At 43.9% G+C, this 67,426-nt stretch overlaps 6 protein-coding genes and 3 non-coding genes across 22 annotated transcripts in view; 2 read left to right on the top strand and 7 right to left on the bottom strand.

The window, feature by feature from the left end:
- Positions 1 to 6,850: 6,850 nt before the first annotated feature.
- ldhba (lactate dehydrogenase Ba) lies at positions 6,851 to 14,583 on the bottom strand. 2 transcript variants are annotated; one of them, XM_018747517.2, is made up of 8 exons: positions 14,317 to 14,583; positions 9,626 to 9,759; positions 9,176 to 9,293; positions 8,851 to 9,024; positions 8,591 to 8,764; positions 8,371 to 8,488; positions 7,974 to 8,097; positions 6,851 to 7,695 (listed from the first exon to the last, which is right to left on the bottom strand). In XM_018747517.2, the coding sequence occupies exons 2-8, from the start codon at positions 9,749 to 9,751 to the stop codon at positions 7,528 to 7,530; spliced, it is 1,002 nt and encodes a 333-aa protein (XP_018603033.1). In that variant the 5' UTR covers positions 9,752 to 9,759; positions 14,317 to 14,583; the 3' UTR covers positions 6,851 to 7,527. The 2 variants fall into 2 exon arrangements, with proteins under 2 accessions (XP_018603033.1, XP_018603032.1); XM_018747516.2 differs by lacking the exon at positions 14,317 to 14,583 and adding an exon at positions 10,774 to 10,961.
- A 10,003-nt stretch (positions 14,584 to 24,586) lies between these two features.
- Positions 24,587 to 31,717, bottom strand: slc25a3a (solute carrier family 25 member 3a). Of its 3 annotated transcripts, none has more exons than XM_018747589.2 (8): positions 31,620 to 31,717; positions 31,131 to 31,297; positions 29,346 to 29,470; positions 27,918 to 28,097; positions 26,891 to 27,072; positions 26,129 to 26,301; positions 25,834 to 25,944; positions 24,587 to 25,376 (listed from the first exon to the last, which is right to left on the bottom strand). In XM_018747589.2, exons 2-8 carry the CDS (start codon positions 31,276 to 31,278, stop codon positions 25,216 to 25,218), a joined length of 1,080 nt encoding a protein of 359 aa, XP_018603105.1. In that variant the 5' UTR covers positions 31,279 to 31,297; positions 31,620 to 31,717; the 3' UTR covers positions 24,587 to 25,215. The 3 variants fall into 3 exon arrangements, with proteins under 3 accessions (XP_018603105.1, XP_018603103.1, XP_018603104.1); XM_018747587.2 differs by lacking the exon at positions 29,346 to 29,470 and adding an exon at positions 28,317 to 28,444; XM_018747588.2 differs by lacking the exon at positions 29,346 to 29,470 and adding an exon at positions 28,317 to 28,444 and having other exon boundaries at positions 31,131 to 31,285; positions 31,620 to 31,716.
- Positions 25,529 to 25,769, bottom strand: LOC114909939 (small nucleolar RNA SNORA53). Its single transcript, XR_003797490.1, has one exon. It is a non-coding gene; the product is annotated as a small nucleolar RNA SNORA53 (small nucleolar RNA).
- On the bottom strand, positions 26,606 to 26,844 carry LOC114909938 (small nucleolar RNA SNORA53). The gene has a single exon (XR_003797489.1). It is a non-coding gene; the product is annotated as a small nucleolar RNA SNORA53 (small nucleolar RNA).
- A 2,290-nt stretch (positions 31,718 to 34,007) lies between the features above and the next one.
- Positions 34,008 to 51,325, bottom strand: tmpoa (thymopoietin a). Of its 8 annotated transcripts, none has more exons than XM_018747395.2 (10): positions 51,228 to 51,300; positions 50,705 to 50,771; positions 48,725 to 48,975; positions 48,236 to 48,327; positions 46,661 to 46,953; positions 42,593 to 42,710; positions 41,981 to 42,130; positions 41,731 to 41,858; positions 36,320 to 36,423; positions 34,008 to 35,566 (listed from the first exon to the last, which is right to left on the bottom strand). In XM_018747395.2, exons 5-10 carry the CDS (start codon positions 46,886 to 46,888, stop codon positions 35,188 to 35,190), a joined length of 1,107 nt encoding a protein of 368 aa, XP_018602911.2. In that variant the 5' UTR covers positions 46,889 to 46,953; positions 48,236 to 48,327; positions 48,725 to 48,975; positions 50,705 to 50,771; positions 51,228 to 51,300; the 3' UTR covers positions 34,008 to 35,187. The 8 variants fall into 8 exon arrangements, with proteins under 8 accessions (XP_018602911.2, XP_018602915.2, XP_029102703.1 ...); XM_018747399.2 differs by lacking the exon at positions 51,228 to 51,300 and adding an exon at positions 50,883 to 50,949; XM_029246870.1 differs by lacking the exons at positions 48,236 to 48,327; positions 48,725 to 48,975 and adding an exon at positions 50,883 to 50,955 and having other exon boundaries at positions 51,277 to 51,325.
- Positions 48,232 to 48,303, bottom strand: trnaw-cca (transfer RNA tryptophan (anticodon CCA)). Its single transcript has one exon. It is a non-coding gene; the product is annotated as a tRNA-Trp (tRNA).
- nedd1 (NEDD1 gamma-tubulin ring complex targeting factor) lies at positions 50,690 to 58,773 on the top strand. Of its 3 annotated transcripts, none has more exons than XM_018747392.2 (17): positions 50,690 to 50,741; positions 51,314 to 51,523; positions 51,893 to 51,987; positions 52,094 to 52,210; positions 52,302 to 52,442; positions 52,812 to 53,041; positions 53,193 to 53,397; positions 54,562 to 54,730; positions 54,886 to 55,017; positions 55,122 to 55,175; positions 55,281 to 55,450; positions 55,647 to 55,830; positions 55,908 to 56,031; positions 56,138 to 56,274; positions 57,378 to 57,489; positions 57,589 to 57,655; positions 57,779 to 58,773. In XM_018747392.2, exons 2-17 carry the CDS (start codon positions 51,388 to 51,390, stop codon positions 57,881 to 57,883), a joined length of 2,178 nt encoding a protein of 725 aa, XP_018602908.2. In that variant the 5' UTR covers positions 50,690 to 50,741; positions 51,314 to 51,387; the 3' UTR covers positions 57,884 to 58,773. The 3 variants fall into 3 exon arrangements, with proteins under 3 accessions (XP_018602908.2, XP_018602905.2, XP_018602907.2); XM_018747389.2 differs by having other exon boundaries at positions 57,375 to 57,489; XM_018747391.2 differs by lacking the exon at positions 50,690 to 50,741 and adding an exon at positions 50,758 to 50,835 and having other exon boundaries at positions 57,375 to 57,489.
- A 2,079-nt stretch (positions 58,774 to 60,852) lies between these two features.
- Positions 60,853 to 66,031, bottom strand: strap (serine/threonine kinase receptor associated protein). 2 transcript variants are annotated; one of them, XM_018747090.2, is made up of 10 exons: positions 65,359 to 66,031; positions 64,917 to 65,118; positions 64,345 to 64,480; positions 63,868 to 63,949; positions 63,670 to 63,742; positions 63,492 to 63,591; positions 62,976 to 63,113; positions 62,470 to 62,606; positions 62,058 to 62,207; positions 60,853 to 61,795 (listed from the first exon to the last, which is right to left on the bottom strand). In XM_018747090.2, the coding sequence occupies exons 2-10, from the start codon at positions 65,026 to 65,028 to the stop codon at positions 61,734 to 61,736; spliced, it is 990 nt and encodes a 329-aa protein (XP_018602606.2). In that variant the 5' UTR covers positions 65,029 to 65,118; positions 65,359 to 66,031; the 3' UTR covers positions 60,853 to 61,733. The 2 variants fall into 2 exon arrangements, with proteins under 2 accessions (XP_018602606.2, XP_018602607.2); XM_018747091.2 differs by having other exon boundaries at positions 64,917 to 65,070.
- Positions 66,032 to 66,124: 93 nt separating this feature from the next.
- etnk1 (ethanolamine kinase 1) overlaps positions 66,125 to 67,426 on the top strand; it is a 10,135-nt gene continuing 8,833 nt past the window's right edge. The window contains exon 1 of the mRNA XM_018747462.2: positions 66,125 to 66,481. Within this exon, the coding sequence (XP_018602978.1) occupies positions 66,335 to 66,481 (147 nt within the window). The 5' untranslated portion in view covers positions 66,125 to 66,334. The remainder of the gene's footprint in view (positions 66,482 to 67,426) is intronic.

Genomic DNA, 67,426 nt, shown 5'->3' with positions numbered 1-67,426 from the left:
CACGGGCTCACCAAAATTGGACAATAGAAGATTGTAAAAACGTTGCCTGGTCTGATGAGTCTCGATTTCTGCTGTGACATTTAGATGGTAGGGTCAGAATTTGGTGTAGACAGTATGAAAGCATGGATCCATCCTGCCTTGTATCAACAGTTCAGGTTGGTGGTGGTGGTGTAATGGAGTGGGGGATATTTTCTTGGCACACTTTGGGCCCCTTAGTACCAATTGAGCATCGTTTAAACGCCACAGCCTACCTGAGTATTGTTGCTGACCATGTCCATCCCTTTATGACCACAGTGTACCCATCTTCTGATGGCTACTTCCGGCAGGATAACGTGCCATGTCACAAAGCTCAAATCATCTCAAACTGCTTTCTTGAACATGACAATGAGTTCATTATACTCAAATGGCCTCCACAGTCACCAGATCTCAATCCAATAGAGCACCTTTCGGATGTGGTGGAACGGGAGATTCGCATCATGGATGTGCAGCTGACAAATCTGCAGCAACTGCATGATGCTATCATGTCAATATGGACCAAAATCTCTGAGGAATGTTTCCAGCACCTTGTTGAATCTATGCCACGAAGAATTAAGGCAGTTCTGAAGGCAAAAGGCGGTCCAACCCAGTACTAGCAAGGTGTACCTATTAAAGTGGCCTGTGTATAGAAGGGATGCTGTGGCAGGGTGGGTTTGACCAGGTCCTGCTCTCCAGTGAGTCTAGGGTTCAAGTCCTGCTTGGGGTGCCCTGTGATGGACTGGTGTCCTATCCTGGGTGTGTCCCCTCTCCCTCCAGCCTTGCACCCTGTGTTGCTGGGTTAGGCTCTGGTTCGCCATGACCTGCTTGAGACAAGCAGGTTCAGACAATGTGTGTGTGTGTGTGTATAAATATGTACACATTTTCAGAACCGCTTGTCCCATACGGGGTCACGGGGAACCGGAGCCTACCCGGCAACACAGGGCGTAAGGCCGGAGGGGGAGGGGACACACCCAGGACGGGACGCCAGTCCATCACAAGGCACCCCAAGCGGGACTCGAACCCCAGACCCACCCAAGAGCAGGAGCGTGGTTCAACCCACTGCGCCACCGCACCCCCTAAATATGTATATATATATATATAATATATACACGTACACACACGTGCATGAGTATACTGAGGAAATGTTTCAGCGTCCACTGCTCTTACGTTTCTGTCTAAGTTATTTTGACCTTTCCAGACATCACAGTGGTCGGGCTGAGAGACGGGGGGGGGGTTCAATCAAAGAAAGTACCTGGATTTCAAGCACGGTCGGCATGAGAGTTTTTTGATCAACTGTGACTCACCAGCGTTCGAGCATGTGGACATTCAGGAACAGTTGCCCCTCCAGCAGCTTGTGCACTCAGGGAGGTCTCATGATGGACATCCAGTGAGCTCCTTTCAGACTAACCTCATATCCAGGTTTATATTTCTCTGCGGGAAAGTGTAGGATCTTGCTTTTAAGGGGGAAAGTGGAATTAGAGCTCCTGGATTTCAGACATAAAATGTCTGTCCCCAGTAAAATTCTTTATATCGAATTAATCCAGCAGAGACGTGGAGACTGACCACCTGAAAGAATGGCCGGAAGACAATGTGACTCACTGTGTCCCCCTAGTGGCTGAATTCAATTATGACAACTTTTCCAACACTCTCGGTCAACGGTTCCGCTCTAAAACTGATAAACTGATTGCATAGCGCTGATTTTTCCCCATAACAAATTTTCCATACCGCAATTAATATGAGCCGATGTTACTTAATTAAAATATTAAAAATCACGCACCATTCAATGTAAGTACGCCGAGCAGAAGCACCATTTGCTGAGAGAGATTTGAACCACGGACCTTCACATTTCAAGAAGATATCTCGAACCACGACACTGCCTGCTGCCCATGTCAGTGATAAATGGCAAGTTGGCAAGTATAAATGACAAGTAAAATTACGATCCGATTATTGTTATTTCCTAGAGTCGAGCTCCTGATTCAATCTGCCAATCACGTTTCTTTTCCCCAACTTTCTGCTTCAGGTATCCGAAGAATTTCTATGCGTCTGGGGACAAACTATGACATTTTAGAATTTCTCACACACACACACACACACACACACTGAAACCGCTTGTCCCAAGCGGGGTTGCGGCAAACCGGAGCCTAACCGGCAACACAGGGCGCAAGGCTGGAGGGGGAGGGGACACACCCAGGACGGGACGCCAGTCCATCGCAAGGCACCCCAAGTGGGACTCGAACCCCAGACCCACCAGAAAGCTGGTCCCGGCCAAACCCGCCGCGCCCCCTTCAGAATTTCAGTTTAGCACAAATATTGTTGCGGTCCGACTGAACCATAACCATTATCTTTGCATTCATTTCAAAAACTAATTGCGGATCGTTGCCATTCACGATAGAATGAAGCAATTGTTGCATGCAGAAAATTATTGAAATTAAGAGCACGGCGGAAAGGGTAACGAAATCTAAGAGATCCTTTCATTACATCAGTAAAGTCGGTCGGCCATAAACAAAGGATTTTGTTTTTGTTTTTTTTTTATAAACAGGCGCTTACATCTCTGCGAATCGTGTCTAAATTAAATGGTGGTTCTGAAATAAGTGCCAGTCAGACTAATTGTTTTTCGGAATAAACGTGTCATTGAAAGGGACAAATTATAAATCTGAAAAGGGATAAATTATCTGTCCAAACGAACCCATTTAAAGCAGTTTAGATCTGTCCAATTTTTATTATTTTGTACATTAGAGCTGCAACGGTAGGCGAACGCATATCTTCCCGTGGGTCACGGTGCAGTGCGTTTCACTCGAATAACCTACTCAGCAACCAAAGTGAAATTCAACACCTATGAATATCAGTTATATAAATCACAACAGTGACAGAATGGTATTGTAAACAGTAGAGTTTGCATATATGCATTTAAATACATTAGTGAATACGGAACATATTCAAGTATTTGCAAGACACATGTGACATGGAGGGAGCGTGAGGGATTCTTACGTGTTGGTGGCCAAAAAATATTTGGGGGAGACGTCTCCTGTGCATATTTATGTATCCATAGTAATGAATAATTCCGTAAAACCCATTCACTATTTTCTGTACAACATTTATTTGTAAATGAATACAACCTCCTATTTTTAATATGCACGCATTTAACAAAATTTACTTCTTGTCGGTAATAAAATCTCCGTCTTCATCGCTCTAACAAAACAGAGGGAACCTTGCATGACGAGGACTTTGACAGTACAGAAAACTTTGACAGTGAAAGCTTACAGCTCTTGCGCATCGAGGCGTAATTTTCTCTGAATAGCTAATGACGGGTTTCAGCACCTTCACGGAGCGGACAGCTCCGCGATTGGCTGGGTGACGGGCACCGGAACTTCTGATTGGTTGAGATCCCTGCAGCTTCCCGCGTGCAAAAGCAGGTCAGGGCAAACGGTGGAACTAAGGCGTATATATAGTATATATATGGTATCACTTGAGGTGCACCGGGAACAGAAGAAGAACCCGTTTGCTGTTCGAAGTCCATGAGAGGACGCATGCTGTTCATTTTGTCTTTTTTTCGCACGAAAAGGCTTTGATCCCTTCTCTTCTGCCACAGACACAAAATGAACATGTTCGCGCTCGTACTCACAGTTGCTGTGGTTTTCCAGCAAGGAGCGATGGACAAATGGCCGCATGACTTTGCACCGGGCGAGCGGACGGATAACACAGGTAAAAACGTTCTTCTGGTCAGAATTCGTGCACCACCGAGTGAAAACGTACATTTGGACAAAAGATGTACAAGATGTGAGATAATCCGTATTACAGGTATGCATTCTTTATGTAGCCGACGCAGCAAAATGACTGATTTATTCGGCAAGGGGGTTTGGCCCGGGATTGCTCTTTGGCGGGTCTGGGGTTTGAGTCCTGCTTGGGGTGCTTTGCGATGGACTGGCGTCCCGTCCTGCGTGTGTCCCCTCCCCTCCATCCTCGCGCCCTGCGTTGCCGGGTTAGAATAGAATAGAATATACTTTATTGTCCCATTTCTGGGAAATTTGTCTTGGACAACCGTGGCACGGCCAGTGCACAACATTGGACTCACATAAAACAATACATACCATACAATAAAATAAGAAATAAAGCAACAATCAAAATATATTTAAAAACCTACTGTATACCAATCTAAAATCTCAGTTTTGGAATTCTGTATTCAGGCTCCGGTTCACCGCGACCCTGCTCGGGATAAGCGGTTTCAGACAGTGTGTGTGTGTGTGTATTCGGCAGGGTGTTTTTACTGTATCACTGTAACTCAAGTCAGACCACCTACCCCGGTAACATAAGGGTAGGACAACAGGTGTGAAGCCGGACTCGTTGAATCCTGGGACTCGAGACTGGAACACAAATATACCGCGTCCAGCAATTTACTAGCGAGATGGAATGATCAAGGGAGAAAAAAAAAAAAATGTGATTTTGTCTTGTTCAGATTATTTAGGTTCGCTGCCACCAGACCTTTCGGAAGTGGTGCTGGGAGAAGTGTCGGAGCCCAATGCTGAGGACCAGTCCAGTCTGTGCTACCTGGTGCGAGAGGGTCAGGCGGAGGAGCACGTTGTCTGTCAGCAGCAGGGGCGGCGCCGGCGGCGGCTCTTCCGGCGAAACTTCAACGTGAACCCTTTCGGACTACGATTCGGGAAGCGTAGCTGGACCGAACCGCCCCAGGCCGAGAGCGCCGGACCCGGGAGCCGCAAGCTGCTGCCTTATCCAGGGTACCTCCGAGATGCGGGGCTGCCCGTCTAACTGCACAGAACATCTTCCGTTGACAGCAAAGGGCTCGCTGCGCTGAGGGAGGAGGTACAAGAGCCCTTGTTTTAGAGACACGTGTGTGTGTTGTAATAGAACTCGCGCTGTACGGTAGAAGCTCGTTGTGTGTAAACATTACGTGAAATGGTCAATAACTGCACAAGTAAACTTTTTTTTCCACACTTTTACCATCTGCTGCTCCATCTAAACATCTTTCCTGTACCGAAACGTTTCCTGTTTCCAGGAGACCTGTTTTGAAGGTGGCCCCGATTGTGTGGGAAGTGACCGCAAAGCGCCCTCCATGGGGGGTCGTCCTTGTCCCCGGTGGTCCGTCTGTGGTGTCGCCCGGCAGATCGCACACTTGTCACGAGGCCCACGCGCGCTGGACACACACGATTTATGTAGCCGGTAGGGTTACCTGCTTTTCTGTTGGAACCAAAAAGTTCTTTAACCCGTAGAAAAGATCTCAAATTCGGAAAAGGTGTCAGATCAGTACAAAGGGGAATGAGCGCTTGCTTCTTTAGGATTCATGTGGAAGGGAAGGAAACATAGCCAGGTTTGAGCAAGTTTACACCAGTAAAACTGGCTACGGCGGAGAGGCACTGAACACAAGGACCGAGGCTATAGCGCGCAAATGAAAAATCGCCTATAACCCCAACACTATCCGTTTGTTGGGATATAGTACCATAGCCTGCCTTTGGGTAGGACGACAGCATAAGTTCAGGAAAAATACATCACCCATCCATGTAAAACCATAGAAAAACTTATACACCAATATATAGTTCAATATATAAAGGGTATCGGAAATTGGAGTCCCCCCCCCACACACACACGAAAACATAAAACAAAGGAAATGTTGAATGATGTATCTGTGTAGTCTATTTTTCAGTTGGAGTCAAAGGGAAAAAAAATTAAAAAAAATATATAAAAGGAAAAGCACAAGCCACCGCATCGAATTTGTTTTAAAGTCAACGGAAAGCAGAGAACTTGCAACACTAAAGATCTGAAAGCCAGAAGCGCAGGTGTTCAGCGGTGGAAAAGTGAACGAATGGGTCATTAATCAGTCAATTGAGAGACAGCAGGATTTTATAAACACTAACTTGTTAAAGAAATCCAGTCAGTCGGTCTTCGAGCCCCTGCGGAGAGAGTAAAAACTCTTCGCAGTGAAACCGCCCTTAACCGAGAGATCAGTTCTCTGCCCGAATAGGCGGCAGACCAACCAAGGAGCAAAGATTCACTCGATCACTGGAGTGGAGTTCAGCTTCCTCAAACCCTTCACATGCAGCGGACCCAGAATGCTGAAGAAAGAGTGAGACTCGTTAACACGGGTCAATGCGCCCAAAGCAGAACACCGACCGAGGCTCTACCGCACAGCAAGGGCTGGACAATGGATGGCAGGGACTTATTCACCTGCCCTTCATTTTTAGTCTTCCGTAATCCTTATATCATCTTATCACTTTCCGTCCCCGCTTTATCCACCAATTAAAAGTGTTACTGTATTAGGGTGACGTACTGCGTTTGATTCCCCAGGAGGAGAGAAAATGCTGTACAGTAATTTTCTACGAAAGTCTTTAAATCTTTTATGACCACTGTTTGAATTGGAGTTGTAATACGGCCCTCCGTAGGACTAGTACCCTACTGGGCAGGTAATCGTGTAACAGGGAGTAACGCCTTTGAGAAATAAGGTACAGCTCGAGCCATCCACGCGTTAATGAACCAAACTGAAACACCGCTGCATTTAACACATAAAACCACTAAGCAAAATAATTCCACGAGTGTTTATAATTTACTCTCAGGGATTATGGGTTGAGCAGACTTCAGTGGAAGCGATACTGAGTATTGCCGTCCCATCAATAATCATTTGGAACAGTTCACTTAATGTAATTTTTTTTTTACTCCAGTATTGCCGGCGGTTTACGACTGCAATTACTTCTCGCTACCACACGAGGGCACCATTACGTTCTCTGCCCCTCCCCCACACCGGTTTAGGGCTTCCAACCGTAAGTCTACAAAGTTTGAACTAGGGACACACATTCCAAGATGCAAGAAAAACAGCAGAAGTATCATGGCTCGATATTTTATTTAGCTTTTTGCCACCAACATGACACAGTATGACTGTAGAGTGTTCTGTGGATGTTCTCCAATTTGCATACAGCCCTCCACCAAGATGTTATACACCATACCTGGCTAAGAATTGAAGCCTACTCCCCATACTGCTCTCCACTAATTGCTAGTCAGCCTAAAATTTGTACTTGTTTAGGCAGCAATGATTTTTAATCTAATCCTTTTGGTTAAAGTACCTTGCTGAAGGCTGCAACAGCAGGGTCCCTCCTTGCAGAGGAGATTCAGATTCTTCATCACCACTAAAACTAGTCTGACTCATTGCAAGTGTGAAGGAATATTTCCCAGTTGTGGTCTACAATTGTGAGCAGCAGAGATGGAACAGATTTGCACTGCAAAATGACAAATTCAGCTAGGAAAACAGCTAGCCAACTGCACAGAAAGGGCCTGGCAATACCACACTCAGGCTGTTATTGGGAAAGAGGGAGGTGGGGGGGGGGAAGGGGAAAAAAGTACATACACAGAACACCCACAATCCTGCTCAATAGGGGGGAAAAAAGAACCCTGGGGTGAAGGGATAAAGCAAGAAGGGCAGGAGTGTGAAAGTGAACAAAAGGACAGCTGGAGAAGGAATCTGCATGTTGGTGTGTGCACCCACCCCAGGTATCCCCTACAGGTTACAGATCACAGATCTTTCAGGTCCTTCTGGATGTTCCAGAGTGTGCTGGCACTCTGCCTCAGCTGGTCAGTCTCCTCATTATTGAGGGTAATGTTGATCACGCTGCTCACACCAGCACTGTTCAGCACACAGGGGAGGCTCAGGAACACCTCTTCACTGATGCCATACATGTCCTGCCAGTCAACCAAACATTAAAAAAAAATTCAAAGTCCTCTCCATACCAAAATGGATTAGCATTACAGGTAAAGATCTTGCTACAAAATTAAGGTTGAAGATACAGTAAGTGGAAGTTAAAAGCCATAACAAGCACTGATAAATAAGCTGCTACACAATTTGGAGACTGAGCAAATGTGTTCTGATGTATAAAGCCCAGCACTGACTTCTCTGCAAACCCTGCTAGTTGACTCACTGAACACTAGCTCTCGGGAAGAGGCAGAACTGAGACACTCACCTTCACCATGGTGGACACGGGGTGGACACGGCTGAGATTCTTCACCACGGACTCAGTGAGGTTCGCCACGCTGAATCCGATCGCCCAGTTGGTATAACCCTTGAGTTTAATCACCTCATAGGCACTGTTACACATCCAAAGAACAGACATGTTATAGTAGAGAGCAAGCTGGCTCCTCCATTGTACATGGAAGGTGAAGCCCAAACAGGAAGTTTGTGGAAGGAACCAGACAAACTAAAATTCCAGTGCTCAGTTGGTGGCCTGTGAGCCTATTGATGCAAGAGCTGTTAAAGTCATGAATAACCCCAAAAAAACCACACCATCTGCAGGCACCAACATCATACTACTCAAACATTCATTAGCAACATTAACGATGAAATAGAGCAAGGAAAGGCACCTTTGCACAACTTCGCTGTGAACTTGCTTCCAGTTCTCTTTGTCAGAGTCCGTGCCAATGTTAGGGTTCAGTTTCTGCAAGTTCACACCAGCCACGTTGACGCCACTCCACACTGGAACTGAGGCATGAAAGTAGGGAGGTGTAAGCACCCTGCTCGCACACACACACACACACACACACACACACACACACAGAGAGAGAGAAAGAGAGAAGCCCTTACCACTGGAGTCCCCATGCTCTCCCAAGATATAGCCATCAAAGCTGCTTGAGTGGATGCAGAGCTTGTCCGCCATGAGGTACCGGAAACGGGCAGTGTCCAGGTTGGTTCCACTGCCAATGATGCGGTGTTTCGGCAGGCCACTCAGCTTCCAGGTCACATAAGTCAAGATGTCCACTGCAGGTATGAGGGGTTTACATGGACCAACATACTTTCCATTTTGTGTGCATTATTCAAGTCGTCCAGGTGGACTGAGTGTGTACCTGGGTTAGACACCACAAGGATGATGCAGTCCGGGCTGTACTTTACTATCTGGGGGACAATGTGTTTGAAGATGTTGACATTCCTCTGTACCAGATTTAGACGGCTCTCTCCCTCCTGCTGTCGTACACCTGCTGTCACCACAACCAGGCGCGAGTTGGCTGTCACAGCATAGTCTGTCAGAGGGAAATGAAGCAGGCTTAAGGACACCCAGGAATACAGCTTCAAAGCTCTGTTTTACAGAGGGTCTCAATCCTGCCTCCTCACTGCCATGCTTAGTGAGCAGCCATGGTGGCTTTATGCTCCCCGGGGGAGGGGATACCTCACCTTTGTCAGCAACTATCTTGGGAGTCTTAAGGAAGAGGCTTCCATGGAGGATGTCCATCAGCTCCCCCTTCAGTCTGTCCTCAATGACATCCACTAGAGCCATCTCATCACAGAGGTTCTGCATTAGGTGCAACATCCCAGAAGTACAAAAATCAAAGACTGGAATTGGGCAGTTCCATAAAGTAATGACACTGCAGATTCAATATGGGTGTTTATATTGGTAGGAAACTGGCTTTTGTCCTTCTCCAGTTAGATCAAAAGCACTCTGGACAAGATTGTGCTCCGTTTCAGTAAAACGACTTGAAACATGCCATGTAACATGCCTGGATGATGTCACAGACTAGTCACATTTTCTGTGACTACAAAACCTCAATCTGCAGTAGGAACAGTAGTAGCATATAAGGGACAAATCAGTAGTAACAGTTGCAGCACTACACCGTTTCCTCTTACCTGCAACAGGATGCTGATGGCACAGGCCATGCCCACCTGGCCCACACCCACTACAGACACCTTGTTCCGTGGGGGCTCAGAGCTGGAGGCCAGGGGAGTGATGAGCTTCTGCATTATAGAGGCCATGATCCAAGCTGTGACAGGGAAGAAGACACCATATCAGACTAGGATGCTTCCATACACCACTGCAAAATGAGAAAGCCACATGAACACAAGATGCCAGGGTCTGTGGGCAAATGGAACGGGTAGAAAGATCTGCTTTATGAACCCAACTAGTGAGGAAGCCTAGCAGTGTGTATGCAGAGCAGTACAAGGCATTAATGGTACAGATGCTAAGGTAAAAATAGAAGGCTGTCCTGCTTTCTGTACAGCCTGCATCTAAGCAGCAAAAATAGCCAAATGTTGGCTGTGGGAGGTAAACCACACCAAGACCAAGCCATGCAGTTAGGCTTTCCAATGATCCCCATCCCCTCCTTGTCTCTATAAGGAAGAGACATGCAAGATTTTTGTAATAAAATGTTTAGTATTTTAGAAGTCATATTGCAAAATGGGAGAGGATACTAGAGTTACTGTAACACAGGATTAAAGCTTAACCCTGAACCCCTGTAACTGCATTAAATGAAATGGTTAGGTGCTTGGGGAGAGGGGGGTGGCAAATAACCCCAACCATGGATGTCCAAACCAGAGGTTTCAGTGATTAAGTCATCCGGAAGCTTGTATATCGGAGGACTGCTGATCAATTGAAGATCTTCATGCCATCAATCAAGCAGCTAAAAGTTGACATGTTGATGAGCTAACCTTACACCTACATGTGTTTGACACTGAACACACAGAAACCCCCACACAGTCAATTTAAGAGAAAGGCTGGGCTCAGGATTTTTAATACATAGTTGGCGCAAACAAATTTGACACTATTGCCCCTCACACACACACACCCCAACAGTCTAGGCAGACAGCTCAGCAATCAGCTCTAAACCCATTATCAGGTTTGTGCTCTTTAAGAGCACAAGACCAAGGTCAAACTACAGCAGTCATACCATCATATTTCTTGCATTCTCTTACCTCTGCACCAGGGCAGACAGCCCAATTTCAGCTTCAAAATTACTGAAAGTCTGACATGCTAGCTGAGGACAAAGAAGGATACTTGCCTTGCATGCCGATGCTCCGTGCAGCCAGAAAAAGGCACCACCATGTGATCACCATGGCAGACCAGGAGATGCTAGCGCTCCAACATCGACAAGTGGTCACCCCCCTCAGGCCCCAGCGTTCTTTCTGGACCAAAGAATTCTAAGGGCCCTCTGGTTCTTATGCAGTCACACTAGAGAGCTGTGTGAGAGTGAGCAGGACACACACATGCGCAGCAGCGCTCTGCAGTCAGTACTAATCAGCCCTCCCCTACAATCCCTGCCATCTGAGACTCCTCCTGAGGAGGACCTGTTAGTGGCTTTCCTGCCCTGCTCATAATTCCCTTCAGACATGCAATCCTTTAGCTATTTGCAGGGACACCTTCTCAAGAAGGTGCCGTAATCCCAAAGACTGACACTTCCATCAGCTGTGTGTGTACGTACAGAATGCAGCCTCAGTGCAGCAAGTGCATCATTTGTTATAAAACACTTCCTCAGACTCAAAGAGGAGAGAAGCCAAGTTGGGTCACTCCAGAAGGCTCAAAAGCTATACCATTACACATTGAGACAAAGTGCTTGGCAATTACTTATCAAAATGTTGTGAAGTTCAGGCAATTGCAGGATGGTAGTCAAGACAGGTACAAGTTCCATGAATTGGAAATGGATAACCAGAACACCACTCCCAGCCACCTACAAGACTTGACCATTTACTACACCCCAACCGGGCTGTTGCGCTCTTCCATATCTGCCTGCTTGGTGGTCCTACACATGAAAGGCAAAGCACAGAGGTTTTTGGTTCTGGCTCCATTGTGGTGGAACAACCACCCCTCACTCAGAACTGCTGAATCTTTGCCCACATTTTAAAAAGGCTTTAAAACTCATCTCTTCCAGACTCACTTCACCCATGATCTTTTAAGTTCATGTAAGGTATAAGCAAACATGCATTATGGAAATCACACCCAAATCAATCCTTTACACAGCTACTTCTGCAATGGAACAAATTTTTATATTTGTCTCAAAACAATTAGGTAGGTTATTAGGAGTTGATCTTCTGGTTAATTATGCAGCTACATCAGCACATATGGTGAACATAACCAACTGTACTTTCAATCACATGTCTGCAACTATGCCTTTCTCCTGATGTAATTCAGGAATTGTATTTATGATGTATCACTTTGGTAAAGTGTCTGCTAAATAACTAAATGTAAAGGGTACAGAATGCCATGTCAAGAACACTTGTGTAGAATACACTGAGAACATTGTCTTGTCATTTTTTCCAGCTGTTCTGCTCCACAGCCCAACAACATGTCATGTTCAAGGTTTAGACATCCCACATACCAACATTGTCTACACAAAAGTCATCTTCACTCCACCAAGCTGGTGGGAAAAGGAACATTTAGCTTGCTCCAAGCAGAGCTGCATGTGATAATATTGTGCAACACTACCAGTGCATTTGGCCAAAGTTTACAGAAGATCACTTAAAGTTCTCTGGCCAGACCACAGCAATATAGGGTAATATGTGACTTGAATTTTAAAAACACTATGCCAAGTGCTTGCAAGTTCTCTCCACACAGCTGCACTATTGCTTTTAAGAGCTACTGAGTTGATGTCAGCTCCTTAAGGAACACACGGTTTCCCTTTAGGTGATGTGTCAGAAGTATGACTACCTCCATGTCATTTGTATCTTGATCAAGAGTTCACTCACTTTTGCAATCCACTTGTTCTTGTCAGGGTCACAGCTGGCCAGACCCTACCTAAGAATCACTGGGCAATAGGTTAGGAGGGGTACACACCAGACAGGATGCTTGGTCACCAGAGTAGCCACCCAACTACATGGAGAACAATTTAGAGTAAATTCTTTTGAAACATCTTGGGACTAAAACTAGAATGCATGGAGGAAAACTTGCAAATATCACACCAACAACTGGATTTCAGACTATGCCTGAAGAGCTAAAGACTAAGGCAACCATGCTTCCCTTAAGCAGAAGGACAAATTCATTTTATCCAAGATTAGGGATACCATAGATAACGCACCAAAAATGGCAGGAATTTGACACTTTGAGGACAAGCTACTCAAATGTTGCCACAAATAACTGGGAATCAGGGAAGTCTAACCTGTGCTCCCTCAGGTAGGGAAGATGGCTGGGGGGGGGGGTTGTCCCCCTCTTACCCCATACATATTAAAACTGGACATGAGGGGCAGATTGCATTGTGCACCTTTTCAGAAAGGAATTGAGCAGTGTGAACTACTTGCAGAAGCAAAGCTGCTCCTGCTCCACAGGTAGAGCAAGGTTCTCTCTATCCACCATGAGAGCAAGCAGGAAGCATTTGGCAGGAAGCCCAGCTCCCCTCACCACCCCCTGCCAAGACAGTCATGCACTGCCATCCTCCCTGGTCTTTCCTCTATTTGGGAAACAATGTCAGTCTGGCATCCATCCAGGCTTTGCTTGTCCTAGAACACCTACAAAACCCCAGAGGACTTAGACAGCAGTTGGGACACATCATCATTATGGATGAACAGAGACACCACACAACTGACTCAAACTGAAGGACATTTCAGTGCAGCAGCAGTGGGAGTTTTGCAGAAAATGACATGGGCTCAGAAGCACCAACTGCAACGCCGCATCACCACATCCAAGGTCATAACTGACAGGCTCCTGAACTGAGACACGATATGTGGCGATTGCTAAAATATGCAAAAGCTGCAATAAAAAAAAAAAACCCCACCCTCACACAACCAGTATGGATGCCAGCAGTACAAGCCGACATTTTGTTTTTTTCGCTCGTCTGCGTTTTTCCCCCCACCCCCAAAAGCGAGTAAACGAGCTCCATCTTGTGCGGTTGTGCAACCGCGCGTTAAACACTTTTTAACATGGACACCGATGCGTACAAGTCGCTCGACGCCGCTGACCGAGTGATAAGTGTTCGCATTTCTCGTTTGACGAGATTACAGCGAGCAGTACGTCTTACAAGAGAGCCTTAAGTTAAGAGGGCCATTTGAGACGCAGCCGTGACGTAAAGCAGCGTTCAGCGAGACGCGCGGGCCGTGCAGCAGTTGCACGCAAACTTCCCCGCAAGTTCATTGCACGCGGAGCCCGCGCGCGCGTTCCATCATAGGGTCGCGCGGGGACGAATACGCACAGCGCGGCGGGTATGAAAGGATTGGTGGGGGGGAGAGATGCCTTCGTGGGTGCAAAACGCGGTAAAATAGCTGAAAGCACAGATTCACAGCGTTAGTCTCCTTCCTTGCAGCACTGGGCTGGCCAGTAAGAACAGGTACCACACTTTTTTTTAACCCGTCATGGTTCCGCCAAACCTGAAGCCACGAAAAGTGGAAAATCATTTCCGAAATGGGAGACTCTGCGCCTCCGCTTTAGTGAGTAGCTACCGCGCGCTACATTTTCATCATAACTCATTTTGAGTTTATTACGAACACTGGGGTAACACAAGAGACCTTTAAAACGACTTTTGTAGTGTCTGGCAGCAAACGCCCCCACCATCATATACCTGACAAGCAACAAAAGGGGCAGCGTGTCCGATTTAGACGCGGTTCGGGTCGGTACGTACATGAGTCGCAGTGCGGCTATAGCAGATCTTGCGTCGGAGGGTTCAGCGGGATGGGGCGCGAGACGCGCTACTTGTGCAGGATGCGCGACACGCAGGAACCAATAGCAGCTGTGGGTGTGACGAGGCGAGGAGGCTGGAAATATTAATCAGCTTTCGTGCAAATGCAAAATCACCGTAAGAGGGAGGTCGAGCCTCAAGGGCGTTCATGAACAAGGAAAATGGAGCACAACGGGAGCGCTGGAGGAATGTTGATCGAGGGCTGTGGCTCGTCACGAGCTCGAGTTCCTGCACATGGCGGAACAAACCCTGTACGTTCGCCACACAGCTCCCGTGAAATAAATGGGGGACCACACATACAATTAACGAGTGTCAGCATGCATATATTTAGTATATGTAACCCTATGTTATATATACGAATAATACCTGCTGCATATTTTGTTTCCATTAGAAGTTACGGGGACATGTGGTGTCACAAAGTGGAAGTGTTGCTTCGACTGGAATTGGATCGTGTCGGGACGCTGAGCTGCTGTCAGTGCCGAGACCATGACCCCTTAAGACAGAGAAAGATGTTAAGAACAGATTAACCTGCATGAATGAGCAGGCGTAAAGAAAACACAGGCGAGGTCCGTGAGCTCCAGTGTGACACTCGCCACCATAACTGACCCAGGCAGTGAGCACGTTGCCTGTGACAGACTGTAGGAGTGCCGGGGACTCCTTCAATCAATTCAGTCTTCCGAAAGTGTGTGTGTAACACTTTTTTTCTGTTTTACTGTCTTAAAACACTTTAAATGGTTTTAAACTCCTAAGTTCTTTGTCATAGTGGGTATTTATACTTGTATAAACTCTTATTTATACTTCAAAGTTGGATGTTTATCACTCTTAGCATTAGTAAAATGAGTTTAAATGAGGGAATAAGCTCTGTCATGTTTATGTTTTTATGTTAAATGGTTTTTTTTTTTTTTTTTACTAAACTTTGTTTAATAAAGTTATCAATAATACACAACCAAGACAATACATTAAAATCCACAATCAAACAAACCCAACACCATTTTCCTACAGTTGGTCAACAAAGTTACTAAGTAATCATTACATAAAACACATTGCATGTATTATGATGATGACTTCGGTTGAGCTGCTACTGGGGGACAGTCCCTTTGAAGCCAGAAAGGGATTGTTATGGGAAAGATTTTGTCTTGACAATCATGCTTCCTTCAAAACACATAAAATACTTCTAAATGTTTTTATGACGAAATGTTTGAAGGCGGTTTTGTGTTTCTGAGTTGTGATGGGTTTTTTGGAGGGTTTTAATTCTTATTCTTATAGTATGAAGTAAAGTCTGGGGGGGAAGTGTGTGTGTGTAATTTTATAGCCGGTAATCAGTGACGTCACTAGGGTTGGTGTCAGCCCCCCTCCCCCACGGACCTCCTCCTGTACCAGACCATACAGAATCCGTAGTAATGTTTCTTCTACTAATCGTAATTCTCATATTACTAAATGTAGTGGCAACAGCAGTGACATAAACAACTAGCAAATTTAAAATTAGGCCTTAAAATTACAATATCATACGCACAGCTTAAATGTATTTACATTTATTTACATAGTTTCATGTGGTAAAGTGAAAATTCGGCGGGTAAACAAAAGAATTCGAAGTAAAACCGTTTAAGAACTACATCAAAATTATGTTTGTTAACGTTATTGATATAAGTTCACAAATACAAATAATCACAATATTGTAGCTAAAACACCAGAAAATGTGAAAAAAATCAGCGACTATACAAACAGCAACGAAAACAACAGCGCGTGCTGGTAACGCGTGCACACGAAACCACGTGATTCAAATCATCATTGTAATTGGGTAATAATGACATCTCTGAGCGCAGTGCATTAGAAGGTTCAAAAAGTAAATTAGCCAAGAGCTTTAGCGTTATAGCTATATTGATACATATAAACTGAGCTTACGGGAAATGTTTTGTTCTTTAACTACATGGATATTTTTATAAAAAATAATAACATTTCTGCTGAAACACTGCACAAAAATGTTATAGACAGTAAGTAATTTTGCTGTCAACCCCCTGGTAATCTCCCAATAAGTGAACCAAGTTTCATTGGACGAAATAAGTAGAATCAGGTGTATAAATCATGGTATTTTATTCAGTTTACTGTAAGATTAACATTTTATACATTTATTATTGTATTTAACACAAAAATAATGACCACCCCTGTAGGATTCACATACTTTCAGGCAGCACTTGTGACCCATTTTGCTAAATAAATGTAAATGTAAATATACATTACATTTACAGTATATGTTAAAATCTCCTGATTTGACTAAGCAAACCATTTGCAGGACATCAAGAGCTCAAAAAGCATTCGCATGATGAAAAATGTCATGTAGCTAGTAGTTGCTATTAATTTTCCACAAATTGCACATTTTTTCTAAAATTTCTGCTTGTTGCGGGTATGTTGGTGTGGGGAAGATATGGGTCAGTTATATTTTTTGAAGCCAGAAAGGGGATTGTTATGGGAAAGACTTTGTCTTGACAATGTATTTATGTAATGGTTGTTCAGTAATTTTGTTGACCAACTGTAGGAAAATGGTGTTGGGTTTGTTTGATTGTGGACTTTTAATGTACTGTTTTTGGTTGTGTGTATTATTGATAACTTTATTAAATAAAGTTTGGGGAAAAGAAAAATTCTGCTTGTTGTAGAGTGGAGCGAAAATAACCTGCGTTGACCCACAGATGTGAGTTAAACACGCACACACAGTGCGAGTATGTCACTGCGCTATTGAACTCCTCAGTGTTCTGTGTCATGAGTGTCGCCGATTCGAATGGCGCCACTGAGAGGTGTGCTGTCACCATGGAGACCAAAGTGGCGATTATAAAACAATTGCAAATGGAAAGAAGAAGAGCCGTGTTACACGGTATCATACGTGAGTGAAAAGTAATTCTAAAGTTCTTCATTTTAATGCAGTTCAAAATTGAAGGACAATAATACATAGTACTGCATTTTAAATAATTTCAGCAACCTACGTTTCAAGTTTTTGTCATATATATATGGACAACCACAACGACTTTCATGTGCTATAGTCTTCTTTTCCCGAATTACATACACTGGTGGTTGGGGAGCACAAAGGAGAGCAGTGGAATGGTTTTAAGGCGAGACCACTAAAGCACACACACACACATTTTAAGAACCGCTTGTCCCATACAGGGTCACGGGGAACCGGAGCCTACCCGGTAACACAGGGCGTAAGGCCGGAGGGGGAGGGGACACACCCAGGACGGGACGCCAGTCCGTCGCAAGGCACCCCAAGCGGGACTCGAACCCCAGACCCACTGGAGAGCAGGCCCAGGGTCCAACCCACTGCACCACCGCACCCCCATGCCACTAAAGCATTAATTGTGAATTATTCAAAGTAATAACCAAATGTAACTGAGCAAAAGTACATTTCTTTCTTTGCAATTATACTTGCTTAAAAGTTAAAAGTATTGTTGGCAAAAACTGTTTTGAAATGTGCAGTTCTCCGGAAGTGGGCCAGCCATACAAATGCACAATATCTCCAGAAATGTACACAGGCGCAAGTGAGAGAGTTTTATTTAAATGGTTGCTGATCACTCCTGAGTCTAAGAGCCTGAGATAAGCTATACTGACATTAACTCTTCTTGTCTGCTCTCATCCAGCCTTGGACAGAGCAAGGGAGATCTACGCCGAGCTAACTTTATCCTGCTGCTAAACTAAGGTGCTTGTGCAATGTTGTCTGGTAGTACAAAAATGTACTTTCAGCAAGATGTGTGTGAGTGACACCATGAGAGTGTGTTCCACTGATGTATGGATGAGTTACCCATTGTAAGGAGTGTATCTAGTAGTGTAAATCACCTTGGTGAATAAGGTGTGTGGGCTGATAACACTACATAGAGTTCACTGGAAGTCGCTTTGGAGAAAAGCATCTGCTAAATAAATAAATATAAATGTAAATGTAAATATAACATGGTGAACAAAAGCAATCTCCCCGATGTACATACTCAGTAATACATATTCAATGAAACAGCTCAAGTCTTCAGGGGCAACTTGTATATGTGTAAAATGGTTTTCTGATACGTTACAGTCACATTGGCTGCAACTGCTGAATAAAGGAGAAGCTAAAACCTTTACCTCCTGCACTGTGTCCAGACCCAGTGTGACTCTGAGCCAGAGTTTTTTCTTTTTTTAATCTCCCGTGGGCACCGTGCCACCGTCAGCCACTGAGCATGAGTGACCACAGGTCTAGCTTTCCGGAGAGTTCTAAGAGGAAAAAAATGCGAGGGCTGAAATGGTTGCACCACATCTCCTCCTGTGACAAAAATGCAAAAGGAAAAAGCAGGCATGCGTGTGAAACACGTGTGCACAGGTATGGACTCTCTCTCTCTGTTTCCCTCCAGCCTTTCTTCTTTCTCTCCTTTGCATGCTGGGACATAATCCTGTTTGCTATGGAAACAAACATCCACATATTCAGTGAAACTTAAGCAAGCTGCCTCATGCGTAGCCTAATAATTCTGGAATTCATGTGAGGAAATAATAGAAGTAAACATGGAAAAATGTACTAAAAGAGAAACCAGTGAATAACAGAAACATAAAAACTGAAGGAGTTTTACAGTAATCAGCAGAATAATTCACAACGACTCTCAGCCCACAGAGTGCATATGCACAGATACACACTTCCTCCGCTCAGCCAATTATAGGGTAACATTCGGACTGGGAACAGACACACAGGCGACCGGGAGGTCATTGTATCCAAAAAATGGGAAGATGCTTTATCTGTCTCGGCCTGTTTTCATAAATAAATGTAAAAGTGGAGAAACTTTGTCCCTTCCACTTATATGACTTCGTCTGTACACCAACATGAAAATAGATAAAATTTAATGCAGATATTTTTATAAACTTTAGGTTTAGCTTGCTTCTAGGCCATAAAGATTAAATCCCAGAGATTACTTTTTAATTAATATGGGACAGTTATACAATTTCACTACAGTATATTAAATTGAGGCTGGGAAAAATGATTTAGACAAGAAAAACCGAGCCAAATTCAGCCTTTCCAGTATAGAGAGCACACGTGCTTCCCAGTCCTTTCACCCAGGTAAGCTATAATACACATGGGGTAAACACATTAATGCTCAAAATAAATAGAAAATAAAAACATATCTATAAAATAAACTCAAATCTTTCACTTCTGTTTGCAAAGTCATTTTGTTCCTTCCGTTTTTTCGTTTTGTTTTCTCAGTTCAAGTTACATTTGCAGTGACCATTGTGTTACTCCAACAAGGCCCGCATGGAAGTTCAGAAAAAGCTCTGAACAACTAGCGCTCCGAGGGCCGTGTGCCAAGCAGAGCTCTCCTCCCATCGGCGTAGCTGAGCGCCCTCCAATCAGAGCCTTCCACCAGGCAGCAAGACAGGACGGAGCCATTACAACGCCGACTGTGACATTGCGGTAGACAAAGTGGTGGAGGGCGGACACATGCCAAACTGTGTCGGTAACCATTTAACCACACCAGCTATGTACTGCAGAATATCTGAGAGCATCATATGCAAAGTAGGTCCATTCTTGTTCTCTTTGTGCTCACGTGAATTGTGTACGGTTCCCCAGACAGTATCGCTAACAAACATGTAACCCTTAAAATTGTCCGCTGGGGGTGTGCAGTAGGGGTTTTCAGATGCTGCTGAGTGGATCGCTCATGCTGCTTCTAAGACTGCCGTGAGGAAGGAAAACGGTGCGTTTCGCACGCGTCGGCGCTGACATCCTACATTCGGCAGCAATGGTGATCATGAGTGAGCATTAACAGGGCAGGAAGGCCGTTCGTAAGCCCATTAAAGACCATCGAACAGATGGTCCATTGTGAAGAAGTGGTTAATCTGAGCACACTACAAAGTCTGTGTACCAAATATAAGTTGCCACCCTGACTACAGCACAATGCGGATCCAGGACAATACTTTTGTCTGCCTAGGCCTGCCTCCCCCGGTCACGCGCCTCCCAGGAACACTGCCTGCTATTTTAGAATGACCTCCACAGTCAGCACAAGGGTACAGACACCTACAGCATACAACACACGGAGAGGGGGGCAGACATGGACACACACACACAAACACTCACACAGAAGCAGGTGTACATTTGCAAAAATACAAGCATGCTCGCACACAAAACTAACAACGGATAATGTATGCGGTCAAGTTTGTTTCACGTTTGAAATGTTGTGCAATAATCTCAGAGCCGCTGCTTGTTCGCACACCTTCCCCCATAAACACGTTTCAGTCTACCCCCCAGGTGTGTTTGAGTTCAAGAGTCAGTTCTTCGTCCTTGCTTGCCCTGCACGTGCGAGCTTTTCCTCATGGACAATAGCGTTTTTTTCGATTATTTGCCTCGCTGGTTGCAGCCTGCGTTGAACGCAAAGTGACCGTATTATAATCTCCATGTGAGTACTCTTCTTTTCAGATATCTGCTTTACCATTTTATACGTTTTTTTCCTGTGCAAATTATAAAACGTTATTCAAAGCATCCAAAGCTACCACCTTTTACTTTAACAATCTTTAAAAAGTCGAATTCTAAAAACATAGTCGTGTATAATGGATGACCTTCGATTAATAATGTCATGACAGACCCTTTTCTTGAGGCATTAACCCGTCGACCAGTTGGCGATTTCTGAGATAAGACACAACTTCCGGTTTCAAAAAGTCTAAAATAGTAGATTAAACTCAAAAGTAAATATCCGATGGCACAGAGTGTCTCAGACGAAAAGGGAGAAAACTGTCTTATTCATTACAGCCAACATCTCTGACTAGAAGGAAGTATTAATGTGGAAAAGGAAGCATACCATACCATAGCTTGCTTTCCTTGTGACTTCCTGGCCAAAACCTTGGTTCGTACCACCTGCCTTGTTTAGTGGCACTTTAGGCAGTTTTGGAAAAGTTGGCAAAATGGGGAATATAACAGGACATGTATTTGGGGAGAAGCATTTATTTAAATGTATAGATGTGTAAAAAGGGGGGCGCGGTGGTGCAGTGGGTTGGACCAGGTCCTGCTCTTCTAGTGGGTCTGGGGTTCAAGTCCCGCTTGGGGTGCCTTGTGACGGAGTGGCGTCCCATCCTGGGTGTGTCCCCCCCCCCTCTCTGGCCCTTTGCCCGTGTTGCCAGGTTAGGCTCTGGCTCCCCGCGACCCTGTATGGGACAACCGGTTTCAGATGGTGTGTGAGATGTGTAAAAAATTATTTGCCCCCTTTCCAATTTTCTCTAATATTTTTGTTAGTTTTAGTTACATACTAATGGAGCCAGAGAGAGAAAAGGAAAACCAAATGTTGCTCAGGTAAAGCAGTTCAGCATGAAGAAGAGGACTAAAATTCCTCCACAGTGATCTAAGGTTCTGATCAACAGTTTGAGGAAGTGTTTCATCGCAGTCATTGCAGCTAAAGGTGGTCATTTACTGACTGTGAAGTGACAATTACTTTTTTACACGTACAGTTTCTGATTTTAATATCTTCCACACCAAGGAAATGAAATTTTGTCTCAGGCTCCATTCATTTCCTCCTAGAACAAGCTGAAAGATCGCAGTTAATAAAAAAAAAAAAAACTGCAAAAATAGAGAAAACTGGAGAGAAAGCAGGAAATTTTCTCATTTTATATCACCGATATGAAAAAATTTCAGTCTTAGTATGAAAACTGTAGTATTCACTGTTTCTTATAAATAGGTTTGAAAGAACAAATTGCCAATGAGCTAACAAGGTGAATCTGAAATGTGCAGGCTTTGTGACTTTTACTAGCAATCTCAGAATTACCTTACATTCAAAGTGAGCATAAGCAGTGTGCATGAAAAATACCTTCCAAATAGATAAATTAGTGTCAACACAAGCTGCTAAATCTACAGTCAATGCGCAATCATGGACAATGAAAGAATAAATGAAAGAGCATATATAACGGATTTATTCGTTCCAGTGCCATTTTTACAATGTCCTTTAGATGCAGTATAAACCACATTGAATTATTCAGTAGAAAAGGTGGACTGCATTTCATGCTATTAGAGAGGACACAATGATACGGAGGTCGCCGAGAGATGGGACTCTGCATCTCAACACCTTTGAACCCAACCATCAAGAACACGGAGAGAAACGGATTCATACAAAAACCGTGAGGGCCATTACCCAGAACCTGTCTCCGTTGTGTTCTGTTTTCGCAGGAGTTCCACATCAACAAAAGCAAGTAAAAGGATAATAATGACAACAATAGCGTTTGAGTCACAACAGCACATGCAGAGCCATGAATATGGTACAGCTCTACCTCCCATCATTTGAAAGTGACGCAAGCGTGTCCCATTAGTCCACTTAGGCTCACGAAAGCAGGAGCAATTTTGAGGGACACAGTCACATGCGAGAGGCCCTTATCTCTAGGGCCAGAACACAGCTTCATCAGCCAGCAGTGAGGGGTGGGCTACATGACACAGGTGGGCTTCACTTCTAATGCAACATTTCTAGAATACATTGATCTTTGGGTGTCGAATAAGTTACCGATAACATCCCACTCTTGGTCGCCTCCTCCTGACAGCTAGGCCTCCCAAAGCCTCTCTTTACTTTCAGCCTGCCATTTTTTGCGTAAGCCAAGCTTGTGAGGGGGGCACAATGTGGCGCAAAAAAGCGCACTGCTCTTTTTAGTCCCCCCCGCTCCTCTGCAGAGCATAGATTTTCTACAATCACAGCTGTGCTATAAATGAGTTAGGGCATTTTTGAGATTCTTAAGGTTTCCTAATTGCAAGTGCACTGATGGTGCTGGTGGAGTGGAAGACGAAACAATGCCTGTGATGTTTGCTAAGAAGTCCCGGTTTCATCCATGGTTTTCAAACAGAGAATGGTGCCCCCTGCTGGTCTGCCGCGACTTTACCTGCATCCTGTTCATCTCAGCGGAGGCGCATGTCACACGAATGGCTGCTACTTGGTCCATAGCTCACCTCTCATGGGTTCTCAGTGGGTGCTTATTTCACTGGAGCAGTTTTACTTGTACTTTTAGACATCGCACTTTAAGCAATTTTGAATTGGACTGGATGATGTTTGGCTTGAAAGCTACAAGTACTCTCAAAAAATGCAAAGGTACACACTTTAAAACATAGCCATACTCAGGTGAAATGACAAAAGTGCCCATATGGCACGCCTAACTGTGTTTTTCATGGTACGACTGAGGTGTGATTCCTCCTATACATTGGAGTATTTGTGCAACTAAATAGCAGTTGTCAATTAATTGTAACAAAATAGCACTGCTGTTTCACAGTGCCTGGGTGGTGTAAGTAGGACATGGGTTCGATCCCTGCTCAGTCTTCGTTCTCCCCATATCTGCATGGGTTTCCTCTCATAGTCCAAAGACATGCTGTTCAGGTTCACCCATTGTGTGCATATGATAGTGTGTATATTCTACTGATGGATGGACGTGTGACCCAGTGTAAGTAGTGTATCTAGCAGTGTAAATCACCTTGGTGAATAAGATGTGTGGGCTGATAACACTACATAGAGTTAATTTGAAGTCGCTTTGGAGAAAAGCATCTGCTAAATAAATGTAATTGTAAAATAGCATCATTTTTCAGATTATGTGAATACGTCTGAGTGTAGTTTACTAAAATTGTGCTGCATTTCATGGAAAGATGCATGTAGGGAACACTGATAGACCTAGTTCACCACATATTAAATCTCCCAATCCCCTTAAGTACAGGAAAGAATGAGGAAAAATGTATGAAACCCACAGAACTATATAGATTTCTGCATGAATGGTTATTAAAATCTGATCTTCATCTAACAAGTCACATTTTACATACACATTAATACCACATTATCTTTCATAAGCTCAGATAAAGCATTTTTATGCATAACGACCACTACAAACACCAATGTATTTTAATATACAGTAATTTACCATGCCTTTTATTGCTATATTTTCATTCGCGTGCTTCTCAAATTCCTGTCCACTGCAGTACTGTGGTGGTCCGAACACTACCTCAAAAGCACAGGGTGTGGAATACATCACACCGGACAGATATTTTTTAAATCTGGCTCAGGAATGTTTCGCACATTAAGCATCCAAGACATATCCCCAAATCACTGCCTGGGTCACTCTATAAAGTATGAGGGTCTTTGGATTTATTTACATTAGTGTAAAGGTATGCATGTTATCTGAGCTACTTCTATGACCATAGCAGTGTGCGTGACAGCCCAAAGGGAAGACCAAGGAATGAGGCATTGAGGCTGATAGACAGTATTTCTCTGTATTGTCCGTTAAATGATTGTTTTGTCATTTTCTTAAATAGTCCCATGAATGTTTATTCCATGTTTACCTTGTTACTATTGTGCTGTGAGACCACAACCATGGAGAGTTGTTTTGTGCTGCACGGAATCATATGCTTAGGGTTATGCTTAAGTGCATACGTGCATGTGGTTTTTCTGGGTGTTGCATCTTTGTCAGGAACAATATTTAAGGAAGTAAAATAACTATATTGGTGTTGCTCTTAACACAGCCTTTGTATGGGGGAGAACGAGCACTGTTGGGTAGTCTATTCAATTGTATCGCAGCAATGCAGAAGTGCTCTAGCTGAATGTGTTCATTATTTGGTAATAGACTCCAGTAAAAAAACATTTAATTTTTTTTATTACTATCATATCCACATGAACTAGAGACACGTGATAAAATCGGACTATGTTCCCCACTGATTCCCTTCCCTCTGCCCTCCAGCATCTACTTCCTCTGTCCACCACCAGTTGTGGGACCCTTGCCTCAGTGCTGCCCTTGCAGACAATTGCCCAGAGCCGTGAAATGCAGGAGGTACTTTAAATACAGAAAACAGAAAGCTGTGTGGTCTTGTAGGTTTTGGGGTGGGGGGCAAACAACTTCAACTTCCATCTACTCAGTCAGCCCCAGTTTCTTCTTCAGTGACTCTGGCATCTCTGGGGGAGGTGGGCGGGGCAGGCGGAAGTACACCTTGACAGAGTCATAGATGAACCACTGCAAGGCTGTCAGGGTGCCAATCATGATGATACGGGCCAACAAGCCCTTCCACACACCTAAGACATAGGCAGAAGCACACACACAAGCCTTGTGAACAAGAACCCTTGGCTCATTTACAGAACACATTCTTCATGCATCACATGTTGCGTTTCACCACCACAGTTAATGTCATCACATTCATTTGTACCAACTGACAATGTTTAAAAAGTCTGTCCGCTCCCTCGGCCTAGCTGCACTGGGAACTTCCTGCCAGCAGAGCCAACGGGGTACCAGTGCAGCGGGGGGCCGGGAGGGCAGGTATACTGCTCTCACACGCCAATGACTCAAGCACCTCCAACTGTACAACCGGCAAGTTGCTGGAAGCCCCCCAGAATGGAGCTGCTGCACCCAGGCAGTGCAACAGTTCTAGCACTGGAGCGCCCCCCAGAGGTGGATCTAAGGAGCGTGTTGAACCCCTTTAGACTTAAAGTGACTGATACAACAATGGACCAACAGGATTTGGAGGGAACTCACCTCTGGGCCCAAGCCTCTTGAGCACCTGAAGAGCACTGCTGCCCTTCTCTTTGTTCAGCACAGACACCACAGAGTCAGCAGGGTGGGACACGATGGCACAGAACACGCCAGCTGTGGGGACAAGGGTAAAGCTCTCACACGTGCACAGACACACAACCTTGATGAAGCTGGTTGAATGTTCACCCACCGAAAAAGAAAGATGCTACCCAGACTTGCTGTCTCAAACTGAGGATGTCAGAACACTTATCAGCAATTCCTAAGCCCTCCACCCACAGCAACATGATGATCAACTTACCAATATAACCAGCCACAAAGGTGACAACCAGCTGCTCAGGTTTCGAGCACTCACTACGTGGCTTGGGCACCACAAACTTGTAAAGGGCTTCCACTGTTCGCTCGAAGCAGGCAAATTTCATCATGGTATAAGGGATCTGCCTCATCCACAGGGGCACTACACCCTTGTAGAACCTGAATGGAAGGAAGGAGACACATAGGGTCACAACTTAAGGCTTGTCTCATGTAACCCAGAATAGCATTTACTGCTTTGGTGTGTAAGGGTTAGATACAGTCAGGTCCCTCTATCAATTAGTACACAGGTAACCAAGCATCAAGAACAGTTACATTCCTTTTGTTTGTCTAAGCTTATAAGGTATGTATTTTAACTTTGTCTATAGTACAGTATTTTACACAAGAAATTTAACATCACTTGTGCAAAGAGGAATTCTGTAAAATGCTGTGAGAACCACAAGTTTGTAAAAAGGCCTTGAAATCAGATGTCTGCTTCCCAGCCTAGCTGCACTGGGAACTTCCTGCCAGCAGAGCTGATGGGGTACCAGTGCAGCGGGGGGCTGGGGGGCAGGTATACTGCTCTCACACGCCAATGACTCAAGCACCTCCAACTGTACAACCAGCAAGTTGCTGGAAGCCCCCCAGACTGGAGCTGCTGCACCCAGATAGAGCAACAGTTCTAGCACTGGAGTGCCCCCCAGAGGTGGATCTAAGGAACGTGTTGAAGCACCTTCAGCTGAAGAGGCACCATAGCTGGTGGAATACTTACGCCCAGAGGCCTTCCTCAGCATACATCTTGGGGGCACATTCACGCAGGGTGTTGGCATAGCCTGGCTGGGTCTGGATGCGTACTTTGCAGGCCTCCATGGGGGCCAGTGCCACATCAGCAAAGAACTCAGCGCTGGCAGATGCAGCCAGGTAGAGAGAGGTTCTCCACAGGTATGTATTTTCCTGGAGACATAATAAAACTTGTTTACATGCTCAGAAAACTATTATCCTTCCCAGACCAACATTGCTCAGTATTCAGAGAACTGAAGCCTCCTCCCCTATCTGACCACAACCCTGAGCGCGCGCGCGCTCTCCCCCTCTCTCTCAAGCAGGGTCATAGCGAGCCGGAGCCTAACCCGGCAACACAGGGCGGAAGGCTGGAGGGGACACACCCAGGACAGGATGCCAATCTGTCACAGAGCACCCCCGAGCGGGACTCGAACCCCAGACCCGCTAGAGAGCAGAACCCGGCAAAACCCGCTGCGCCACCACACCCCCCCACCCTGAAATCAGTACTGATCAAATGAAACACTGGCTACATTCTACAAAACTGTGAACAGATCTGCTTCCCAACACCTACAATCACTTGCTACACCCCAACCAGACTACTACACTCTTCCACCTCTGCCTGCTTGGTGGTCCCAAATCAAAAGGACAAAGGTTTTTGGTTCTGCCTCAAATGTGGTTGAAAGACCTCCCCTCTTTCTCAAAATTGCTGAATCTTTCTACATTTAAGAAGTTTCTCAAAACTCACCTCTTTCAGACTCATTTCTCTCTTGATCTCACAAGTGCTTGATAAGCATGCATATTATGTTTAATAATGGAAAAGCCTAGATGTAGCTATTTGTGTAATGTGTACTGGTTTATACAGTGGTGTGTGACAAATTGACTCAAATCATGCATCTGGATCCTAATCTCTCCCTTGTTGACAGCATGCACATATTGTTCAGGGATGTATGTCATTTTGGAGCAAAACAACTCCACATCCCATTGTCCCCACCAAACTCTTTCCCAGCGTGAGGGCTCACCTCTCCTAGGATGTCGCTGTACAGGATCTTGAACACTTCATAAAAGCCAAACTTGCAGAGCCCCTGCATGGAGTATCCAATGAAGGTGGGTGCCCAGCCTTTGGCCAGGCCCCGCACACCATCCTCCCTCAGTGTGACAGTGAAGCCATTGAAAATGCTTTTATACTTGGCAGGATCCACCTGTAAGAAAGATAGCCAACATGAGCAACAGAATACAGCCCAAGTGGTTCATGCTGGGTCTTGTGACACATAAGGCAACTTTTAAGCTGACTAAAGGAATAAGTTTACACTTCAAATCACACAGCCATACCAAAATGGAGTTTTAGACTATCCCTCTGCAAGGTTAGAGTAATTCTGAAAAAAGTGAATAAACAGTTTCAGATAAAGCCAAATACAGACCTGAAGACGGCACTTGACCAAGTCAAGGGGCACAACGGCTGTATGTGTGATGCCACAGCTCAGGATGCCCCCGAAGCCACACAGGGCATAATACTTCATGGAGCCAAAGTCACAGCTCACTTCAGAGTCTACAGTAGAGGACACACCATGCACATGCAGTTAGTCTCACACCACACCATTAGCAGCCTTTCACTTAACTGCTGTGGATTGCTTCTGGTGCAATTATTCAGCTTTCAGTCAAGATGCAGTGTTTTGGCAACAGAAAAAGAAGCTTTAACCTAGGCAATGACAAGTTCTCAACTTTCCCTCATCCAGAAATAGTAGGGACTTCAATAAAATTAGATCTGACAAACCATCATTTAAAAAAAAAAAAAAAAGTCTGCTTAACATTAACACTAGGTGACCATATTCATATCCTATTAGGAGTATATGAATTATCAGTTTCCAAGATGCTCTCATGGTAATTAAAACAAGCTGTGATTTATGGTTGAACATTAACTAGACACTGGAGAGTGTAGTTGGGCTGCTATTATTAGCATCCCATGGGTCCATAAACATTTCTGGCTTCATTTAAAAGTATTTTATAGAGCCTTGTGCAGAAACTAGCAGTGGTCTCACAGCACCAAACAGGAATTCCAATTTACAAGCACAAAACACAGAGTGCCTCTACATTCAGCAGAGTTCAGAGTGTTTGAGAACTCCCAGTAATGGAACTTTTGAGGAGGAAGGTATAAACTTATGCAAATTGCCCTTGTGCAGCACACTGACAGCAGGTGTATGAAAACATTCCTGAATCACCTTTAGTTTTAGAAAACATCCCTAAAAATCTTCAGAACCAAGTAATGCAATGTAACTTGTTTTCCATCTTTACACAGTAATGAGACTACCATACGATTTCTGAAATAGTTGTGATGGTGAAACCCAACAAGCAACAGGCAGGAGTTAAGCATTTTTATCAGAGTGCAAAGAAAAAGATACAGTAAACTGTTACATGGTAATCCTGACTCCACACCATGCATAAGAACAAACCTGCATTCTGCACTTGACCAGATCGAGAGGAACCACAGCCGTGTGTGTGGTGCCACAGCTCAGAATCCCACCGAAGCCACACAGGATAAAATACTTTGAGGAGCCGAACTCGCAACTGTCTCCCTCTAAAGAAACATGATCATGACCGCAAGGTGTTACATGAAAAGTGAAAGCTCAGGGGCTGCATAAAGTGAACAGAGCTGTCACAACCCCTATTCCATATCCTTGACTCTAGTATGGGGTGCATGTAAAAGTGTACAAGTGCTGGAAAAAGTCAAGGTGGCTGCAACCTAGACATTGCATAATCACAAGCTGCAGCTAGCGCACAGCTATTTCATATCGGCTAAGGTTAAGGATAAGAAAATGTCTCTCGAAACTGGCAAACCTGTAACTGATCAAAGGTATATCTACAGTATTTTGTCTTTCACAGCAAGTAAGTTGACTTGGACAAAGGGGAAATAACCACCTTTAAAATCTACCCATTTATATGTACAGTGTTTATACAGATTGTTTCAATTTACCATCTTTCATTGTGTGAGTATGTTACATTGCTCTGGTGATCTCTCTTCACTGGCTTTACAGCTATCTGCATTAAAATCAAGGCTCTAGTTACAGTCTACAAAACCACCAATAGATCTGCTCCCTAGTGTGTACCTGAGCACTTACTACACTCCTCCACCTCTGCCAAGTTAGTGGTCATACATTTAAGAGGTCCAAAAATCAAGAACACTATCAAGTTTTTTTTTAGTTATGGATTTGCTGTGTTTGAACAACATCCCCTTTTCACTCAGAACTGCTGACTCTAAATTTAAAGAGGGGGTCTCAAAACATCTCCTTTCATACGCATCTCCCCAGTCTCACAAGTATTTGACAAATTTGTACGTATATGTTATCCCATTTCATAGTCTTTAAATAAAAGCCTACATGCAAGGTATGTGAAACCGACTGTACTGCATTCAAATCTGTCCTGTTGGTGCAATGCACTGTTTTTGTTGTTCTCAGATGCATGTCACTTTGGACAAAAGCATCTGCTAGATGTATAGGTGTAAGTAGTGTATGTAGCAGTTTAACTTAAGTCACAATGCATGAAAAAGTGTCCACTGTAAATCACTCTGGAGAATGTGTCAGGGTAAGTACCTGATCAAGGGTACAGTAGGACAGGAATTCAAAGATAAACCCTTCAGGTTACAAGCAAATAGCCCTAACACTTCAATACTTGCTCCCCTAGACTAAAAACAAAAAAGCATGCCCAAATCAGTTAAAAGACACCCAGACACATAAAGCGACAACGATACTTCACACGTACAATCCACATGAATATTTAAACTAAAAGAAAAACTTGATCGAGGAAGTGAGACGACAGCCAATGAAATTCCTACTTATTGGTATGTCAAGCATGCGCGGACCAACAGAGTCGCTGAATAGTGACGCGTAAAAAGAACCTTTACAGTGTCCTTCAGTTCCAGGGCAGTGGGCTTGTTGTTTCTTTCGCAGAAACGCGGTTTAGAGGTCAGGCTTGATCGGAACGTAAAGGAGGGTGAAGGGAGCTTTTAACAAAAATATGCCCAAAAAACAGTCTTTATCGTCTCACACAGTTAAGTATGCATCGGTTATTCTCTGAGTTTTTAATAAGAAGTACGCTAACTTCCGCGAAGCAGAGAGACCGCAGTGGAGTCCGTCTCTAGTTACACACACCACGACCCCAAGCGACTCCAATAATGACCTGAGAATGCGGGACTTTAAATTAATTCCCGACTGTGTGTGATATGTGTAGTTTGACCTTACCGTCCACTGCGGCAGCGGCCATCTGGCGTTTGGCTTGTCCATGCCTGACGGTGCTCCTCTGCTTCGGTTCTTCGACGTGGTGCAGAGTGAAGAGCGGGGCGCTGAACGGGTTCGTCCGGGCCAACTGCGTCAGGGTGCTCGGGTACATGGTGGTTCTAGGGAAGGAGCTGGATTAGAAGCCGCGGACAATTATATCAATACGTTAGGAGATACAAGTATAACATAAAAAGTTGAGAGGTAACCGTGCTCTCGGTTGGAACCTAAATCAAATCGATTCCGCAGTCAGTCAGTGAGTCAGGGCGCAAAAAATCTGGACACCATTACTACGGCATTAGCATTAGCATACCATCATGCTAGACGACAGTGAGTGGCTGTACAGGAAAATCGATTAAAAATTCAATAATTTCGAGGTTGTTCGGAATGAAAAATGCAACATTATTCTCACACATGAGTAGAGCTCATTAAACACGGACAGAAACAAAATCTTACTTTTTCTACTCTTGTCGCAAAATGGCGCCTCCGCTCCGCTGTTACCGGCGGCTCAGATAGAGGCCGAACGTCCTCGTGGTAAACCTATTTGTCCTTCAGATACGTCACGCAGGAACAGTTGTGACGTCATTGCAGATCCCTAACCAATCCAAACCTAAATATGCGTAAGGGGCGGAGCAAAAAAATTTCCATGAGCGAATATGGCCATTGGTTGGCTGGGAGGGTCAGTTTGAAGGATGTCGTCATCACGCAGTCTTGTAAAACCTGTAATATCTGCGTCTTGGGAATCGCTGTAATTCTGGATTTAGTGCTACTCAACCGATGAAAACGCTTTCATGGTTTATCGCTTACCTTGCTGGAGGTTTCTTTGTACACAGAAATTCTAAGAACTGTTACAATCACTTTTTGAGAATTTCTATTTAGCATGTTCCACGGTTAATTTCATAGGAAAGGTTTAAATCACAATTGACACAGGTATCGCAGTCGTGTTTAAGCTCAAGAAAACCCACACATGTAATTTCTTTGCACTAATTTGTCAACAAAATGTAAAGTTACAGCTATACTGTGATTGTAAATATGAGGAGTCCAGGAAAGCATAACTAAGACGACAGAAGAGGACATTTTTTTTCCTAACCCTATTTATTTACTGTGGGAAGGTCAGGAGAGCAGTAGGTGGCCAAACACCCTTCCCTTCCCACTACATGAATAACAATGCCCTTAGGAATGAGGGGACAGAAGAGAGGACACACTCTTCTAATCCTATTAATAGCTTGGGCAAAATCAGGAGAGCACTAGCTAGCCAGCCGCAAAACCATTTACTTTACTCCACGTGCATTGTTCTTGCACAACATGGAGAACTAAACCATTTCACCAAGCAGGTAAACCACCGGTTATAATACAACCCAACATTCTATATCTACGATGAAGTATAAGTTGTATAGAGCAAAGCAACCTGGCTGTTGTAACTTGGAAAGGACAGCTACAAACACATCGTCGAATCCCTTCTAAAGATCACTTTGAGTCAATTTCAAAACGATTCTGCAAGATCATACCAAACTCTGAGGTCATTTGCAACAGATTGATCGCACTTCCTAATAAATACTGGATTGAGCCTTCATTGCATCCCAGAATTCAAGGAAAGCAAAATGACCAAAAAAAAAAAAAAAACTCCTGATGACTAAAGAAGGTTAGTTCAAACACTGCATTAGGGATCCATACACAAGAGGCCATTTTAAATTATGAATTTTATTTCAATCTATAAATGATAACAACTATAATAAAAAGAACAACCCCTGGTTTAAAAACCCTCCCTACAATCACATAGTCCTTGCCCTGGCCATTAGTCCCTCCAAAAAAATGGAATAAATAAGTTCTTTTGTCTCTTTCTTTAAATCTTAAATACATCTTTAGACATGATGAAGGTTCCAAAGCTCAGTAATGCAGTTTCACATTATTCCTGTTAAGCCAATACGTCGCATTTTCTACACACAGACAATAGTTTTGCTTGCATTTTTAACTTTTTTTATTAAAAAAGATGCTTTATTTTCCGAAGACACATTAGAAAAATACTGCAATTACAGAAAAAAAAAAAAAAAAAAAAAAACAGGCACTAAACAACTAAAAACTGTCCTAAACTATTTATATGGCACAGATTTCCAAATTGAGGACATTTCAGAAGGTGAAATTATTCTATGCGCTCAACTGCATGTTTTTGTTTCAAATCCCAAATAGAAAATTGTTTAAATCAACGTTCTGAACTTTTAATCAATTTATGCAAATAGTAAAAGCAGAAATTAAATCTCAGACGTCTACATCAATAAATACGACAATGTGTGCTTTTGTTTAAAAATCAGACCATCTACAGCAGGGCTTGCAAACACACTGGGTCTTTGCTGGGCCAGGCCACCAAATGGGGTGGGTCTACAAATTCATGGCAACTACTTTGTAGCAGGACATCAGCAAAATGAATAACTCATACCTGAGGCTACAAGCATCAGCAATGTATAAGTTTTGCAGTTACAATTGTTACGTAAAAGTCCAGTAAACATTAAATTTATGCTTACTCAAGAGATTTAGCAACTGGAAATTTCTGCCAATATTTGACAGCAGCAAGTTGTTTTTAGTGTCACATTATAAATTACTTAAAAATTCAAGAATATCCCAAATAATGGCCTGTAGCTGCTAAAGAAACCCCTGTGCTAGCTGAGACTGAGGCTAATGAACATCACACATTTCAACAGCAGGTCAACATCAGAAAGTAGTTACTAACGACGATAGCACTCACTTTTTGTACCGTTGATAGATTACATTTGCTCTCTGCATCACTCAGAATAACTAATCCTATAAGGGCTCACATCACCATTACCAAACCTTTTCTCTAATCTTCTGAAGGACAGTACAAGTCAATCAATCAGTCAATCTTTATGATAGCATAAACTTTTTGCCTCTAGAAATTCATACTTGAACACTACGGCTGCAGAAAGACATGCTATTGAAACTATCAGTGAATGGGCTAAATGAAGGTGTACAGGTACATTGGTGTGTACCTGCACCAGACAATCAACCATGTCCAAAAGGAAGGCTGCAAGAGGTCCAAATCACCCATATTTGTCAGGATCTTTGTCATCATATCAAAGCTGAGGGATCACTGTCCATCACCATTACTCTCTGGAACAGAAAGGGCCCTGAAGGTAGGTGCAGAACATCACAGAATAGTTTTCAGTGCATACTGGCAATTTTAGACAAAGTAGGGGTCCTGAAGCTCCAGGGAATAAGGGCATTTAGTCATTCCAATACTTCACTGCCACAGCCTCAGCATCAGGCCTCTGCTGGTATTAAAATACTAGGATCACAACTTTGGGTGTTTTTTTGCAAACAAAACAATCTAGGATTCAAAATTTCTACATTGTTAGGCTCAGTATCTAGCCAAAGTTCAATTTTTCTTGTATTAGTACATACAGTGGGTGACTTCATTCCATGATTAAACCACATTGCTTTCAATTAAATGTTTAACAAGGAAAAAGATGTGCACACTGTCAACAATTCAACAATACACATGAAACATCCCTATTAAACCCACAGACAGATACAATGATTAAAAAAAGAGGAACATTTCTGACTATATAAAGCCAGATTATGTGTTCTTCTGGAAGCCACTGTAGTTTGAGGGGGGTAGGCCTGGTGTAGCCCTGCCCACATGGGTATAGGTAGATAAAGGGGGTTAGAATGAGTAAAAGTTCATATGAGGAAGAAAAAGTTGAAGACCAGACATATGGAAATGGGATGGGTAGCCTTCAAGGCATGTTAAAGGAGGAAAAAACAAATGAGACTGGTATGTAGGTAGGAGGAACAAGTGTGGATAACATTAGTATAGGCGCTCTGCAAGCACTATCTTCTGTCAACCACCGAGCAATGTAGTGGTGTTGTCCTGAGAAAGGGGCAAGGGTGTACAGGAGTCCAACATGGCAGGAGGATATGAGAGAGAGAGAGAGAGAGAGAGAGAGAGAGAGAGAGGAGATGAATACAAAGAAAGAGGAGACTTCACTGGGTGAGAATATAGGAGGGAACTTCACTTGCTGGTGCTCTCGCCTGTGCTGCCAGACTGGGCCACAGATGCAGACTCCTGGCCGAATGGGTTCAGCTGGTTTGTCTCCATGGCTTGGTAGACGAAGAAAAGGAACCCAGCCACAATGCTGAGCAACACCAGCTGCACCCATACAGGGAAGGAACGGCGTGAACAGACTTGGCCAGCAGGGGGTGCTACAGTCCCCCCTGCTGCCCTGGAAGAGGAGGAGAGTGGGGCAGACAGCCGTGGGATGGAACAGCTCTCCTCATAAGATGTGGTTTCCACACGTTCGGTGCGGCGCAGGAGCTTCTCATCCAGCCAAAAATCACTGGGAGTGAGTGGCCTTCCAGCCGCCCCGCGAATCGGCCGCCGGCATGTTGCACTGGGGGTAAGCAAAGAAACAATTGTCTGTACATACTGTTTACTTTTCTCTTTGTTAACATCTAAGATCTGTGGTGTGGCAAAAAGTCTGGTACAATCACTGAATTCAGGTCATAGTAACAAATGTGTGTTTAGATTCTGAACAGTGCTCTGGACGCACCATTAGCTCTGGTGGGCTATAGCAATACAGGCTCCTTGGCATCTGGCTCTGGCAGACAACTGCTAAAGTCCCAGTCATCTGTAGCAATGAGATCCTTTAGACAAAATAGGCCTAATCTGACAGCCCAAGAGCTCAAAGATGCTCTGCAAACATATTCAGTGACTATGTAAACCATCTGACCCTCACTGCTTAAAGGATTAGAGAGATAAAACAACATGCAACTGATCTGCAGCCAAGGTTATAGGGATTCCTGTATACCATCTAAGTGAGTGTATGAAACATTAACCTAACAACATGAAAAAGCTCCAGGTGAACACCAAAACAAAAGGGTTTACTTACTGCAGTATAGTTCAAACAAACAATTAAGCAACTACATTAATGACCTTAATTTTAACAGCCAGCATGTAAGGTCTTATCACACATCTTCAGTTTTAAATAAGTTATTCTAATAAAATGTCTGTTTAAAACTTTTAACCATCACTGATCTAGAGCAACTTGAAGAGTTAATTGTCTTATACATGTTTTTTCCCCCACATATAACTGAAAGAGATTCAAATCAACATCATGTAGATTACCTAGCCAGGCAGGACTTACCTGATACCTGTGGGTGTGCTGACCTCGTTTGGGAACATCTCTTTCAGAATGTCCTTGCCATCTACTCTAGGGGTCTGGTCCCCTGCTGTAAGCCTCTGTTCCACCTGTGGACATACCAGAAATGTACAGTTTCAGAGGAAGGGCAGGAGTGTGTGTATGTATCTTTCTAAATGCACATCTCCTTACCTTTCCTTGGACCGTGTCCTAATGCCAGCTGGACTGCTTTCAGAGTTGTACTTACACACCCTCCAACCAGTGAGAAGACTGACAGACACTTACGCAGTAAGGCAGCAGTAACAGCACCAGTAGCTCTTTGTGGAGCCTATCAACAGCCCATGGCACACACACCAAAATCAGACCACGTGCTGTGCCCCAATCAAGCGACCAGAGTTTCTCACCAAGGCTGTGACCAAAGCTGACCCTGTACCACCAAACACTCACCCTTCTGATTCTCAGACCTACAGGTGTACGTGGAATTGTCCCTGTTCTTTCTGGAGTCATCCCAGTGAGGAAAGGAGTGATTTTCTGCTGCTTCCCCTTAAGTTGGGGATCTCTGCTGGGGGCTGCACACTCCATATCCTCCTGTTCAGGAAGTGGAAGTGTGCCATTATGACAGCTACACTTATACTCCACCATTCAGAATGAAGAGTATAGCCCCAGTCTCCTCCTACTGCCCATCAATTCCAGAACAGAGGTGCAAACAGGCTATCCTTTCTCAAGAAAGGGCCACTAGCAGGCAAGAGAAGTGGGATCAACGACTGAATTCAGTGCACAAGTGCACACATGAAGAAGCGGCGGATGTCACCTCCATCAGTGCAGTGTTAAGCAGGGACAGCAGATTGGGGGTCTTGAGAGCATGTGCCTTGGTAGACAGGGCAGACCCATTCTCATCCTTGCTGTTAGGCTGCAAACACCAAAATCCCCCCCCCACCCATTCAGAGGCACAGTCAGTGACAAATCTGCAGATACTGATACAGAAAAACAAGCAAAATGCACCCCAACAGGTCTGTGGAAAGTGCACAAGCACCCTTGTGTGTCCCTGCTGGGAAATGGAAAAGGAGTGGTTACTGTTCACAGACTTTCCTTGTGAGCCAGAAAGCCCCATGGAAAATTCAGCAAATGTGGTGCCACAAGGGTGAGGAAACTGCATCCCTAAGCAGGATCGATGAGCAAAAAGGCAGAACAAGAAGGATAGATAAGGTGGAAGACAGGCATTTGGTGCTTAAGATGTGACAGGTATTGCAGTCTATTTTCTTTCTTTATGAAAGTAAACATCCTTTTCAACAGATCGATTCAACACACAAATATATTCAATTTCTAATGCTGGAGTGAACCATAAATGAGATGGCTAAACATGTTATAGTAACTACTATTTGAACAGGACATCTACTCACAGAACACCCTTTCAAATTTAGAAATTTTCTTTAGACCAGTTTTATCAATCCAAAAAGGTCCATATTGATGGTTCCTGAGAGATTGTATTGCTCTACTCCATGCCCATGCCATGTGAAGGTCAACATCTACACCAAACTCCTTATGTCCTACATCTACCTTGGACACGTTGGGATATGATGGAGACTCCATGTTGGCAGTTCGAGGGGAACAAGACTGCAACCGAAAGGAAGCATCTTCCTGAATTAGTTCTGGCAAACTGCCGCAGGTCACTCTGAAGGTGTGGGAGGACGATTCAGTCCATTCAGAGTGAACGAGGGATGAAGGTTTGCAAGATTTGGTGGTTAACAGGGGACTTGGTCCTTGTAGTGACTCCTTCGGAAGGAACATGGAATCAATGGGGAAGTAAGGGCCAGGTTAGTCAAGAGAATGCAGAGGGGAGGGGGGAAAAAAAAAAGAAAAAAAAAAAAAAAGACCCATGACAAAGAAGATATAAGTGGGCTCTGCTACACTTTCCTTAAACTTTTCACCCACCAGACTCTCCTGTTCATGCAGTCTAGGGTCAACTACCACTAGAGAAGGAGCAGCAGATTCTGGGGCAGAACACTCAGAAAAGTCCTGGTGAGGGGGGGGGAGAATGGAATTAAGAGGGGAAAGGCACACAAAAAGGGAACAAAATGTGATATCATAGAAACGGGAGTGTCTCAATCCCTAGGAAGCAGGGCTGTGGAGTTGGCACACAATATGTTTGACTGACTCCAATAACCGCTTCCACAGCAATAATTGACTCTACAGCACTGCCCAAAAATTGCACATTATTTTGGGGGTCGACTTATCCGGCGAATATAAGACTAAACCTATACTACACCTCTAATTTTTGCAGGTCAACTTATACCGTGGTATATACAGTACATTTAGTCGGAACATTTTTACCAACTACAATAACCCCAACAATTGCTTCTGACTACAATGCCACAACTCCTAAGCACTGCTAAGAAGTCAGACCCAGTGTACTCAACTCCCAAGGGGAGGAGTCAGGGGCAAAGTGTCAGGGAGGTGGGCAGCAAAGGAAGAAAAAGAAAAGGAGCCTGAAGTCAAAGAGGTTTTACAGTATTGTCGGTGGCAGGGACTGCTTGATCCTGCCAATGGGAGAGTTGCCGCATCCGTCTCTTCACGTTCAAGGGAGGCTCTTCTTCCTCTTGCTCTGCCAGCCACTGTTCCTCTTCCTCAGGGTTGTACTGAACATACATAGATCACTCAGAATGCAGAGCCAACTTTCCATACTGTGTGAAGCAAACAAGGATGATTACCTATGCTGGCTGGATTCAACCATGCTCCTAAGTAAAACACCTTCCTGCAGATATCTTTACACCAGCTAAATTCAGCACTAAGACATGAATCTAAAGACAGGGTAGCTCCCACCAATCTTAAGAAGTTCCTGTTTAGGGACTGCCCCTGTGAGACAAGAAGTGCCATCTCAAGACTGCCTTGATGTTCCCAAGATATGCCCCTTGAAGCAAATCTGGAGCACAGAATACACAAGGTAACACCGACCTAAGTGACTGTTGCTGTTGGAAGAAAACTAAACATAAAGCTAAGAACCAGAATCTTAGTTTCACCATACTACATCAGCTGGTACTTGTAGTTGGTTATATGACAATGCATGCAAGAAAGGGGGGGGAATCCTCTTCAGTTGGAAGACAGAACCAGTCATTTAATGGGCATAAATGACAGCATTAGACTGACTCAGGCTTAAATGGCTTGAAGCAGGAACTAATCATTCAGTGCAAGTTTATAGTGCAGCTGCTGGATTGGTACCCAAAGGATATACAATACTCCACCCCTACCAGGCAGATGTTACCTCTAACTTGCAGTTTCAGGCAGGAATGTCCAGCCCTACACTCAACCATGTTAGTCAGGAGATAAGCGGAGGTTCATTTATAGTAAAAAGTACAGGCTCTCATGTGCAAGAAAACACAAGCTAATCCAAGTCATGTGGCAATTTCTGTCACAGCCCATTTACTCAGTCTAAGGCGTGATCATGCGCTCTGCAGTCAACCCCCCCCACTTGAGGGCACTGCCCCTCCCCGACGTTCAGTCCCTGGACCCTTTGGGACCCATTTTATTTCCTGAAGGCTTACGTGTAGCTGCCCAACCTGTCTGAAATCCTTAGGTATATTTAAAACAACCTCCAGTTTACCACACAAAAACACCACACATAGTGGTCTTTTACAGTTTCTATTCAATTGTTATGTCAGAAATTATATATATCATTTACCTTTAAGATGTACATAAGTAGGTGTGGGAGCACAAACTTATTTATGCTGGGTTACCTTATGAATGTATGCAACAAGGTTCATGTGTCTGAAAAAGGCTAAATATCAGTCAATGTAAATGTCAGTCTTATTCGGTTTCATAACTTTAAGACTCTCTATACAATATACATATATATAGTTGCACAGTGTATATATGACCAGTTCATTTTTCACATGATCAGACTAATAAGGGGGTATGGTCATTCTAATGTGTCAAATGTCAGTTTTCAAAAATCCTTTTGAAGCACAGTTATCCCTTTACATGCAAATGTTCTTATTGTTTTGAGGTGTACACTTAAGGAAGGGGGAGAACCAAATACTTTGATTTTGGTTTTTTTTTTTTTTTTTTTTTTTTTAAAATTGAGGTTGTTTGCCAACTAGCCACTTGAGAAAACCGTAGGTGTTATTAAAAGTTTACCACAAGTACAACTTGTCACGTGGCCATTTTCCAGGATTACTGTTTAGCTTCTGACTCCACTCTAGAGACCCACAACTGTGATAACTTCTAACCCTTATTTTGGTGGTATTTAAATGGACAGATTTTAACACATTTTGACAAATATTATCAAATCTCCTTCCCCTCAACAACGCTCTAGAAATGGTGAACGAAAGTAGAGCTTGTTTTTTTTTTTTTAAAAAAAAAAAAAAAAAAAAAAGACTAACATAGACCAAGCACTCAAGGGTTTGTTACAGATGCATATCAGCTATTCATCGAAGGAGGAGGAATTGGGGCTCTTGTTGTCTGTTCTGTTGCCCAGCAAACTAGTTCTTCAGAGTTCAACCTGGTAGCTTGGATGAAAGTGATGAGTAATGAGATGAGAGATTTCATTGGTCAAATATTACCTAGTTGAGAGAGCCATGTATGTGTTACAAAACATGAATGAGCTGTATGGAAACTAATTTTGTAAAACTGGATGATGTCTATGTGGAATTAAATGACTGTACATTTTACTATTTGGGGGGGGAGTATAACTCCTTAGATTTTTATTTATGGAGGTGCCCAGGGGGAAAGTGTAGGCAGGGATGTTTAGTGAGAAGTTACAGAGATGCAGTCCCCATCTGGCAGCCATACATGAAGTGCTTTACAGGTTCCCATAATGAGGGTGGGGGGACAACTTTTTTGCTGGTTATAGTCTGGTTTTTGCACCTTGGGTTTCTACTTCAAGGGATCATGTCTTCTAGTTCTTATTTCCAGCCTTACGCCCTGTGTTACCAGGTAGGCTCCGGTTCCCCGTGACCCCGTATGGGACGAGCGGTTCTGATAATGTGCGTGTGTGTGTGTGTGTGTGTGTGTGTGTGTGTGTGTGTGTGTGTGTGTATGTATTACCAATGTTGCAGTCTTGCTTTAAAAACTTGCACGTCCTTTCAAATATTCAAAAGTAAATAAATTAAATGGATTCGTCTTCTTAATGAATTCAAAACTTAATAGGATATTTCTTATCCATATTTTCTTTAGCTTTACTAACTAAATAGTAATATTTTGTTGACAATGGTTCTGGACAATGCTGAACTATATTACTGGATCATACTGTCTATATTTTTTACATAGTTATGTTGCTATGACCCAGTGATGCTGCTGTTGCAAAAAAAAGGTGTGAATTCTTGAAAATACATTTAAAAAAATACTGTGATTGACTGGGCTGTCCAGTGATGGTCAGATTAACGGTATATGCGAAAGCCTGTGTGTGCGAGCAGGAGACCCACCCTATTGGTCTCAAGGCGGCGGGCTCGCAGGCTGACTGGAGTCTTTCCCCTGCTCCTCACACGCTTCTCCACCACAGGAACTGGCTCAGGCTCAGGCTCTAGCTCTGGTTCTGCCTCCACCTGCTCTTCTGTGAAGTGATTATGGAAGGGAGGGAAGGGAGGGAAGGGAGGGGAGGGGGTTAACTGAAAGAGCAGCTTCCACTTACAAATGTTTGCATTACTGCTCAGTCTGAGTTTATACTTAAATTACCTTCCTCCTTGTCACTGTACTGGTCAGAATCAGTGTTGCCATTCTGGTTACCATCTGGCTTTAGGGGGGCAACAATGGGTGGTGCAGCCTCAGGAGGGCCCTGGTCCAGCAGCTTCTGCAACTTCTTTTCATACAGCTTGCGGGTGGAGGCTTAAAAAAAGGGAAGAAGATTATTTCTTAGGCTGAAGCACTAACCTCAGCTTAACTACAAAGCTTAAGGATACAGCACAGCCCTGTACCTGCAGCTTTTTGGTTAAATTTCATGGTCCTTGAGCACTGAACTACTCACAGTCAGATGTACACTTCCAGTAAAAAGTCTGAATACACTGGAGCAACCTGATCAATATTTGTTTCAGATAAATGGGAGAAAAGAGTGCAATGTCACTGACAAATGCCCTGTATCTGTAACAATTCCTACAGAAAAGCTGAGAAGACATATTGGCTGATTTCCTGCTAAAACTCGTTAGAATGCGGAAGAAAAACCCAACTAGTTTCCCCCCAAGTGTACTCACTTTTCACTAGAGCTGGAGACATTAAGACATAAAAAGTAGAGCAAGATAATAGAAGGAAAAGTGACCAATACATGAAAACACGTGCACACGTGTTACTCACCCACGATGGGTCCAACACTGATGCCATATTTCAACAGCTGGTCTTTCAGGTCCTCATCAGTAAGCTCGCTGACATCCACCTCATCTGGCCGGGGTTTGTCCGTCTTTCTTGTGGCTTTCTGTTGGGGTTGTTAAATATTCCAATAAATGCTGAATGGCAGCCATAAGAAACAGACGCTAGGTCTTAGACAAGTTTACAGAGCAGTCATATATGTGCAGTACAGGTACACAAGGGACAATTACTCCAACACAAAGGGCTACATTCCTACAAAACTGCTGGGAGCATGCTTCTTTCAGGGCTCTAATCCTGCACAGCTGGCAAAACCTATGGAGAGCCAGACGGAACAAGGCTTAATGTGGCAGTATGACAGGATCGCAAGCTGTTTTCACCCTCAAAGTTCAGACCCATCATGGGTGGAATGGTTCAGGCGGCTTTTAAAAGGTTCCAACTCACTTAGTGGCAAGGATCAACTTGCTTTCTGGTACAGCAAGTGTGAAACTACACTGCTGGGGGTGTGGCATTGTAAACAGACAGACATGTGATAAATGAAAAGCAGATGGATATTGCTTCACATTCCAAGGCACAGCGAGATGTGTACTGTACCCTGCTCAGTTGCCTTATGACAGGGTGTCTCTAAGAGCATGGGTTCTTACTACATATGGCACCCACCTGTGTGCCTCAGGGCAGTATTATTTCCTCTCCAGACACAAGGAAAGATGGAAGTCTTTGCAGCGACTGTTGGGCCTGTCCACACCTCTTGAAATGGCCAAGGAGGACAGCAGACATGGCCATGTCTGTGACCGATCTCCCTTACAGAAGTTTAGCTGGCAGGGAGTTAACCCTTTCAGGGGGGCAAGCTGAAGTGTTTCCTCAGGTGATGAAAGAATTTCATTCCTCAACAGCCCTTTGCAAGGTTCTCATGAATTCCCATAAATCAAAGACACAATTACCATTTAATCCAATGGGAAAATTTTCCACGTGTTCCTGAACATCCAAATTGACACCCATTTACGAAAAAAATACCACCAAATGCTATTAAAATGGTCAAAATGACTTACATTTACAATTATTAAGCAGAGGCTTTTCTCCAAGCTGATTTCCAACGGATACTATGTAGTGTTATCAGCCTACACCCCTTACTCACCAAGGTGACTTAGACTGCTAGATACACTACTTACAATGGGTCACTCATCCATACATCAGTGGAACAGACACACTCTCTGTCACTCACACACTATGGGGGAACCTGACCAGCATGTCTTTGGACTGTGGGAGGAAACCCACGTAGACACGGGGAGAACATGCAAACTCCACACAGACTGAGCGGGGATCGAACCCATGTCCTACTCGCATGTTGGCCAGTGTCGCCCAGTAATTGCATTACTTCCAAGTTGAACACTAGGATATTATATAATGTGGAGCTGATCCTTCCTTTCCCCAAAACTGAGGTTGGGGAGTTAACCTGTCCATCAGAGAGAACTGGCAAGGGAAGACATTCCTGGGACTGGGGAACTAGGGAGGCATTTCCTCAATAAAGAGATTGACTTGAAAAAGAAAAAAAATGTCTACTCCCAGGCCCCAGATGGAGACTACATTTAGATATATCTGGCTAACATCCAGAGGGCCCTCATGCTGCCAGTAAGTTTAACAGTATGGGCTGCACAGCACCATTGGCTAAGCACAGCAAGTTCTACAATCAACCGTACAAAGTTCAAGATCGGTTTCACAATTAAACAACCTCACGATATGACATGGGAAAATGACTCCAAATGCTGCAAAGGCAGCCTGTAATACAAGACACCTTTCCTTCTCACAATCCTGTGATGGATATTCCAGACCCATTGCTTGAGAGGAACAACTCGCTGTGAAGTCCCAGAAAGTTTAAAGGTCACCAGGAATTGCATAGACTTCAGTCAGCCTGCCCTTTTCCAAATATCTTTTCCCAAAAAGACAAGATGTTTCAAGAGCTAACTTGAGGACTGAGGATTCATCTCTTTCTTTAACAATCCCAGCAGGTCTCTTTAAGCAAGATGTCAAATTCCTCATAAAATATACATTAATGTAGAATTTCCACAGAAAAGCAAGGTTCTGTCAAAAATCACATATTCAAAATTAGACAGTTAAAATTACAGAAAATAGATCCCTGCTCTTGACTAAATTGTTCAGAGTCCAGCATTTTGAATGGGGCTGCAACTCAGAGCTTGGGGTCTTTACTTCAAAGTGGTGTTAGTGACAAGCAGGACCTAAGAATTTGGATGAAATGGACACTCTCTGATCCTTTTAGTCCCAACAAGAAAAACAAGCAGAGCACTGTTTCATTCATAATATGTCACCATTCTCCCATCCTCATGGGCACATGCTCCTTCTTACTAGACACACCCTCTTCCTTTTTTGCATCGCTGGTAGTCGTGCACACGATCAGCAAAAAAGCGACATGCATGGCGCCAAAGCCAGTAACCTGAGCCGCACATAACCTGTTATAAACAAGATAACCCACAACAGGCTCTCTCACCACTCACAGCCAAGTTCAACAAAAATGCGGGGAGGTGGAAGCGGCAGACACTCAGCTAAAGTGATTTACGATATATCAAAACTTTGAAGACAACAGCAATGCCATTTATGAAACCCAAAGAAATTTCCCCTCATATGATCAAGGTCACACTACCAGATTGAAATCAACTATGAAACACAGCAGATCAGTCAATTACCCACAATAATAAAGAGTCTGACAACATATGATCCTTGCCTACATCTTCTCAAGTCACCTTGGTCAAGAAACTAGAAGAACAGAAAATGCACACAGCGCGTTCCCTGCTTCAGTGCCTGCTGACCTCCTCTTCTGCTCTAAGAAGTGACAATAATAAAAAGGAAAAGTTCCATAGAGCTTGCAAAAACAAGCACCTGTTGTATTTCTTGCTAACAATTTCTTTCCAGTTTGATAGTATGTTTTCGAATACAAAAAAAACCCAGTAGATCCCCACATTCCAGAGTGGAAAAACAATACAATATGGGTATTGTAAGGCACAATGGCACAATGTTTCCCTATGGAATGCAGATAGGTTGTGTTTGTAGTATCGCTGTGGACAGACTGTCCTCAGAGTACAATAAAAATCAAGATGTGTGGATGCATAACTACTTATATATAAATACCCGAGTTTAGTGTATTCAGTAAGGCAGCGTGGACAAAAGTACTGATGAAATAATAGAATAAAAGCGTCTTCCGCCTCTACCTCGCCAAAACAGGGCACGTATGTATGTGCATCACAAGCCATCATCCCACTCGCACGGCTAAAGTGAAAAGCACGGATTGGAAGCAGCAGCCGAATAGCATTAACTCTGCACTTTCCGCAGGAAAACGCGAATAAAAATAATAGTCCCTTAAGCATTTGTCACTGTGGTTCCAAGCGACTAATTCGACAGAAAGCGTGCAATAATACACTCACTGTGAACCGGGTAGATTTCTTCACTTCATACACAAAACACCGGTAATTTTCTGTGTCTGACACAGATGCACGTAAAAACAAGTTTTTGCAGCTATTTTCTGTCCCGGAACTGAGTGAAGCGGGAAAACTGGCGCCATCGCGCCACGCATGTGCTCACTTTTGGAGGGAAAACGGAGTGGAGCAGGAACGACCACGTTTTCATGTAGCAATGGGTGACTGGGGGGGGGGGAATCAACGGCAATTATCAGAGTGACACCCAGCGATCATACTGTTGTTGTTGCGGGGGTACGAGGCATAAGCCCAGGAAATTCATCCGACAGTCAGTGGAAGTGCAGTGAGTCACAGCAGATGACTGGTCTGGTGCGGCACCTGTCTGCCACTGTCTGACAGGTGCCGCAACTTCACCGCCTTTCATTTAGTGAGACTGGATCGGCGCACACTCCGCAAAATCTGCGGCCCGATTACAAGTACCTTAAGTTACAACAACAACGATAATAATAATAATAATAATAATAATAATAATAATAAAAAAATAATAATAATGCAATGAATGAGCGTTTCTCCGCGCGATAAGTTACAACACGTGCGCGCCACATCCGGAGTGCGCGTGCTCGACAGTTCTCACCCGGCCCGAACGGCTCCTGTTGGTCACCACCGGGGGGGGCAGGTCCTCGTCGCTCGAGAAGGCGTCCGGAGCGCCACCGCTCCTCCGGTTCTGCACGGTCAAGTTCTTCAGGTACAGCTGCACGTACACATCCTTCTTATGCTCGCCGGTGGGAAGCGCCACGTTGTTGGCCAGCAACTCGCTTTTCAGTTTGTCCTTGGTGAGAACCGAGGGGTCTTCCAGGAACATGTCTGCGGGGCCGGAGGGGGGGGTCTCTCCGAGGAGCGAGACGACGATCAGCGCGCGCGCGGTCCCTCGACGACAAAAAAGAAACGCAGCTGCTGACTAGCAGGTTGGCTAACAGGCGCCTCTCCCGGAGCGAAGCAGCAGCGACGGGCAGCTGAATTCGGCTGCTTCGTTTTGCTTCTCTTATATTAAATCCTTTTCCCGGGGTTAGGAAAGCATGGAAATAATTGCAAAGATCTTTTCTCCCGTTTTCCCAGCGTTTAAAACACCACACACTGTCACTGAACACTGGCGGATAGAAAAGGGGGGAGATTTGAGCGCCACCCAATAAACTCAAAAGCTACTGGATGTCACCGAGAGGCAATCGACTGTGCGATTGGCCGAAAGTGAAATCAAACGCTATTCGACGGTACGGAGAAGTAAACACCCCCACCATTGGCTGAAAGTGAAAGAAGATATGAGCGCTGAAAAAAGCGCAAATGAGGACAAGAATAATTCGACAGTAATGACTGTACAATTAAGCCGTGATTTTAATGTTGCCGTTCCATGTTAATATATAGACGAATGAATATTTAATTAGATAATGCAGTAAAATTAATAACGTAGTATTTCCTCTTAAGTGTAAATAAATTTACGCAATTCATTTGATATCCATTCACTTGGCCTAGCATTTTCAAAATCCGCTTTCAAAATCAACGCGCAAAAACAGGTCTTCACTGACAAGTTTACATTTCCCGTTCTCCAGTAGAAAATACTGTGTATCAAAAAGCGCCGGAGGGATAGATATTCGTGGGTAATGTTAAAAATCATAATTTCATCGCATTTTTCTGTTTTAGGGATGATGAACAAAAGTCGGTGGCCTTTCAATAAACTGCCCTGAAGACCCAATACATTACAACATGCCGCCTGTGTATAGTGGGAATATTTGCCATAGTTTACATCACCGAACATGCTAAATTACTGTGATAACTAACCTTTACTATTATTATAATAAAATACTGTATGTTACATATACAATTTTGCATATTTTTGGTTCCTTTCTCACTATCATCCAAAAGCACAGAAGACCTGCACAATTTGTGGTTGCAAGTAAATCTGTTTCCAACAAAGAATGTGTTTATAACTGTCTTATAATTATTCACTCATGATTTAAATTAAACCGAGTACCATAACAACTTCCCACTGCACTGACTTATCCGCAATTTGCCCATCCACAGGCATCGCAGTCTCACGAAATACAACTGAATGTCAGTGTTGAGCTATTGAACGCAAAATGTGTTTTTGTCAGTCACATTATCATCTGGACACGTCTCCTGGTTGAAAGTGGGACAATAGAAAAACACAACTGACCCCGACGTGATTCGAACACGCAGCCTTCTGATCTGGAGTCAGACGCGCTACCGTTGCGCCACGAGGTCTCATCCAGCAACACTCCTCTGCAACTGAAAATTTCAACATTATCGCCTGAATATTAACCGTTCTCCTAATAAAATATACTATTTAAAATAGAAATTCTCATACCTTTTAAAAAGATAGAATTAATTCTTATTCAAGGTACTGAATTGCTTTGAAATTAATATTTCAGTCGGCTTTTAAAAATGTATTCATCGGAACATTGGTTAAAAAGTCAAACATTTCTTTTTTAATTTTAAGCCAGTTTAAAACAACGGTTATAGACCGAACCACAAAAATGGCTTCTTGATCCTTCATCGTCAAAGTAACAGTAGCGCCGTCTAGTGGCTAAACAGTAACTATACGTGTGAGCAAACGTTAAGTTAACTCCAATAAACAGACAGGTTTTTAAAACACACAATTCAGGAAAAAATCGTTTGACGTTACCTTTCCCTTTTGCATTATAAAATTGTATTACTTTGCCAGTAGGTAGCTGTAATACAGCAATGACTCTCATTCACCGTGGAGCGACGTCCCAGGGCGATCGATTCTCCTGTTTCAATAACTTAAAAAGTCAAGTAACCGATTTGTCTCGCGACACTCAAATTTCAGAGTTTCAGAATCACAGTCCCTCCATAGGGGTCTGAGTATGCAGGTTTTGACTCCGTCTTCTGACTTCCATCATCAGATGAGTGCTTCTGAAAAGTTACATTAAATTGCAATTACTTTTTCCATATAATTAAGTAATAACATATAGTTTCGGGCAAAATACATCATTAGAAAGAGTGTATAAGTAACTTTCATAATGGACTTGTTGTTATTCTGCCATTTCCCAATGAATGAATGAATGAATGAATGAATGAATGAATGAATCTGCATACAGGCCAGGCGCCCATAAATGTCCTGGCACATTTTCATCTCTCCTTGCCCCTCCTCCATCATCCTCACCGCTCAAGATTTTGAATTGCTGTTTACAGACAAAACTGATGCCATCTGTAGCATGTTATCCACACCCACCACCTTCTCTTCCTGCATTTTAACCCCTATCTGAGATCATAATCTGACCTGCTTACACACTGAGCCGCCACTTTACCCCACACACTATTTCTCACTAACAACTCTTTATTTAGTCTATTTTTAATTTCTCACTGTGGTTGCTTCCCATTTCTCTTCAAAAGTGCCTACGTCTCATCGCTGTTACAACAAGCCTTCTTTCTAAGACTTTTGCATGCACGTTTATATTTGCATTCCTTGCCTAGAATGATCTCCTTGACGGATACTGGTCTCAGTTCAAGATCATTTCAACACCAAGATGTCTCCAGTGTTCTAGAGCTGCCTCCTTCTCCTCAGTTCTCATTTCGCTCAAGTTCTATGTAGCATTTAAAATGTCCAGCCACCAAATTCCCATTATCTCATTAGAACAACCCGGAATTAAAGGATCATCAACAAAACGTTGTGAATCTTACCTATCAGGTAGATCATATGGGTGGTTTTGACAGGTTTCTCTGCCCACTTTATCAGTTAAAAAGTTGGGTGTGAAATGACTCACACCTCTACTTCTTTCAGCACACTAAAGCCATAACCTGACCTTGCAGATAACTTCCTACAACATTTTTAGAACCTGTATCTCATATCTCACCTGATTCACAAAGTCATTGGTTATGGGTGAGCTACCAAAGGGTTCCAATGTCTCCTTGTCTTCACTGGCTTCTGTAGCTACCCATATAAAGTTCAAAATACTGGTTATGGCCTACAAAACGATGAGGCAATCAGCACTCATATAACTACAGGTCCAGATCTTTCCATACATCCCAGCAACATCGTGATCTTCCACCCCTGGCTGCTAGCTTGTCCCACTCACGAAAGGTCCAGAATCAAAATCCCACTGGTTCTTGGCTTTGGCGCTGATGAGGTGCAGTGAACTTTCTCACTCCCTCAGAACTGCTGAATCCTCCCCAGCTTCCAAAATGGGTCTCTTTTGGACCATGTGTCTTCAAACTGTTGACAGCTATAGAAACTTGTCCAAGACCTCCCGCTATTATAATGTGTGACATTGCTATTTTATTCTCACTTCCGCAGGCAGCTACTTAAGTAATGTGTGCCAATAAAACGGTGGTATGAGACAAACAAGTTGTGCTTTGACAATCGTGCATATCTGTTGTCGCTGAAGACACTTGACTTGTCACCCAGCCTGATGTGTGCGTTGCTTTTGAGGAACAGCGTTCCCCAGATCTTTAAAAGTAACTTGCGGAAATGGGTTAATATGAGAACTATGGGATATATGAGATAGCAGGGCAAGAATTCGAAGCAATCCAGACTGATCTCCTGCTTAAGAGACGAACATGGACGGAAAACGCGGTCTTTTAACATGTCCCCTCGCGTGTCCTGTCGTCGCACGGTGTGGCCCTCTCGGCGAGCCGTACGTACGGTTTGTCGTGCAACAGGCGCGGAAATTCCTGCCAGGGTAAGAAACTTGTCGGCGAAGTAGTAGTACCTGGACAAAAATAGTTAAATCGTTGCACCATCGGAAACAGAAAGACGACGTTATCTTTAGAAAGGTAGCAGTGAAACGCATTCTATTCTCTAGATAATTAAGTCGGGTTACTTCGATTTTCCAGTTTTCACCGAACACACCCTCTTGATTTTCAGAAGCTAGTAAGCTAAGCAGCGCAGCTGAGCTGGAAAAAAACAAAAAAGTCTAACAGTTACACAAATAATATTTCACAGCGGCCAGTAACTGTAGATGTGAAACAACGAAATAAATACAGCTAAAATGACTGGTATCTTGAATAAGCAGCGGTTTGCTGATGTTTACAGAAGTTCTAAGTGTGGCGGTTCTAACTAACTAACTAAGACTAAGTCTGAGATCTAGAGTGAATTTGTCTCGCTTCGTCGCCGCCCACGTCATCAAAACCGAATTTTAATTGAACTAACTTGACCCTTTATTTACCTTCTGGAATTTAAGTCCACAAACTGCTGAGTGCTATAGGTGGACGTACCGACGGTTTCCTGACGAATCGTGTCTTTCTCCGGCAGCCCCCGAGGCACAGAAAGCGCTCTTCCTCCCTCCCACCGGCTCGCAGGCGGCCGCTTCCCGAGCGACCCCGGCAATGGCAGAGCTCACGCGCCTCGTGTCTTCGGGCGATGACGTCAAGGTGTGGAACGCGGCGTCGCTGACGGTGCTGGAGCAGTTCAACCCGCACAACGCGAGGCATCCCGTGTCCCGGGTGTGCTGGAGCAGCAACAGTATCCTCCAGTCGGCCTGACTTGTGCATGATAATGTACTGTACACACAGGTGGCACGTGATCGTGAAACCTGGAGGTTAATGGTTCCAGTCCCAGGAAGAGCCCTGCCGTTTGTTCTTTTCAGAAGGTTTTAAGCCTGATCCACTCTGGGAAGAAAAAAAAAAAAAAAACAAACAGATGTGTATATATGGGTTAAAATATAAATCGCTCTATAAGTACAATTACCTGCTAAACCAAGCTAAGTTCGAGACTGATGTTGCATGTCCTCATTTTCCACTTAATGGTGAATGAACATTTTGTGCATTCATTGACTTAACTTTTTGGATTTGTAGAGGAAGATGTTGTGTTGGGTCCCTTAGCTCAGCTCAGATCAGTATCTTGTGAGTGCCAGTACCAGCGGGGACAAACTGGTGGTGTCCAGTCTGAAGTCGTCTCCAGTCCCGCTGATTGAACTTGCAGAAGGGGTGAGTTGACAAATGGCCGCGAGAGTGACAGGCACAGGTGAGCTATCATTGCCTCTCTGCAGCTCTTTCCTATCGTGTTTAATGTCTGCATGTTTGTGTTCTCCAGGGTAAGCAGACCCGTATCAGTCTAAACTCCACATCTCAGTTCCTTGTGAGTGGAGGCCTGGACAGCTCTGTCAACATCTGGGACCTGAAGTCAAGGAAGCTGCACCGCACTCTTCAGGTAGTGCCTTACTGGAGTCATCAAACACATGCAAACAGGCATCCTTTTCTCCCCTTTCCTGCAAAATCTTACAGGAGATTCTTCCTTACAGGACCACAAGGAAGAGGTGACCTGCGTCTCTTTCAATGGCAACGATGCCTACGTTGCTTCCGGTTCGACCAGCGGTGACATTGTCTTGCATAGTGTCATGACTAACCTGTCCAGCAAACCCTTTGGGTATGGTGCCAACCAGGTGAGTCTCTCATTCCCTTTGCCCCTCTCTGAGGAATTTGAGTCAGGGATTCTGACTGTTACCAAAACCACCTGAACAGGACAGGACCTGACCAGGTAGCTCTGTCACCAGCTAGACTGCGCACAAGTGAATGTGTAACCACACACACCAAGAAACTGAACATAAATGGCCAAGCCTCTCAACCATACCTAACACCTGTGTGTCATTTGTTTAGCGATCTTAACTATCTGTACTGTGCAGAAGCGGTAAAACCGAATAAATGTAATAAGCCACAAATGTAGAGTCCTGTCTCTCTAGCTCCATGAGGATAGGCCTGACGGTCAACAGGCTCTGGTCTGGCTGACAGCAGGAATCTCTGTCATTCTGCAGCCCATCCATGACCTGAAGTATTCTTATGTGAAGAAATCCATGCTGGGCAGTGTGTCAGACAGTGGCACAGTAGTGCTGTGGGATGCCAACACACAGAAGGAGATGCATATGTTTGAGGGGGTGCACAAGGCCCCAGCTTCAGGGTTGGCCTTTTCCCCAGCCAATGACCTGCTCTTTGTCACTGTGGGTCTGGACAAGAAGATTATCTGCTATGACACATCCAGCAAGATGTGAGTAAAGATAGTGACAGCTATAGATAGATTTATGCTACAATTTGCCTTGTGTGCAGTATAGGTGGTTCAGTATAGGCATTTGTAACCCTGAGATGTACATTGTTCTATGACTGGGTCCTTGCATTTATATGGCTGTCTGTGCCTGCAGTGTCCTGCGTAGCATGCGGGTGGACTCCCCTCTGACTGCCATTGATTTTACACCCGATGGGGCTGGGCTAGCTGTGGGGTCTACCCAGGGGAAGGTGTACCTGTATGACCTGAGGAACCTCAATGCTCCTATCAAGACTGCTACAGCACACAAGACCTCGGTCACCTGCCTCCGCTTCCAGCACTCCCATGTGCATCACACAAAGGTGCAGCCCATTCCTATGTAACTAAACATTCCTAAAGAAATATCACAGTCTGCCATCCTATGATACTGTTGACTTAGAGTTGCAGTCTTCCTGTTCTCCTGAACAGTTGTATGTTTCTTTACACTCCATTGGCAGTATTGTAAGCACACAACCACTATCCACAGACTCCCCACTGGAGTTGTAACAGAGCTGTGGTCACACATAGCAGGAAAATTACTTTCACGTTGGTTGAGTACAGTATCTACTCCGTGTAGGATGTTATCGATTAGGCAAACTGCAGCATCAAATCTGTTTTTTTTTTTTTTTTTTTTTTATAAGTATACAACAGAAGTGAGTACACCCCTGTGCACCCTCTGTCACTTAAATGTCAGATGATTCAAAATTATATCACTTTACAGTAATTTCCTTACTTCTGAGTTGAAAAATAGGATATTTGCTCTTTTGTAAAATGTAAAAACTAGCAGTTTAGATTTATTTTAAAAATAAAGGCCCCACAGTAGGAACTCAAGAGATTAAAATCTTTTAGTTTTTCAATACTTTGTATGTCCATTTTTATTTTTGGTGACGGACTCGATACTCCTCTCCTGTGAACACCAGAACTTTCTCAGTTTTGGACTTATGGGCTGATTTGAATCTCAGTAATGAAAGGTATACTGACTTTTGTTGCATTGAGTTCCTACTCTGGGGCCTTTATTTTTAATATAATAGATCTAAACTGTTAGTTTCTAATTTCGCATAAGAGCAAATATCCTGCTTTTCAGTTCAGAAGAAATGCAATTACCTGGTGACACGGTGGCACAGCGAGTACCGCTGCTGTCTCACACTGCTTGGGTGGTGTGAGAGGGCGTTGGTTTGATCCCCGCTCAGTTTGTGTGGAGTCTGCATGTTCTCCCCATGTCTGTGTGTGAGTGACAGAGACGGTGTGTTCCACTGATGTATAGATGAGTGACTCATTGTAAGTAGTGTATTTACCAGTGTAAGTCTCCTTTGTAAATAAGGTTTGTGGGCTAATAACACTATCGAGTTCATTAGAAATCGCTTTGGAGAAAAGCCTCTGCTAAATAAATAAATAAATGTACTGTAAGGTGACTCAATTTTTAATCATTTGACATTTAAGTGACAGGGTGCACAAGGGTGTACTCATTTCTGTTGTATACTGTATAGGCCAGTAAAGTCAGCAGCAAGACCTCCTCCAGCAAAAGGACGTCCGTGAAGCAGGAAACCCCTGTTGCCTCCACACTCCCTCCTTTGTCCTCGGGCACCCATTTGTCCACACAGCCTGTCTCTGACCAGCAGCTGTGTGAAAGAGGAGATGAAGATACCCAGAAAACAGGTGAGGGCCAAGAATCTGGTTTTTCAGTATTTTATTAAACTTTATATAAGAGCTGCGTTATTGTTGAGGTGGCAATTATGAATTTTATTGATTAGTCACCTGCCTGTACGTCTGTCATACCACAGAACCTAATCAGCTTTTTACCCTCCATGCAGGTGCCACTAGTGTGGATGTTGTGCTTCCCAGGGAGGCTGAAGGCCAGCACAGCTCTGAACACCTCTCCAGCTTCAACAAATTCAGCAGCGTGGGCCGCAATAGCCTTGACATCTTCTCTCCAGTCAGAGAGGGTCAGTCTATTGGTTCTGTAATTGTCCCTCTGTCTCAGTCTATGTTTCTTGCTGCTGGAGCAGTAAAAAGGTGCCACCTTGTGGTTCTCACCCCTTGTTTTCAGACTATAAGGCCCACAGGACAAGTGGAACTACTCCACGTGAGGAGAAGAAAGATGGTGTGTACTAACTCTAAAGCTGTCTGTGCTGTGTTAGATATGGATATTTATTATGTGCTGTGCAGAGGTGCACATACCTCTGAATTTGACCATGTGTGCACCCAGAGCTGGACTTCCTGTCCCAGTATTCCAGTGCTGCAGCTCACCGCCGAACCCCCCTGGGCACACCTGGAGGATTTGGACCACTGTCAGTGTTTGACACCCCTCCACCAATCAGGGAAGAGGAAACCTCACCCTCAACACAGGTTCAAGCAATGATTAAGGAAACCAAAGAAGTAAGACCATGCTGTGTTATAATGATAAGAACAAAATTGTTTATTTAATCCTATCTGATGACTAATAAATATGGAGTATTTATTAGTTGTCAAAAAACACTTCTGCCCGCGGATATTGATAAATACCTAAAAAGAAGTAGGTTACTGCATTAGTAATGCAACTTAAATAATTCTTTATCTGTGGTTTGAATTATAGGGAGATAAAGAGAGAAACAGCAGCCTAACTTTAGAGTTAAATGCACAGACTGCGCCCACCCATGCAGGGCCCACTGTCCAAACACCTGAGGCTCACCTGAGAAGTTGCAAGGAGGGGCTGGGCCAACTGCTCTACAATACACCTTTCAATGGCTCTACTGCCACAACTGCACATGGAGAGTCTGGTATGTCAGAAAGAAAACAAACACACACATGAGTGGCTAATGGAGAGAAACATCAAACTTCTGTGTACTGTTGACAGGGGGAGCAGCTATGGCTCCTGCTCTATCAGAAGGATTCACTGAAGTAGGAGGTGGGGTTCCTATGTCCACCCAGCAGGTCCACTTTATTAGAAACATGATCCATGAAGCACTGGAGGACTTTAGGTGAGTCTGCAGCTTCATCACCTGTCCCACCACCTGATGTCTTCAGTATTTCTGTTCAGAGTTTATCCTTGCTGCCCTTTCAAGCGATTTTATGTTACACACTCAGGTCTGTACAGGCACCACTCTCCAGTGTGGGGCCCCCTTTCCATACCCAGGAGCCCCACCTCAGAAGCAGTAAAGAGGGTCCAGGCCAACAGGTCAGTGACACACCTGTTAATGGACCTGCCCCCACTACTGCTCATGGTAAGTTTGGTACACCATACAGAAAATGTGCACTCACACATGTACACAAACTGCTCTGTAACAAAATTTTATGTACAGGCAGTCCCCGAATTACAAACGAGTTCCGTGTCCTCAGTCCGTCTATGTCGGATTTTAACGCAAGTCGGAACAGTTAGGTTTGGTGGGTATCTACCGTCAGTTTGTCAAATGTTTGACGTACGATGTCGTATATCGTGTATATTTCTATGCATAAAAACAAATGAACACTTTGGATATACTAAATCATCTTTAATATAACAATATGGTGGTGGTAATTATTATTATTATTATTATTATTATTATTATTATTATAATACAAAATAATGATGTAATGGAAAAAAGCATCTGCTAAATGAATAAATATAAATGTGATAATAAATGTAACTGCAGTATTTATAATAAAGAGAGACATAGAAAGAGATAATAAATGTTACTACTGTGATGATGAACAAGGGACATGGAGGAGACTATACCCAATGAATGGAGAGAGGGAGGTTTGAGAATGCCTGGGGAGTTGGAGAGAGAGGGAGAGGGAGAGAGAGAGAGGGAGAGGGAGAGAGAGAGAGGGAGAGGGAGAGAGAGAGGGAGAGAGAAACATTACCGAAACTTGTTTGCTTTTCCATTGTTCCTTGGCATTTCATCTTTTGTGTTATTTACTCTTTAGTTTCAGTCATGATCATTTCCTTTTTCTTGGATGCATCACATTTACACTTTGGTGCTATAGTTAGGAGGGTAAAAACAAAAAATTAAAGCCAAATACAGTAACACAAGACACTGTAAACAGGAAAAGAAGGGAATCTGGTCTCCCACGGGCTCACGCGCCCCGCCCGTGAGCCAACAAACCGCTGTAGACGCGCAGTGTTTTGATGAGCTTCACAAAGTAGCACCTGTTTATCATTACAAGCCATTGTATATACAGTAACTCAAATTTTTAATAGCTTAATTATGAAGTTTTCATTTAATTGTTACTTAAGGGTGACAAAAAAATCAACTTCCGGTCAGTAAGGGGTGGTTTGTAAGTACGGGTTGTAAATAAGTCAGACGTTCGTAACTCGTGGACTGCCTGTAAACTCTTTACCCAGCAGGGAAGGTGGCCATAACAGGGAACATGAACACAGAGGCAGGGAGTGCTCCTTTGTCTGCCGTACAGGTCCACTTTATCCGCAACATGATCCACGAGGAGGTGGAGGACCTCAGGTGAGTCTTATTGCCCTCCAGCCCCCAGAGCCATCCTCTTCAGTTTTCAACCTTGTAGTAACTACCAGACAACCTTCTGTTCTCACTTCTTCCCAACAGAGATGTCTGTCACAGGGACATAGTGAACCTTCAGGTGGAAATGATCCGCCAGTTCTACATCCAGCTGGTGAGTACCACTGCAATAGCCATGTCTTTCAGTTCTTTAGATCTTGGAGAGCTCTGCTTCAGTGTTATTTGTTGTATGTAATGCAAGTGTTTGCTATGAGTCACAGTGCCCTTATTTTTTCAGAAAGAGATCCACGGCCTGATAGAAAAATACGCAGTGCCTTACTCACTGATGGAGGAGATAGAGCGACTAAAGGAGGAGAACAAGCGTCTTAGAACCAACTATTGAGGGAGTTCTGGTTCCCTCTGCTTGTGGTGTCCAGCCCCATGGCCCTGTATGCTAGGGCTAATGCTTTGCCTCAACTTTGTCATAAATTTTAGAGGGAAGAATTTGTTTTTGTAATTTTTGATACAAGTGTTCTTTCCACTGAGCATCTCCTTATGTGTAACTTGATCAAACAGCAAGTGCCTTACTGCTAAAAGAACAGGAGAATGCTACAATGAAGGCATGAGCCCTGACCCAGACTGGTAATCCTGTGTGCCTCTGCTGTTTCGGGTAGCAGTGCCAATCGAGAGAATCCAGTACTTGCTTAACAAACTCATGGCTTGCTGAAGGTGGGGCCAAGGATTTGTCACAGGGTGGTGTAACTGGCACTGATCATTGAAAGTATAATTCTGGGTTTCATTTTGGCTCTTAAACATGCCCTAGTGGGGCAGCAGGGTCTTCCGGTTATCGTTCATCTTATTTCTAAGCCAGGTCATTGTTTGGATAGAAATGCCATCTGTTGATTGTGATAGGGCTTACTGAAAAGAGCCATTTTTATGGCTCTCTGCCATAATGTACACTTGGGTTTAAATTTTTTCACAAATTTATAGCAATAAACATCAGGTGTGCATTCACTCTGGTTTTGTTTTAGTCTTTAGTGCACATGGAGGAATTACAAACATTTACACATGAATACTACTTAGTATCTTGTACAATGTAGATGTGGTGAATGAAGCAAGAAATTTGACAAAGCTGGTAAAAATAAGGGCAGCGCCGTATTACTCAGGTAGTGCTGCTGCCTCACACTGCCCGGGCTCTTAAGAGTATACGTTTGAATTCAGCTCTGCGTGGAGTCTGCATGTGCTTTCTGTCTGTTTGGGTTTCCTCTGCTTTCTTCCCACAGTACAAAGTTCACACACACAGTCCGAAACCGCTTGCCCTGAGCAGGGTTGTGGCAAACTGGAGCCTGACCTGGCAACACAGGGCGCAAGGCCAGAGGGGGAGGGGACACACCCAGGATGGGGTCCAAAGTTCAGGTCAGGTGAATTGTCTGAGGGTCGCGGGGAGCCGGAGCCTAACCCGGCAACACAGGGCGAAAGGCTGGAGGGGGAGGGGACACACCCAGGACGGGACGCCAGTACGTCGCAAGGCACCCCAAGCGGGACTCGAACCCCACACCCAGCAGAGAGCAGGCATAGGCCAAACCCACTGCACCACCGCACCCCCCCCCTCAGATGAATTGGATACTCTGAATTGCCTTTAGTGTGTGTATGCCTATCCTGTGATGGACTGACATCCTGTCCAGTGTGAGCCCTGTTCAGCCTTGCCCCCAGTAATTCTGGACCACCATGACCCAGGGGCAAGAGAAAGTTATTAAAAGTGAGCAAGTGGTGAAAACAATTAAATTCCTTGACAGAATCAATTTATTGAAAGTGCCGCTGTTACTATTGCCTATATTGGAAACAGAGGGTCAAGAATGGCAGTAAAACAAGGCAATATTTCTGCTGATTAGTAGATTTAAACTTGGTAAAATATCTCAAGCTGGTCCATAAATTTATTTCCACAAAACATTTGATCAAAATTTGTCTTGAAGACACGCTAAAACTCACTCAAGTAGCCAGAGTCTATAGCTTTGAATCAAAGGGATGCAATGCCAGTGAACAGCTTGATTATATGAGACTTGGATAAACTGGACAGAGCAGTCAAAGCAAAGTAACTTACAATGCTATGCTATGACTTTTGGCTGTGTGCTCTGGTTTACTCCTACAGTCCAAAGACATGTTTTAAGTTTGTTTGTGACTTTGAATTAGCCTTGGATGTCTGTGATGGACTGGCATCAAATCCAGTCTACCCTGGCTAACCTAGTGAACTGTGCTTCTATGTTAGGCTCTGGGCCACTGCAAGCCAGACTTGGACTAGTGGTTAACAATAGAGAATAATTCAGGGTAAAAACCTTGAACAAGGGACACTATGCTACCTGCTGCACCATTTCTGAGAACTACTGAAAAGCTGGGTAAACACATCAGGTATTTCTGCTGAAACTAAAACTTTTAAAATAAACTACCACCCAGCAAGGAAGTTTGAACTTTTGTCAGTTTAGTTTGTCAGTTTTGACAGTCTATAGGTTCCCTTTACCTTTGCAGCCTTAAAATGTCAGTGTTGTGCTTTCCCAAGTAGATACTGTAGTTTTTTTTGTTACATGATTATACAATGGGGACTAGCACAACTGCATAAAATAAAATGTTTTGTATTATTGCCTGACTCACAAGTTCTTTCTGTCAGGGGTCACAGACCTTGGCCTTAGTCATATCTAAAGTTGAAACCAAGGGCCTTACCAGTGGCACACTGGTATATTTCCAGGTGTCCACTCCCACTACCCAGCTGGCAAGAAGATGCAGCAAATGAAAGTGTCAAAATAACACTCATGCTTCCCCCTCATTGCTCATGGAGACACACCGTGAGGTACCTGTAGTGCTGGGCTCAGCATACACACCTGAAGAGTTCACTCAGACCTGTTGAATCTCTCAACATTGAAAAATGGTCTCAAAACTCACCTCTTTTCAGACTTACTCCTCCCCTGATCTCCCATGTGCTTGATAAACATGGACTGTATTGTTTAATTAAAAAAAAAAACACCTAGATGCAGCTACTTGTATAATGTATACTGGTTTATACAGTGATATGAAAGATTTGACGGTACTCAAGAATCACGTATCTGCATCCAAATCTCTTGTTGATTTTATGTACTTTTTGTGTTGTTCTCCGAGATGTATGTCGTTTTGGAGAAAAGCATCAGAATGAATAAACGTCAGTGTAAATGTAAGAGGTCTGTACCTTTGTTCAATGCTCTAGACAGGGGCATCACAATTAAGGGGAAGACAAAACTGGCTGAATAAATAGAAAAAAGGAAATAAGAAAATAGAAACAAAAGGAAGAAAATGTAAAAACATCAAACCAACAGACACAAGGAAAAGGACATTTAGCTATAGCCTTTACCTTTTTATTTAGTGGCATTCCAGTAAAATATATTGAAAAACACACCTTACTGAATGGCATATTCTGGATTACAACAGAGATTTCCTTTAATTACATTTTAGCAGTCTTTGTATCTAATTTGGCTAAATTAGATTTTCAGACTTAAGGATGTGCAAGGTGGGCAGTGGTGAAAAACTTGCAGACAAACTGAAAATGCAGATGTCTATATTTTTAAGACTCAAATTCAATTGCAACATTGCATTTTTTTTTTTTTTTTTTAAAACTAGAGGGGAAGAAGCAAAGAACCCAAACAGTCTTGCATTTCTTGTCAATTTTAAGTAAATTTATCCCAGTACGTTTTCATCAATAAAACAAAATCAAGTAAAGCATCACCACGGCCAAAAAACAGTTTCCAATGTTCACAACAAAACATAACAAAAGCAGCCCACATAGTGCTGGGTACAGACCAACGAAGGATAAAGGATGAAATCTGACCTCACCAAGAAAGAAAAGCAGGCACCTGTAGCGTGGTAACACACACAGGTCTACTACTTTCCTCTGGTGTAAATTCATGTTGTTATGTATGCAACTATGCGTGTATGTAAATATGTGCTCTACTTCAAAGGTAGAGAATAGTCTCTGTGTAATTATAGGGTGTGGTGTATTTTTCTTGAACGGGCTCACTGTGTGCCTGCATGTGTTTAACTGTGTGTGTGTGTCTGTCTGTATGTGGGAAGGGAGTATATGCATTACATCTATCTGTGGTCAAACTCCCGGGTGTGCTCAATATGATATCTCTCCCTGAGGAGGAGTGACCTTCTATCCCGCTGGGGGGTTTAAATTTGTGGGACCCCCTGAATTTGCTCTCCTCCTCAACCTCGGCGTACAGCTTAGGGTCTCAAGCCTTGATCTCCGGGGTGTTGCAGTACAGTGTGTCCGAGTTCTCCGACACCAGCTCCTCTGCACATCGAACAGTTGGGATATGGCAGTAAGTGGACATGTCTGTAACTATTTGCAAAGTCAGACAAAACACACGTTCCTTTTACCCAACTCAAACTAAACATAAACTTTACCAGAAAAATATACATTTCCATTCCTTTATATCAAGAACAGACACTATCCGATGTAGCAAAACTTGTCGACCCAACACGTACTTTTTTAAACAAAACAAATCCCTCTCCCCATGAACCCTCAAAAACAAACTGCACAATCCCAGACTCACCAGGAAGAACACACTTCCACAAACCGTAGGTTTTGCCTACAGCAGTCTGCCATAGCCGCAGTGTCCCATCCTCTGAGCCACTTGCATATAGCTCTCCGTCTGGACTGAACCGCACGCAGTGCACAGGTCCAAAGTGGCCCTTGTATGACTCTGCATGGGGGAAAGATACAGGTGCACAATCTGTAAAATTTTCCATACAGGTGGAAAGCGATGGCCCACTTAATACAACATAGCAGCACTCATCTAGGACTCTTCTAGTAAACAGAAGGTGGTATAAAATTAGTTTTCCTGTTCAAGTATGACATGAAAGCCAAAGTCTAACCAAAATGGCTTTGAGATGTGTTTTTTTTAATAACGAAAAAAATTAATAAAATATCAAGAGCAGAAGAGCTCTCTGGGCAAAAGCACTTGCCTAGTTCTTCCTTTGTGCTGTAGTCATACTTGTAGAGCTTGAAGTCATCACCGCCTGCCACAAAGAAGTCCTTCTCCGGATGCAGGGAGGCAGAGTGGATTGAAGCTGGAGCGTCCACAGTCTTGATCAGCTCAAGGCTGTATGGCCAGTCCACGGGTAAAAGACAACAAATGTTACAGACTAGGTTCAGACACAACCAAATATGCGACCCTAATATAACAACATCAAGACTGTCTTCTTCAGAACATGGATTATCAACTACACCCTATAACAGACCAGGAGTCAGTTTGTTTTGCTGTTATTTTGCACAGGTAAAATTAAAGTTATGATGAGGCAGGATTCTAGTCTAAAGATGGTTTTTTTAATCTACAAAATACATTTTTGTAAGCATAGAAATAAACTACATGGTACAACACAAAAAAACCCAATAACTCTCCAAGAGAATGATTACCCACAAGATTTACTTAATTCCACATTTGTTAAGAAATACTGTTCTGTCTCTCTACCTGAGTGCATTGTAGAAAGCGATGGTTTTCCCATAGGTGATCACCAAGATTTCTCCGTCAGGGATGTATTCCATGCTGCTGACTGATACGTCGAAGGAGAGAGTCTTCAACACCTCCATTGTATTTCTGTCCCACAGACTGAACACAGGAGAACAGGGCATTAGCATGTGCAATGGCTGCATTATTGCTGCTGTTTTTTTTTTTTTTTTTTTACTGCCACAAAGATCAATGTTATAATTTAAATAGTTGCTTGCTTAAGGACCTGTGTCACATTCTGCCATCTAAGCTGGATTTAAAATCTTTACTATTTTTTTCTTATTAAACCTTCTTTTACCAATAGCTCCTTTCAGCATGTGCAAATCCTTAATGTGCTACTGCATTCTGTTTGCATGGTGCTTTGTATGTCAATGAGGTGTCATGGACATGGGTTATAGTCCTGCGAGTGGTGAAATGGTACAAGCGGTGAAATGGTACAAGCGGGATGGTATGTGCGTCAATGATGCAAACAAATCTCACCGGACAGTTTTATCGTCTGCAGCAGACAGAATCTGTTTGTCACTGTTGCACCACAGTGCCTTTTTGATGGCAGAAGTGTGTCCTGTGAACTCCTGGGGATCTGTGGGAAACCAGAAACATGTAATCCTTTCACACTTCATTACACATAGCTAAAAACCATTGTGTCACAAATGCTCACCTGCTTCAGGTTTGCTGAGGTCAAAGACGCGTAATACTTTATCATTTCCCCCTGTTAACAGGTAGATGCTGTCCTACAAATAGACAGTCAGAGACAGTTTGGCTCATAACTATATATTTCAGATGATCTGAAGTACATTTTTAAATGTTTATTTTTCAATGGGTGTTTTCAGATGTACAGAATGAACCAGGAGCTCACCTGTGTAAAGTGGACAGTTTTGACAATGTGCTTGTGGGCCAGTGTAAGGGTCTCATCACCTGTGACTGCATCCCATACCTTACTGTGAATACAGAGAGAGCGAGAAAGAGGAAAAAATAAAATAACACAATGTACACGACACTTTAGTTTGGGCAGAGAGAGAAAGAGAAACGAGAACAACAGATGACTGGCCCACACACTGCTCTGGTTAAGAGAGGAATTATAATATCTGAGGTGATGAGAAAAGGAAAAAAAACTGAATATGTGGGTGTGTATGTGTTTTTCGTAAACTTAAAGCTAGTCAGACACCTACTCCAAAAGTAACAGGAATTAGGGATATGTAAGTGTTTATTAGGGTGTATACTAAAAAAAACAAGACTTTTAAGTGATGAAGATGTCCTAATGCAATGTACTCAAGTTATATCTGACTATTTTGCTGTGTATATACATGTGTGTGACTGGAAGGTGCATTCTCACGCTGTAAAATCTGCAGCTGCTGTGGCGGCTTTTGTTGCCTCTTTATTTAAAGTGGCCCCCCAAACAGCACCCTTATGACCCAGGAATGTCCCGATCCAGTCCCCTGTATCCCCCTGGCGCAACATGGGTTTGCCATCTGTGGAAAGAAGGACATAAGAACACGGTAGTACAGAAAACTGGCAGCTCACAGCTTCAACAGAAGGACACATTGGAGAGCATTTCTGCTAGGAACATCACACACATTGTTTGAAACCACTTGTCCCAAGAGGGGTCACGGTGAACCGGAGCCTAACCCAGCAACAGAGGGCGCAAGGCTGGAGGGGGAGGGGACACACCCAGGACGAGACACCAGTCCATCACAAGGCACCCCAAGCGGGACTCGAACCCCAGACCCACCAGAGGGCGGGTCCCGGCCAAACCCGCCGCGCCCCCGCGCCAGGAACATATGTAAGAATAAAACAACCACCAAAGCAAGACTACAGGAACATACAGACTAGAGTAACTGCACTTTATTCAGACAGATTGAGTGTGCTGATGCAAGTTTGGGAGGAACTGACCACATGATTACGTACCTTTACATGCGCTGATGAGGAAATAACCGTAGGGGGTTATTCCACTGAAGGCCAGGTCCACCACGGGTCGGGTGTGTCCGGAGCAGGTCAGTGGAGTCTGCCTCATGGCCATAGTTAACAGTCCTCAGCAGTGATGGTCAGATCGGGCCCAAAACTGGAGACGGAGAGAACGGGATGCTGACTACGGCCTAGGGTAGGGGGTCTGGAACAACAAGTCAAGAGGAGAATATAGAAAGACACAGTGCATAAATAAATAAATAAATAAAATTAAAAAAAAAGTCACTAATTCATTCGCTTCTGCGGTCGAATCAAATTAAAGTTTAACTTAAACAGACGTTGTCGGCATAAAACCGGCTTGCGTGCTGGACGCCACAGCACAGGCTCACAGCTCCGTCCGTCACTCCGTGTCCGTGTTCTACGAGTCCACAGCTCGCCCACTTACCACAAAATCCACCGCAGGCAGAGAACGCAAAGCGGGACACACGCTGCCTTATCCCCGGGCGGGGGCCGAACAGTTTCACTCCCCCCCCTACAAAGAACGGTGCCACCGGCTACAGTACATGCAACTCGTGTGGGGGCCGAATGGGGATGACGGAGAACGGCTCCAATTTGACAGGAAGTGGAAGGAGGACAACAATGCGAACCGGAACAGCTAATTCGGAAATTTAGTACTCGGTACTGGTCCGTGTGGAAACATAGACAGTCGTGTGAGAATAGAAACCAGCCCACCCCAGCACCCGCAATGAAAACTTGAATTCATTAATTTTCATAATTCCGTAAAATCTTACGGCACGTAAGCATTAAAATAATTATATTTCATTTTAAGGTAGTAGAGGCTGGGAATAAAGAAAGGGAAAGCAAAGTTTAGCGTCGTTTTTAGTCCTCATTTGACAACTGATCTTTAAAAAAACGTTACAAATTCAAATTCTAGCTTACGAAGCTTTACAGGTTCCCACGAATGCTTTGGAAATAAAACGCAGACGTTCAAAATGTTCACTTCTGTGTGTGAAATATACATTTTGAGGCTGACTGTCCTAGCATAAAACCGCACTGCACATCACGAGCGGTGTTTCAGATATCCTCAAAAACGCTTGACTTCCCAGGGGCTGAACAAATTCGAATTACATTGAAAGAACAGAACGAAGTGACGTCTGAACTACGCATTCTTTACAAGACAGATATCGTCTCATCCAACAGTGCGTCACGTGAGCGCCCACAATGCACCGCACCTAGGTTTTATACGCGGGTGGAATTTTCCAGGAGGCGTAGCTGCTCCGCGAGAGGCACGTAGCGCACATAAAACACCTGGTTCCGAGCGCTCCTGAGCACAGTTTACTGACGCGCAACTTTCGTCCAAAAAAATTAGAAAAATCACCCGCGAAATCAAGAAAAGAGTCTATAGTTTTCGCTCTTTAGTCATGGCCAACTTCATCCACGTACCGGACGGAGCTCCGGCCGTCCCCAAGTTAGATGTCACAGTAGACGCGCAGGATTTCAGGCCCGGAGCGCTGAAACTGATGAAGGAGCTGAGACCCAACTGGAAGCCGTCGGAGGTCAAAATGAAGGTAGCGTGCAAGTCGTCTCTTCTAGCAGGCTGTGAGAAACCCTTCGGGGGGGTGCGAGTTGTCTTGGCTACAAGGCCGCAGGGCTGCGCTCTCTCTGCAGACTCGAGAGCTGCGTCAGTCGGCTGTGCCTTGGCTTGGGCCCCCGGAGAGGAGGCGGGCGTTCGGTTCGGCTGGCGGAAACCCGCTTAGGCACGGAATAACACGTCACACGCCTTTAAAACGTGTACGCATTAATCTCTTAAATAAAACGCTTATCGAAGTAGTGCTATACGTTTTGGTGACGTTGTTAATGGGGGACGGGCGGCTCGCGGACACTGAACAGGGCCCCCTGTTCGTTCGTTCTGCTTCAGAAGTACCCGCTGTGCAGCGCGCGGGAAGGGCCTGGCTCGTTTCAAGTGGGTCACTCGCTGTGACTCAGAAGGCGAAAGCTGGCGCGCTCTCTCTCTCTCTCTCTCTCTCTCTCTCTCTCTCTCTCTCTCTGACTGGTGACGCAAGTGGCGCCTCACATTTCAGTGTATAATTCATATGTCCTCCACAGCGTTTGAAAGGCATCGTTTCTTTTCCACACGAAGGAAAGTGGAAGTGACATGTTTAATGTTTATAATTGTTCTTCCCGTAGAAACCCATGCATTACATTTACTTCCCATTTATTCATTTTACCTGATGCCTTCAAAGTGGTGGTGTAAGTTACTTAGTTATCTACCCATATGAGCAGCTTGGGTAAATTTAGTGTTTTTTTTTTTTAGGGTAACTACCTTGCTCAAGGGCACTACAGCCTGGTGGGGTGGGATTTGAATGTGCAATCTTTGGATACAAAGGCAGCAGCTCTAACCACCACACTACCAGTATTTACATTTTATCGGTGCAGTCTGGAAGTGTGTTTAAATGTAAATGAATGTGGAAACAGGTGATGAGTGAGTTTGGAGTTGTGTGGGTGAGCTGTCA

Source organism: Scleropages formosus, chromosome 2 (assembly GCF_900964775.1).
Source record: "Scleropages formosus chromosome 2, fSclFor1.1, whole genome shotgun sequence".
NCBI lineage: Eukaryota > Metazoa > Chordata > Actinopteri > Osteoglossiformes > Osteoglossidae > Scleropages > Scleropages formosus.
The sequence above is the reverse complement of the archived record's forward strand: the minus strand, read 5'-3'. Positions and strand labels throughout refer to the sequence as shown.

Bases quoted from the DNA above. Each gene is read 5' to 3' on its own strand.
- strap (XM_018747090.2), bottom strand. From the start codon at position 65,028: ATGGCCATGAGGCAGACTCCACTGACCTGCTCCGGACACACCCGACCC. The intron at 63,592-63,669 runs GTGAGCATTTGT...GGTTTCCCACAG, and splicing joins CCTCAGCAAACCTGAAGCAG to ATCCCCAGGAGTTCACAGGA. The intron at 62,607-62,975 runs GTAGAGAGACAG...CTGGCCATACAG, and splicing joins GCTTTCTACAATGCACTCAG to CCTTGAGCTGATCAAGACTG.
- slc25a3a (XM_018747587.2), bottom strand. From the start codon at position 31,278: ATGTACCCGAGCACCCTGACGCAGTTGGCCCGGACGAACCCGTTCAGC. The intron at 28,098-28,316 runs GTCTGTATTTGG...TCTTTCTTACAG, and splicing joins TGGTCAAGTGCCGTCTTCAG to GTGGATCCTGCCAAGTATAA. The intron at 25,377-25,833 runs GTGAGTTCCCTC...CCTATGTCTTAG, and splicing joins CAAGAGGCTTGGGCCCAGAG to GTGTGTGGAAGGGCTTGTTG.
- tmpoa (XM_029246870.1), bottom strand. From the start codon at position 46,888: ATGTTCCTGGAAGACCCCTCGGTTCTCACCAAGGACAAACTGAAAAGC. The intron at 42,131-42,592 runs GTGAGTAACACG...CCTTTTTTTAAG, and splicing joins CAGTGTTGGACCCATCGTGG to CCTCCACCCGCAAGCTGTAT. The intron at 41,859-41,980 runs GTAATTTAAGTA...ATCACTTCACAG, and splicing joins GTACAGTGACAAGGAGGAAG to AAGAGCAGGTGGAGGCAGAA.
- nedd1 (XM_018747389.2), top strand. From the start codon at position 51,388: ATGGCAGAGCTCACGCGCCTCGTGTCTTCGGGCGATGACGTCAAGGTG. The intron at 51,988-52,093 runs GTGAGTTGACAA...TGTGTTCTCCAG, and splicing joins TGATTGAACTTGCAGAAGGG to GGTAAGCAGACCCGTATCAG. The intron at 55,451-55,646 runs GTAAGACCATGC...TTTGAATTATAG, and splicing joins TGATTAAGGAAACCAAAGAA to GGAGATAAAGAGAGAAACAG.
- ldhba (XM_018747516.2), bottom strand. From the start codon at position 10,828: ATGGTGATCACATGGTGGTGCCTTTTTCTGGCTGCACGGAGCATCGGC. The intron at 8,765-8,850 runs GTACACACTCAG...TCATACCTGCAG, and splicing joins CCTTGTGGTGTCTAACCCAG to TGGACATCTTGACTTATGTG. The intron at 8,489-8,590 runs GTAAGGGCTTCT...TTCATGCCTCAG, and splicing joins AGAGCATGGGGACTCCAGTG to TTCCAGTGTGGAGTGGCGTC.